The following is a 72,089-nucleotide window of genomic DNA, read 5'->3' as shown; positions in this document are numbered from 1 at the left end:
TATCTCTGCTTTTTTGGCTTTTAAAGCCAAAAAAGCAGAGATAAAGCCCTTGTTGATATGCCCCCAAGCTGGGAGTGAGTGGGATGGGACCAGACAGTAAACATTGAGTGGGACGTGGGACTGAGTGACTCACTCGGGACTCTATGCACTGCCTTAGGCTGCTGCGCACTTGCACGGCTTTATCTTAACTGATTAGGCCTACCAGGCCCTGTCTCACCTGGTGCAGCTGTTACCAGCACTGGCTGCTGCTCAAGGCTCAACGCCAATGTCCGCCGGGTCGCGCTCAATCTTGAAGACAGTGAAGTGTGTGGTATCCTGCTGCTCAGCCAGAGTGATAGCTGTAAGAATGTTGGGATGTGTAATGTAATGTGGAATGTTGGAGTGCCTGAGTCAGTTGGTGTATGGGCTGAGCAGCAGGGAAGCTGCTCCTGGTGGGGCTCTATTTAGGATATAATTTGGACATCTGATTAACTTCTATGTAACCTGCTAATCAAATAAACCTTCTTGGAAACTACATGGACTTTGTCATCATTCAGCATACTTCAATTTGGTACCAGGAGTGGGGTTCCACAGTCTGAAAAGAAGAGGCTGAAGAACAAGGACCCACAATCAAGATCAAGAGGATTTCATTTAAAACTTAAGAGGAGAACTTCAATTTAACTGGCACCAACGAGCCCCACCAGTGACCCTGCTATTGGTCGCCCACAACTCAATATTAAAGTGCCAGTTTCAATTTTATTCTACCAGTTCCACCTGCCTGCTTTTGAACTGCTGCCAGCCATTCCTGCGACATCGAAGGTACACAACCCAGTCTAAAAGTGCCAGTCCCTACTGCCTGCCATTTCCTGCCGCAAGCTGAGACAACTTTATTTCACCATCTCTTCCTGCCTGCTGTCTCCAGTACTTATAACATCCTTCGACCTCATTTTATTGTTTCCTGCTCAGATTACAGAGTAAATTACACAGCCCAGATCGGGGGAGAGGAAATGTGAACCGGTGCTTCCAATGCCAGCTGGTGAGATCAAAAAACCAGAGAGATTTTGTATAACAAGAGGCCGTTTGACAAACCAAACCCAGGAGCCAGTTGCATTGTCAATTTCACACTTAGACAATTTAAGCTGCATTAAAAACGGAACTGTATAAATATCTGCTGCCATCTACTGGAGGTTACCGGGAATTTTATTTGCCTGCAATTTCGTTTTGTTGAAAGAAAATGTTCCGTTCTCATTTCATTCCGGCAATTAGTTTCATGCGACAATTGAGCACGGCGCAGGTACTGTATTTGTGTGTTTTGTGAGACTGCCTAATTTCTTTTAGTCAAGGCGACATTGTAATTTTCGGGCTGATTTAATACTCTAAACTATCTGGCCATTTTACTTCGTTTCCTTACTATTGCCAGTTTAACCGCTCATTCGTTTTGAAAACATTTTTTAAAAAAAACCTGTCACGAGCACATACAGAGCGCGCAGCCTACCTCTCCTCAGCCTTACAATCTGCTGCCTCGTGAATCCATTTGTCACTCCACTGTGACGTCTTCAAGTGTTCAGAGATATTAAGCTGATTTGGTGCACGGTGATGCCGGAAGCCATCCGGGGTGGCGTCACCGTGCGTGCCGCCATTTTGGGATTGCAGCTCTATTTAGGATATCATTTGGACATCTGATTAACTTCTATGTAACCTGCTAATCAAATAAACCTTCTTGGAAACTACATGGACTTTGTCATCATTCAGCATACTACAAAGTGAGTGAACGGTTGTTTGAACCACGATGCCTCGGTGGTCGGATGCGGCCGTGCTGGGGCGTGGCAATGAGGGGAATGCGTGCCCAATCATCAATCTGACAAACTCTGCGCATGCTGCCTCCTGCCACGCAGAGCCCCAACCCCTGCAGAGAACCAAAATCAGCCCAACTCAGTGTCCCGCCCACTGGGCCGGAAACACTGAACTAACGGCTGCCAGTGCCACTGCATCAAACATAGGAGAGGATCTGGTCCGTCGGCTTAAACTGCCGACTTTGGTGCAGCAAACCAGGGTTCGAGCCTCGAGGTCGCGTCCACATCCTGTGATTCTGGGCAAATCACTTAATCTCCCCGTGACGGAATATGTAATGTAAATACGGCGCTCATCATGTACAGCGCTCCAATACCTTCGGGTCGAGTTCGCGCTATATAAATATGCAAATGGAAAAAAAAAACTTAGAGATCTCTGAGAAGAAGTCAGACAGACTGACTCATGACTCGGCACTCGGGTCGGACGACGTGGACGAGCAGGCAGAAGACAGTACTACGGAGCCTGTGGACGAGAAGTAGTTGAACACAAGTTCAACAGTAACACTCTGTGCCAACTTACCAAGTCCCGTAGCGAAGACCCGGCCCTGATAATTAGGTGCCGGTGCTAAGCACCGGAAAGCACCGGCACAAATTAAGCACTGGATAAAGGTGATTTCTTTCCCTAAAACAGTGTTTTGTTTTCTCTCTGGTGTATATGAAAATACTTATTTATCCTTTTCTCTCTAGTATAAGAATTAATTTGTTTTAATTGTGTAACAACAGACTCAATAAATATTGGGTCCACAGCATTTGTTATTTAACAAATTTGTTAGGCCACTATCCCTGTGAGTGGAGACCTGCTTCGTGAATATGATTCCATGCAACCCATTTGGGAATCGCAAACAGTGTCTCAAACACTGTTGTACATCAGGTTTTCTGATTCGCTAATTTTAAGTTGCTAAAAATCACAAATTGCCACTTGCAAATCCTGACAGTCGCACATGTGGCGCTTTTTTCCTATGATGCAAAGCTGACCAGTGACAACTGGACTTTGCTTTTGGCCTCTGCCTATTAGCCTGGGATTCTCTAAGGGCCCTCCCCTGAGGTCCTGGGTGCCTCAGAAGTGTACTCCTGTGGTTGCTTGGGACTGTAATTACTGGCTTACACCAGGACCAATCCCCTTGTTATATACATCAATATTCCTTTGGCCTCCAACTACACCTAGGTACTGGTCTACTGCTTTGCTAGACTATCAGACTTTCTGGTTTTTGGTGCTCTTCCCGCCTAAAACCTTTTAAAGATCAGATCTTTGGTTTCTCTTATTGGATTTTTGTTTACTTGTTCTGTTTGGAATTTGTATTGTTTGGCAATTTGAATGTATTACCGTGTTGGTACTGTATCAATACATTGCCTAAGTTAACCCCTTCTGTGCTATGGACATACCTGTTACATCCTCAACCATGGCGCTCCTATGCCGAGGATGTAACCGTTACGTTACTGCATAACAGCAGATGGATACCCCTTTCATGTTTTTAGCTTCAGGAGGCGGGGAAGAGCTTCCCCAAGCTCCCAAAGCATTATTTGTTAACGTAAAGATGATCGCACCTATGGTGCGCTGACATCATTGCTTTGAAAGTGAAACTGAAATCAGCCCATCGTATCGCTTCAGTTTCACTGCTTCAGTGCTTGTGGCGCTATCTCAGCCTCAGAGCGCCGAAAAACAGGGGAGGGATATTAATGGAAAGGGAAGAATATCCTCTTTCCCATGGTCCCCTTCCCTAGTGGCTCCTTGCTTGGGGATTGCCACAGGAAGGTGATCCCCAAGCAGGCTTCCATCACTAGACACCAGGGAGGTGTGGTAAATTTAAATTACCTAGACTTAATTTATGCGGTAAAATTCAATAAGAATAACTCAGTAAAAATAAGAGGCAGAATCCGTGGTATTTGAGGTTATAAGAGGGAATTTATTCCTTACAAAGGAATTATGGTTCGAACCAGGCAATCGAATTCCATCACCGCGAAGGTTCAGGAAGGGATAGACAATACATTATTGACAAGTAATTATATATATAGTAAATGCATTACAGTAAAGACAGATGCAGGAGGCGTAACAGCTGATAAGAAAGATAAGAATACACATACGTAATGAAAAAGGCGTTACAATAGGCGTGCATAAAGGCGTATACTAGAAACGTCATTTAAGATGATGTCACAGGTGGGTGGATTCATAAGAGAATCCTGCAATGTCAGCAGAAATACATGGCAGAGATGCGCGCGCAGCCGCATGACGTGTGATTGACGTGTAACTAGAGGGTGAAGGAAACTTGACATTTAGCCCTACATGAGGAGACAGAAGTCTGGGGGGTCAGATCAACCTAATCCCAAATCATATCTAATATCTTGTGTTAAAGGAACTGTATTATCTAAAAGGAAGGGTCTCTCGGACAGAATCTATTCTATACTGACTGCTAGTGCGTGTACAAGCGTCTATGTGTCTACATGAGATGCGAGGGGGCATGGGCCTACCATGGAAACGGAGACTATGAATTACTTGCAGGGAGACAGTAAGGCCGGGCCCTTTGCTCTGTAGCTGGAAGGATGTTTACCTAAAACTACTGGACAGGAATGTATTGGATGAGGAGCGGAGCAGATAACTTGAAGGTGAAATACAGTTTTTGGCAGGCAACAGGCCGAGTCAGGCACCGTAGCCGCGCAGGGAGTAGGACAAAGTTCATGGATACAGATGCAGGCTCAGGCTGGAGCTTTCAGAAGCAGAAGGCAGGAAAAGACTTGATGACAGAATTCAGGGCCTACTCGCCTGAACTGTAAAACGTGAAAGGTGTACCATATAAAGTCGGTGGCCAATCATACTTAGGAACGGAATATCCGACCCATTCAGGCGGATCTGAAAGAGGACATGTTAACGTTGGACGCACATGTATTTGCGTCTTCATAGCTGGAATTGGAGGGAACATACATGTACTTGTAGCATGTACATGGAGCCGTTGGGGTCTAAGATAGGGGACATAATTGATCATAAAAATTCATATTTCCTCATTCCCTCCTTGTCCCCTACGGACCCTTCATGAAATATCGATCTTCATTAATCCATCAATCTGTTCGTATAACATCATCTGTTCTTCTTTCTTCTTACGAGGTCTTGAATGAAAACTTGAATGTGGAATACACGACGTGGCACACAGACCACAAATCGCTGGCCCACATTGTAGACACAGGCAACAACTGAATATTATGAGAAGGCCAATACCTAGGAAGGATAGGATCCTCCATCCCCAGGCTGACAACACGCTCCAGAACCAACCGGACCAAGTCCAGGTGCCTGGACTCTGGTGTATCTGGCTTACAATCTTATGAAGGCGAGTTATGGCTTTATATACTGAAGGCGCGTTTTCTGGAATGAAAACACAGCAACTTGATCCGATGACCCTACAAGCTCCGCCCCTATCGGCCAGGATGACGTCAAGGACGAGACGATTTTGAAGAACAACAATCCGCATCGCAGACTGCTCCTCTGTTAAGTTGCCTAGGGCGGAAGTAGTTTCATTCACTACTGCTTCAAGGGTTCTAGTTAATCTACGTATCAGCTTACTATTAGTGACAGTGCCTATATAGGGAAAGAAACCTTTATTGAAATCTGTGTATTGCTCCCATGCCGTTTCAGTGTAGTCGACAATCGGGAGATCTCTCTGCTGTCTATTGTGTACTAAATGGGTATTCCTATAGTAATCAGGAGGGACTAGGAAAACAGGTGGCAGAAGGAATGCAATGTAACAGGTACCATCCCAATCTAGAGGTAAACGTATATATGCGGTCTGACCACATATGAAGTAGGAATGACGAGAAGCTCTAAATGTAGACTTGCCTTGATCACTGAATTCGATCACAGTTGTACATTTACTATGACCCATGTGTACTGAACCATTCTTTCTTACACATAATTCACCTTTAACTGGAAATACTGGCATAGCGGGCAAGACTGGTGTAGCTTCAGATTCAACATTCAGAATCATGAGGTTAAGTGTAAAGTTACCTAATCCATATACTTCATTTTCTAGATCAGTTCCTGTTCTTTTGGGAAGTCCCTCCTTGTTAGGGTAGCAGACTTTAAGTAAAACTAGGTAAACTACGGCATTGGAATCTAAAGTATTAACCAAACTAAACCATGCTCCACAGGAGCCATTGTGTGTGAACGGGTACGGAAAGAGGGGCAGAACTCCCTTGTATTTCTGATAGGGAGGGAGTCGGCCACATATCCAACAATTGGTAGCATTGCTGGTCTGATGGGAATGATGTAACATACTAATGAATGTGTTGTTGCGCAGCGCAAATCTGTAGGACAACTCATGCGGAGGTAATTCGCTAAAAGAGTGTTCGGAAGTAGCATTGAAAGCATGCTTAAAAACAGGGTAGTATATGTGCAACAGTATACTTGCAGCAATAATCAGAAGACTTAGAAAAAACATAATCAATAATGTTACTACACAGTGACTACGAAGTGATTTACAGTACGCATGTTTCTTGAGCTGTTTCTGTCTATTTCTCTCTCTATTTCGGTCTAGAGGATACATGTCAGAGACTAATTTAACCGATTCACCTTGGAGAGGACTTAAACAATCAAATTGTCTGACTTGCTAGACCTTAGTTTCAGTTTGTAATTTTGTTGTTCCGTTTTTTCAACCAGGGGGAGTTTTGAGTCAGTCTGTGAGGAAATGCAGGGCTGAGAGTTCAAGTTAGAAAGTTGTCCATGAAATTTCTTGATATGGCTCGAGTGTAGCCAACCCTTGCGACCCTCAATCTTCACTGCTGTCCTCGTCGTGAGAAGAACTAGTTTTGGCGTCTGCCAGCGAGGCTCCAGCGGGCTCCTCCTGTCGAAATTTCTTATGAAAACGTGGTCTCCAGGAACCACTTCATGGGGCTTCACCTCAGTGTTGTCGGGAAAGGCTGCAGCTACCTGTGAACGGCAAGATTGTAGTGCAGACATCAAGGAAGCAAGGTAATCTGTCAGCATATTACAATCAACATCAGTTATTTTTCGAGGTATAGGCGTCCCCCACATATTTGGTGGCCTACCGAAGACCACCTCGTACGGGGATAGCCCTGTTCGAGAATGTGCTACCATTCTCATGTAAAAGAGCGCAACTGGTAAGGCTACTATCCAGTCGACACCTTTCTCTCTGCAGATTTTGGAAAGTCTAATTTTCAGAGTCTGATTATGACGTTCCACGAGACCTGCTGCCTCGGGATGTCGGACACAGTGGAATTTCCATTGATAGCCTAACAGGAGTGAAATGTGTTTCATTAGCTCGGATGAGAACGGCTGGCCGTTATCTGAGTATACGATACGGGGCAAACCATACCGTGGGAAGAATTCGCGAACTAACTGTTTGGCAGTAGTCGGGGCAGTGTAATCTGAAACCGGATAAGCCTCTGTCCAACGGGAAAGAGCACATACAACTACGAGAACATATTTGAATCCTCGACATCGTTCCATCTGGATATAATCCATCTGGAGTGCTTCAAAAGGGTGATCGGGATGTTGAAATCCACCTTGCTCTACAGGAATGCTTTTACCGGGATTGAACTGACAACATATCATGCAGGTACGTACTTTCTGTTTGGCTGCTGCTCGCAAGTGTTTGTTGAACCAAATGTGTTGGATACTATCTAGCATAGCTTTCTCTCCTAGGTGTGCTGGGCTATGTATTGTGTTAATGATAACTGGAACCATGGAGTCAGGGAGAAACCATATAGATTTTCCCTTCGTCATCCATCCCTGATCTGTTTGGATCCCTCCTAATTCAGTCCATTTCTTAATTTCTTCTGGTGTAGCATGTGTCTGTATGTCAATTACATCAAGGGCGGGATCCTTAACTGTCATGCAGTGTGTGGATGTCTGTACTATTGCCTTTGTCATGTCAGTTGTGTGGGTCCTATTCTGAGCGGTCTGTTTAGCTGTTCGATCTGCTAGGTCGTTACCCTGGGAAATAATGTCGGTCACTTTCGTGTGGGCCTTGCACTTCATAATCGATATTGCAGTAGGTAGATGAATTGCGTCTAATAGGGCTTGAATGAGGGGACCGTGTTGAATGTTGGCACCATGAGAAGTTAAATAACCTCTCTCTCGCCAAAGCACTCCGAAGTCATGAACAACTCCGAATGCATAACGTGAATCTGTGTATATGTTAACTTTCTTACTTTTGGCTTGAATACAGGCTTGTGTCAGAGCGATGAGCTCTGCTACTTGAGCTGACAGAGTATCAATACAATTAGTTTCAATAACTTCAGTATCTGTTGTGACTGCATAAGCGGCCACTAACTCTCCTGTACTTGTTCTCATGCATGACCCATCTACATACAATGTCAGGTCTGGATCTGATAATGGAATATCTGTCAAGTCTTGTCTGGGTTTCGTCGTAATAGTAATGACTTTAATACAATCATGTGCCAATGGGTCTGTTCCACTTAATGGCAAAAGTGTGGCAGGATTTAGTGTACTACAACGTCTTATTTCTATGTGTGGCTGGAACAATGTTAGTTCGTAACCCGTCAGTCTTGCTATAGTCAAGTGTTGTGTTTGTGTCCGATTCAAGAGAACCTCTACTGCGTGTGGTACTTGTACTGTCAATTGATGTCCCAATACTATGGCATCGCTTTGTCTGATCGCTAAAGCTGTTGCTGCCACTGATTTCAGACACGCAGGAAGAGCCTGAGCTACGGGATCTAACGTGCTAGAAAAGTAAGCACATTGTTTGTGTGATCCTGCTTGTTCCTGAGTGAGTACTGACAAGGCAGTACCTTCACGTTCTGTAACAAAAAGTGTAAAAGGTTTACTGTAACATGGTGTTGCTAAAACAGGTGCTTGGCATAAGGCTTTCTTTAAGCTTTCAAAAGCTTGTGTATGTTCTTGAGTCCAAGGGAGGACAGTCGATGTCGCTGCCTCCTGGGTTGTCAACTGAATAAGTGGTTTTGCTAGAAATGCATATTGGGGAATCCACTGCCTGCAATACGAAGTGAGGCCTATGAAGGCCCGTACCTCCTTTTGTGTCTTGGGTGGTGGCATGTTTACAATTAACTGGATGCGATCAGGTGTGAGCTGTCTTCCCCCCTTGGACAGCAAGTGCCCAAGGTACACAACTTGCTGGACACAGAATTGCAGCTTTGAAGGGGACACCTTGTGCCCCTTGTCGGCTAGGAAATGCAAAACCGTCAGTGATGCTTTTTCACATTCAGGTTCGCTTCGGGCGGTGATCAGCAGATCATCGACATACTGGAGCAGGGCAGTGTTAACTGGCATGTGGATACTGTCAAGTTGTTTTTTCAGTGCTTGGCTATAGATGCTGGGGCTTTCTGTGAATCCTTGAGGTGCACGTGCGAATTTAAAACTTCGTCCATTTAAACAAAATCCGAACAAATATTGGCTTTCCGGATCTATTGGGACGCTAAAGAAGGCGTTCTTGAGGTCAATTACAGTGAAGAACGTTGCTTCGGAATCAATGGCTGTTAGTAATGAAGAGATATCTGGGACCACAGGGTATTGTGGTATAATGCATTTATTCAATTCGCGCAGATCAATAACTAATCGATATACCGGCGGTGCTTTTGGATCAGTTCGTTTAAGAATCGGAATTATCGGAGAATTACATACATTTGAGTCGGTTTCCACAACCACTCCTTGTGCAATGAGCTCGTCAATGATTTGCAGCAAAGCCACTACAGCATCTGGAGGTAACTTGTATTGTCGCATTCGTGGTAATACCACTCCTGCTTTGAGTGTGACTCGATATGGTGTAATGTGCATGCAACCAACATCGGTGGGGCCCTGTGCCCATAAATGTGCAGGTAGAGTCTGTAACCGGTGATCCATGTCTCTTGACATGTAGTGACCTTTAAAGTCACGCAAAAATAGTCGTACTCCTTCCGGAGAACAACATATTACAGCTCCTAGAGCTTTCAGCGTCTTTATACCTAACAAGTTTTCTGGACATGATTTGGTAAGCAATAAATCTGTAGTTCGTGTCAATGGACCAACTGTAAGTGGAAGAGGTTGCGATACTTCGTTAACAATGGGCTTTCCTGAAAAACCAAGGGAAATATTCTGTGAGCCTGAGAGGGGTGCCCCTGGGACTTCGTCATGACTTATAGTAGTTCTGCTTGCCCCTGTATCAAGTAAAAACTTTCTGTCTTTCCCTAATATTTGACTATGTACATAAGGACCTTCCTGATCTACAGGAACCTCAATAAGGGGTAAGCCAACTTCCTTCTCTAGGCTATTTCATGTGTATCGCTGATAATCGGGCTAATCATTTTGTGCATACTGGTACATCTGTTGCGTAGTGTTTTGTGTTGTGGAACTGGCATAGGCTGTACATGCTGAGGTACTCGTTGTTGGATCTGATCCTGTCTAGGTGCACGTGGTCTCTCCTTTGTTTTACCCGTAGAGATATTGTGTTTCAGAACCGTACAATCGTTTATATAATGACCTGGCTGTTTACAATAGTTGCATGTCCCTTTTACAGGAACCGCTGAGTTACTGGACTGTGTCGCACCCTTTTTATGACTGTCATCTGGAACGGTCTGAGCAACAAGCATTTTCATTTTCATGTCTTTCATACGTCTTTGTTCATGTTCTTGTTATTCTCTGATTCTATTCTGGTGATACTGTAACATTTGTAACATCTGTGAAGGGGTATTACCTTGCCAAGTGCTTTCGACTTTTAATACTCTGTTCTTAACTTGGGGCAGGGAATTTTCGACTAGTTTTGTCACAAAAAGATGTGGATACGACTCGCTATTTGCTTTTAGGCCACTATTAATACCAAAACATTTTTCAAATCGGGAATAAAAATCACTAGTATCTTCATCGGGTTTTTGTTTACAGGCTGAAATTGCACCCCAGTCTTCCTTTTTCGTAGTTAATAAACGTGGCAATACTTGCACTAATAAGCCTGGTAATGCTGTAGTTTTTCCCCCAAGCCCTTGACCTGCAGTTCGGGCCTTTTCTTCATTTTCTAATGCGGTCCAATCAATCTTTTGGTCTCCCACCTCCCATTCCTTTTCTTTAAGTTTCTCGTAAATACCGGCAGGCAATAATACTTTTAATATTTTCATAAGGTCAGGATAGGTATAGTCACCCATGAGTAACATGTCCTTTATTTCACGGTGGAAACCTGCTGGGTCTTTGTCATGGCTGGGTACTAATTTTTTCATTTCCAATAGTTCTATTTTAGTTATGGGCGTGTACACAAACACGCGTGAAAAAGAATCATCTGTATTTTTAACTGGGTGCACTTCACGTAAGGGATTCTGTCTGTCTATGTAATACGTTTTTCTTTCCATGGTGGGAGCTGAATCATGTTCTGGGCATACGAAGACACTGTACTGGTGCCGATATTCTAGAATTTCTTTAATTAGATCAGTACCCAAACCTCTCCATTTATTCATGAGTAATTCTAGCAGGATATCAGGTAGGGGACCAGGATCGGAGTGTTGGCTTTTATATAATATAAGGAGGTGTTGTATCATGTATATACCAGCTAGACGCTGTTCGTCTGGGGTAAGATTCAGAAACGTGTGTGCTAACGCATCATCACTGTATTTTTCAGAACTGTCAGCCCATTGTACTGCCGACCTGGCTAATTCTTGTTCATCCATAGAATTGAGCACATGGTACCCCCTTCGTTCTCGGAGTAATTTATCAGTAGCCTGGAATAAGTGTTCAGGGGACCTTGTATTTGACATAGTTGCTTGAAAATTTCTGTTACATTCTGGACGTATCGGACGTATTGGATCATTAAAGTATCTGGTATTATTAAAAGATCTTCCATTACCTACATAAGCTATCTTTTCTCTAGCTGGTGATTCTAATTGTCCTGCGGTCATTTCTGATTCTTCCTCCTCCTCTCCCTCTGATTCAGTTTTGTCTGCCTCTAATCTGCTTTCATGTATTCGTTCTACTTCTTTTCGGATCTTTCGGCACATAACTTCTATACTCTTCTGTTTATCATGTCTACTGTCTGCTATATTCTGACCCCATTTGGTAAGTACTTGCATTTCATCCTGATCTACCTCAGGCCTATCTCTATTTCTGATCAAACAGTTTATGAAGAAGCGTAACAATAGCTTCTGTATATCCACTTTCTGGTATTCCATGGCCTCGTCAATACTTTCAGGGCCTTGCCCTGTTTGGACAAAGCGATATATATTGTCTAGATGAGCAACCATTCCTGGTAGTGTCATCAAATAGATCGAAGCTCGTCGTATACGTAGTGATGATAGCAACATTCTGTCCTTTTTACCGGGCACTGGATCATATCTACAATCTGCAAGAGGTTCCTTAAATATATCAGAATTTGCTGTTTGGGGTGTACGTTGGTATGCTAAATCTCTAAAAGTCAATCTATTTCCTGGCGGTGGCGTGGAAAAACCTCCTGTCGCACCTCCTGTCGCACCTCCTGAGGTGCCAGGTCCAAAAGGATTTGTTGAATGTAAGGTAGAGAGTGTAGATGCCGGAAGGACTGTAGAAACCGGCGGAACGATTGGAATGTGAGGGGGTGTTTGTTGCTGTGGTAGTGGGGGCTGATGGTCTTGGTGTTGAGCGTTGTCAACCGGTGATGCGCGTTGATGCGCCACATTAACATATTCGGGGGCTGCATCGTCTAAATAGGAAGAAAGGAAAATATCTTTTGCGGTCTTGGGATGTATTTTAATCGGAAGTAATGGAGGTGGCAGATCTTTTGGTACCTCCAGGGTGGCCTTAGGTAAACCCTCGGCCAGAAGAGGGTACATACCATTCATAAGAGTGTTTCGTTGTCTGTCTACTTGTTCTGTTTTTACTCGGATACCTTCCTCAATTAATATGTCTTCTCGGGCTTTGTCTGAGTTCTCTCTACTTTTCTCTTCCTTTCTGAACGCTTTCTCTGCGCGTCTGTGCGATTCTTTACGCCATAATTCAATGGCATCTTTTTGTGACTTTCTGGCTTTCTTTTTCCATAGTACTTCTTCTACTCTCATGATGCAATCTGCATCCCATGTCCCAGCAGCGGGCCATCTCTGATTCTCTGCTAAATCCTTGGTGTAGTCCACCCATAAATCAAGATATAATACGGCATCTAGGCCATGTTTATGGTACATAAAGTACCCTGGAGTGTCCCTAGGTGGAATGGGAACAGATTCTTCGAGTATCCCTTTTCTAGTTTTTATCTGTCTTAATTTTGAAAAGAACGGCATCTTTAAACCTTGCTACTTAATTCTTACTCGAACTTAGACACTTGGACTTTGGACACACTTAATATGATAAACACAATAATGAAAATTTAACAATCATTCATACCACGACATTTTTTAAAACATATTATAACATTTAACATTTAACACGAACAACGATAATTAGAATAAAACTAGTTACGGATATAATACTAGATATACTAGATATACTGGATATACTGCTAAACAGTACAGATACACTGCTGAAACAGTGCAGACCGGATCTGTGTACCCAAACCCGTCTTGACCGGCACAAACTAATGTGCACGTCTAAATGCGTCCCCAGCAACGGTACTCACTGGGAAGCACGGAACGGAAGGCCTCGGAACTGAACTGGACTGGATCGGACTGGACTGGACTCGACACACGACACGGATACTTCGGAACTTCGGAACCTGGTGGGCCTCTGTATACCTCGGATCTTGCTCTCTCAGCTAGGCTCTGGTCGGGATTCTTCGCACTTCTCCCCGCCTCGTCTGGGTGTTGATCGCAGCCTCAGTCACCCCCGCTTGGTCGGAGGGAGATACAGGAAATCCTGCGGGTACGCGTAGTTGTCCGTCCGGCTGTGGCAGGAGACCGGGCCTGCAACGCACCTCCGGCGCGCGAGATGGGGAAGGTGTCCCTATTCGGGCGCCAATTATGTGGTAAATTTAAATTACCTAGACTTAATTTATGCGGTAAAATTCAATAAGAATAACTCAGTAAAAATAAGAGGCAGAATCCGTGGTATTTGAGGTTATAAGAGGGAATTTATTCCTTACAAAGGAATTATGGTTCGAACCAGGCAATCGAATTCCATCACCGCGAAGGTTCAGGAAGGGATAGGCAATACATTATTGACAAGTAATTATATATATAGTAAATGCATTACAGTAAAGACAGATGCAGGAGGCGTAACAGCTGATAAGAAAGATAAGAATACACATACGTAATGAAAAAGGCGTTACAATAGGCGTGCATAAAGGCGTATACTAGAAACGTCATTTAAGATGATGTCACAGGTGGGTGGATTCATAAGAGAATCCTGCAATGTCAGCAGAAATACATGGCAGAGATGCGCGCGCAGCCGCATGACGTGTGATTGACGTGTAACTAGAGGGTGAAGGAAACTTGACATTTAGCCCTACATGAGGAGACAGAAGTCTGGGGGGTCAGATCAACCTAATCCCAAATCATATCTAATATCTTGTGTTTAAGGAACTGTATTATCTAAAAGGAAGGGTCTCTCGGACAGAATCTATTCTATACTGACTGCTAGTGCGTGTACAAGCGTCTATGTGTCTACATGAGATGCGAGGGGGCATGGGCCTACCATGGAAACGGAGACTATGAATTACTTGCACGGAGACAGTAAGGCCGGGCCCTTTGCTCTGTAGCTGGAAGGATGTTTACCTAAAACTACTGGACAGGAATGTATTGGATGAGGAGCGGAGCAGATAACTTGAAGGTGAAATACAGTTTTTGGCAGGCAACAGGCCGAGTCAGGCACCGTAGCCGCGCAGGGAGTAGGACAAAGTTCATGGATACAGATGCAGGCTCAGGCTGGAGCTTTCAGAAGCAGAAGGCAGGAAAAGACTTGATGACAGAATTCAGGGCCTACTCGCCTGAACTGTAAAACGTGAAAGGTGTACCATATAAAGTCGGTGGCCAATCATACTTAGGAACGGAATATCGGACCCATTCATGGCGGATCTGAAAGAGGACATGTTAACGTTGGACGCACATGTATTTGCGTCTTCATAGCTGGAATTGGAGGGAACATACATGTACTTGTAGCATGTACATGGAGCCGTTGGGGTCTAAGATAGGGGACATAATTGATCATAAAAATTCATATTTCCTCAGAGGGGAAGCGGCCCCATGGGCAAGGGCTTTTTCACCCCCTACTATATTTTGGCATATTCAGTCTTTCTGTTCCCTGGGGGCAGATGGGGCAATAGCCCCCAATATGCACCTGGGGGGCAGAAAGCAACTAGGCTCTAGGGATTATATTTATTTGAATATGTAGGGGTGGGGGCAGCCCAAAATGGGCATGTCAATGCTCCCACCCTCCAAAAACAAAAGGGACAATATTTATGCCCCATGCAGGGGCAGAAATCTGACTTGGAACCTGTGATTAGATTTTTATGTAATTGTAGGTGTGGGGGCTACCAATAATTAGCCAATGCCCCCACCCCTCTCAAAAAAAGAGCTACATTCTTTCTGGGGGCAGAAAGCCCACTAGGAACCAAAGATGTTATTAAATGTAAATTTATGGATGGGGCTTCCCTGAATGGGCATTGTAATGCCTGCACCCATCCCACAATTAGGCACAGTCCTAATGCCCCCTTGGGGAGGCAGATGGAGGCAATAGCCCCTGATCTTGGGAAGGGATGAAAGTCCAATAGCAACAGAAAGTTTTTTTTTAGCCAGAATGGGGTGGGGACTGCCCAGAATGGTCATGCTAATGCCCCCACCCCACTCAAAAACAAATGGACAGTCTTTCTGCCCTGCGGGTGGATATGGAGGCAATAGCCCCCGATCTGCCACTCTATGGGAAGAATGTCCAATAGGACACCAGGGACTATTTTCTTTGTAGTTCAGGGGTGCAAGCTTCGCAGAATGGGGATGCCAGTGCCCCCACACCCCCCAGAAAAATTGCCACAGCCCTTCTGCGCCCCCTGGGGGCAGAAAGCCCACTAGGCACCAAAAATATGTTTATCGGCATGTCAGGGAGCAGTCCCTTAGGCGAGGGTTGCTCCTCTTTATGTAGTTCAAACAATTTTGCCCATTTCTGCCCTCCTATCAGCAATATTATTTAGGCTCAGCTGCATCCCAAGGGGGGCAGAAAACCATTAGACACTAGCAAAAGTTTCTGTGTGTGTGAACTGGAGTTTGGCTTATGGTCTGTATGTGCTGGTGTTTGGCTGGCTTTGTGTCACCTGCATTTTGCTGGTGGAATGTGTGGACTTGCACTTAGCTGGCAGTGTGCGTGGACTAGCGCTTGATTGGCAGTGTGCGTGGACTGTCGCTTGGCTAGTGGTCTGTGTGAATGGCAAATGTCTGACGGTGTGCATGGACTGTTGCTTGGCTGGCAATGTGCGTGGATGGTGCTTGGCTGGTGGTGTGCGTGGATGGTGGTTGGCTGTTGGTGTGCATGAATGGTGCTTGTGTGACAGTGTGGCTTGTGTTGATCCTCCAGCATTTATTATCCAGATTTTCCTGCAAACCTCAAATGTAGCAAAAAAGTCACTCTTTCCTCACATATCTGTGTGGAAAAGTTGTGGGATCACGTGCCAGCACAAAGTTCTCACCACCAAGCATTCCCCTTAGTCTCCTGATAAAAATGATATTACACTTGTGTGGGTGCCCAAAGCAGAGAACCTAACAACATATACAATTAAAAAGTGAGGGGGAACCAAAGTGGGTCCAAAGGGGCAATTTTCTTTTCAGAACTTTTTTCGGCTGACTCTGATTCGACCCACACAAGTAAGGTGTCTTTTTATTGGGAGACTGAGGGGAACGCTGGGTGGTGGGAAATTTGTGCCTGTGTGGTGATCCGAGACTGAAGAATGTGATTTATTTAGCTAATTTGAGGTTTTCAGTGGATTTTGGGTAAGAAAACATTGGGGATTCCATGCAAGACACACCTCCCTACACTCCCCTGGGTGTCTAGCTTTTAGAGATGTCTGGGTTTGGTAAATGCCCTAGATGGCCATTGAGCCCGCAACCAAAAACGCAGGTAACTCCCTTGCAAAACCAGGTTGTTTTGAGACAGATAATTTTGAGATCTCCACAATAAGTTTTGGGCCATTTCCTGTTGAAGGTCCTGGGCCTACCTGCACAAGTGAGGTACCAATTATATAGAGAGACTTGGGGTAATGCTGGGTGGGTGGAAGTTTGAGCTCCCCACAGATTCCAGAACTTTCCATCACAGACATTTGAGGAAAATGTATTTTTTTAGGCACATTCTGAGGTTTGTACGGGATTCTGGGCACCAGATCCTGGTGAAAGTCACACCAGTCACCCCATCCTGGATTCCTCTGGGCGTATAGTTTTAAAAAATGTACAGGTTTGCTAGTTTTCCCTAGGTGCAGGGTGAGGTAGGGCCCAAAATCCACACCTAGGCACATTGCAAAATAACTGTCAAGGGAACTAGAACTACCCACACAAGTAAGGTCTCATTTGTATTGAGAGACTTAGGGGATCACAGGATTGTAGAACAATTGTTAATACCATGTTTCTGTCTATGCATTTCTGCCTTCCAAATGTAAGAGAGTGTGTAAAAAAGAAGTAATTTTGAAAAATACACCTCTAATTCACATGCTAATATGGGTACCCACAAATTCAGAAATGCTACTGCTTCTAAACTCCATATCTTGTTCCTATTTCATAAATAGATAGGTTACCTTGATACCTGTGTTTTACTCTTTATATTTTACCAAATGAATTACTGTAGACCAGAACACAATGACAACCCATTGCAAGGTGCAACTCAGTTATTGGTTTTGGGTACCTCTGGTTCTTGGTGAACCTACAAGCCCAAATATCCCTGCAATCAGAAAGGCCCCGCAGACGTAGCAGTATATTTCTTTTAAACATCTACCATAGTTAAAAGAAGTTACAGGTGAAAATATAGGCACAAATGGCTGTTTTCTTTCAGCTCAATTTCAATATTTCTTTTTATTTCAACTCTTACTTTCTATAGGAAAACCTTGAAGGATCTATACAAATGACACCTTGCTGAATTCAAATAGTTGTCTAACTTTTATGTATAGCTTTCTGGGATCCATTATTGGTTTCACACCCATTTCTACCACTAACTGGATGGAGGATGAAAGCACAAAAATAGGAAAAATAGGCTATGACCCAGTAAACTTCTAATACAAACTGCAGAAAATGTTGATTTTCTGACAAAAATGTGCCTGTTCCTGAAAGTTAAGAAGATGGAGATTTTAGCACCACAAATACTATGTTGATACCATTTACAGGGAAACAATCTGACACTTTCTTCGGCTGCACTTTTTTCCAATTTCTCACCAAAAAACAAAATTTGCATATATTTTGGCTAATTTTTCGGTCCTGTCCAGAGGAATCCAAAAACCCTGGGTACCTTTAAAATCATCGGAATGTTGGAAAAAAAGGACGCACATTTGGTGTAGATACCTTATGTGGACAGAAAATAATGGGGCCCCAAGCAGGAACTACCCAAATAGCCAAAAATAAGGCATGGTACTAGGGGAAAGGCCTGGCAGTGAAAGGGTTAAACCTGTCTGTTCTTTGCCATAACTATCAGGGGGTTGAGCACATGTTAATTTGGTGATTTTGAACATCTGCCCTGCAGGAGTTGTGATTATTTTTTAAGGTGGGCAGTGCCCTGCCCCCAACACATTAATAGTCAATTTTCTGAGAGTGTTCAAAAGACGTTTTCAAGAGTATGCCTGGAAAAGTGTGACTGAGTCATTCCACTTAAATATCAACTTTAGAATAATGTCAGCTCATAATATCATTGGGGAAATGTTGTGACTACTAAATATCGTGGACAAAAATACCAAAGGTAAGCATATATTTTTTACTTTTTCACAATAATACCAATGATTAACGTTATATGTACTGAAATATACATTTTAATATGTTGTTTTTGTACTATTTTTTCATTTAATTTTTATGTTCTTGTGAAAGGTAGCGTATTTTTTGTTGTTTTTTTAACTAGTGTGACATTTTTGTTGGGGATGTTTGCTTTATTGGGAGATTTGATGGCTACTGTCTTTTTCAGATACTCTATATATAATTTAATTAACATTTTAAAAATACCTATTTATATGTTTACATAGTTATTTTTTAAAAAATATATAATATAGCTACATTTTCTACATGTGTGGTGATTTAGGGGATTTATTGGTCAATGCTTAAAATACAACATATAAACTAATATTGATTTATTAAATTAAGAAATATGAAATTTTATAAATGGGAAGTATCTGTTCGATGTTTCATTAAGTTTAAAATATAAAACTTTTAATATATAAGGTTTTTTTAGAAAGATGTTTATAGGTTGTGGGTTGTTTTAGAGATTGAATAGATAGTGGGTTTTTTAAATGTATATTCATTATTTTAATTGTTTGATATTTTCAAATGAATAATAGTTGGCTCCATTTCTTATTAGTTTGCTGATATTATAAATTTACATTTAGTTATGTTTATTATATATATGGGGAATTACACAGCCCTTGGTTGAGCAGTTTTTTTAAATAAAATATATAACACATTTTAACTGAAATATTTTAATGAACTTGATTAATTTATTTAACTTACTGAATTCTTTGTTGAATTTCGTTTTTTGTTTGATTTTCATTATGGGTTGTGGGTATTGGGAAATGAGTGAGTAATGTTTGTTTAAACAAATATTCAATTGTAGTATTATTTATTTTGAAAATAGTTTTTCATTATTAAGTAGATTCTTTCAAAGGTTTGTGTGATTTTTTTTACTGACCAAGTTTATTTTAAAATGGTTTATTTAATTTTTTAATCATTTCTTTTATAATTCTGATATATCTGTATTTTTTTTATTGGACATGTGTTTTTAAGGTTTAAGATATTTAATTGACATGTAGGCTCATTACATTGTTTTTATTTACATTTCAAAAGTGAATTTTAATGGATACTTACATTATTTGGATGTAGTGAACCTGACTCCCCATCAGTATGTGCAATTTCCCCAGTATTTTTTATAAAGCTATCCCTTTCCTCCACTACCAGACTCTCCTGCCCCTTTCACCCACTCTTGTTGGTCCCTGCTTGATCCCTTTGAGATGGTTTTTCCATCTTTCTCTTCCTCCTTCTTTCTTTTTTATTTATTTCTACCTATCTTGCTCGAAGTTAATAGCTGATGAGAAACAATAAGTGCCAGTACCCATAAATGAGTGCTGGGGGCCCCCACTTGCCACCACTGGCTCAAATTATGCACTTCTGGTATACGTTCTGAACTCGTTGTTCAGCTATATTATTTGGCTTTGTCACACTTTACCTATTAGACGTATCCCCAAATGAAAATCAAATCGGAAAATCCATTGTGTGCACCATCTCCTTCGTTCAGCCCTAAAACATAAACAAATGTACTCCAAGATTTTTCTTTGCTGAGCTTCTCCCTTCAGACCCACTGCTGACCCAGCTCCTCCTGCTAAATACCATCCAGTGTAAAAGTTTACATTCTTCGCTAGATATTGGAACTCCTATTTTTAAGCTCACTACTCAGCTTCCTTATTGTAGTCTTCTCAATCTCCCCCAGTCAGATGCCCTTGCCCATTGTTCAACTTCAACTTCTTGTCGGATGAATGAATGACATATGACATAAGTTTTATCGTGCGCAAACTTAGCCCAATGGGCGTCAAGGCGCCTAGATCAAAGTAATGCAGCTTGCACATCAAATCAGCAGTCTCTCATTGGTAGGCCATGGTGAAATACCACGTCTCCAGGGACTTTTTAAACAAATCAATTGAGGGAAGGGTTTTGACCTTGATTGGAAGGGAGTTCCAGAGCTTGGGGGCAACTACAGAGAAAGCTCTCGCTCCCCATCTGGCTAATCTTGTGCGAGGCACTACCAATTGAAATAGCCCAGCAGATCGAAGAGATCTAGAAGGGATATAGCGAGTTAGCAGAGATACAAGTACATCATCGGAGCCAGCCGAGAGAGCTCTGTAAGTAAGACAGAGAATCTTAAAAGAGATTCTATAATGAACAGGGAGCCAGTGAAAATTTTTCCTGGCAGTCGTGGCTGAAGACGCCAAGGGAAGGGCCAAAACAAAACGTGCTGCGGCATTCTGAACGATTTGTAGTCGATGTATAAGGCCTTTGTTGGACTCCCCATACAGGGAGTTACAATAGTCAAGCCTGGAGCCGACAAGAGCAACTGCAACCTGCATGCGAGCCTGGGGAGAAAGATAATCTCGGATCCTATTTAGAATCCTAATGACCCCCCAACATGTGGCTACTGTCCTATTCACTTGAGGAATCATAGAGAGTGAGGTGTCAAAGATCACGCCTAGATTCCTGGCTGTTTGGGAGGGGGTGGGGCAAACACCAAGAGACGAAGGCCACCACTCATTCGACCAAACGTCGCGATCTTTCCCAAAGACCAAGACCTCTGTTTTGTCGCCATTTAGCTTTAGAGAATTGATGATCATCCAATCTGCAACAAGTTGCATACAAGACCTAAAGCCAGTGGCGGATGTATGAACAGAGGAATGAGCCAGAGACACCATAATCTGGGTGTCGTTCGCGTAGGACACCACCTCCATCCCCTGCGATTTTTCGGGCAAGGGGGGCCACATAGATATTAAACAAGGTCGGACTAAGAGCCGACCCCTGTGGCACCCCACATTGCAATGACTTAACGGGGGAGAGAAAATTACCAAGCTTCACTCTCTGTTCTCTTTCGAGAAGAAAGGAGTTGAGAAGATCCAAGGCCTGCCCCGTAATCCCTGCCTCCCTTAGCCGAGATGTTAAGATGGCGGGAGACAGGGTATCAAACGCGGCTGTGAGGTCCAACAGGACCAATATCGTAGTTTGGCCGCCATTCACTTTACGTCGAATGTTATCAACTACCACAGTAAGTGCGGATTCAGTGCTATGGTGTTTCCTGAATCCGTGCTTTGTGTGGTCGAGATATTCACTGGACTGAAGAAAGGTAGAGAGATGGGAGTTAAGGTGAGCTTCCAATATTTTTGCAGGAGCGGGAAGCAAAGAGATAGGCCTAAAGTTTTTGAGGAGGCCGGGATCTAAAGAGGGTTTCTTAAGAAGAGGCTTTACAATAGCCTTCTTCCAGATTGAAGGAAAGGAACCCTGAACAATAGCCCTGTTCATAACTCCTAACAAAAGCGGAGCAATGCTGTTTCTGCATTCCTTCAGTGATTTTAGCGGTAGCGGATCCATTGGAGAGGAAGATTTCGTATTGTCAAGAAGAAGATTCAGTCCTTCTAACGACAGTAGAGGAAATTGCCCGAAAAATTTAGAAGGTCCTTCACACAGAGTGTCCAGACTAGCTATATCAGCGAGAATGTCCTTATCTAGAGAGCGACATTGGGCTTCTAAAGCAATATGTATATCCGAGATTTTACTAAAAAAGAAATCAGAGATATTATTGCAAAGATCTTGAGAGCTAACTACAGGGTCGGGGTGTTGAAGAGAGCATAGTGAATCAGCTATTTTGAAAAGTTCCCTAGATGAAGTAAGGGAACTTGTAAGATTGGAAAAATATTCCTTCTTTTCCACTAAAACTCTCTGTTTATATTCACGTAAGGCGGTTTTATAAACCTCACGATCATTCAAATCCCTAGACTTCCTCCAACATCTCTCATTACGCCTACACTTCTGTCTTAGAAGTCTCAGATGTTCTGAAAACCAAGGTGCAGTTGGTTTCTGTCGAGCGACATATCGAAGGGAGGCGGGGGCAAGCTTTTCTACCACTTTAGTAATAGAGTCTGTAAGTTCTTGAGCTGCCTCGTCCGCATCCTTCAAAGAAAAGGATTCTGATATCCGAATATGAGAGCCCATAGCATCCTCCGTGATGTTTCTAAAGTTTCTCCTCAGAATAAATGGAGAATCAATACGATTCGCTGAAGACGAGGTAGAGAACTCGAATTGAAGTGGAACAGCAAAGTGATCTGTCCAAGTCAAAGGCAAAGGCAAGCCAGCAGATAGCCTAGGATCACTAGAGAATACCCCATCTAGAATGTGGCCAGCCATGTGTGTAGGGCTACTCACCAGCTGAACCAGGTCACAGGCCCCAAGTGACTCCATTAAAGTCAGAGTATCCTTTGAGTTGATTTCCTCAAGATGGAAGTTGAAATCACCCAAAATGGAAAAATCAGATCTCCCGAAGTAAGGCTCAAGGATTCTAAGAAGATCAGAAGAAAAGCTGGCCCTAGGGCCGGGAGGTCGATATAAAAGTATCCCAGTAAAGGAGACAGATGGAGTACAACGAATGCAGAAATAAAGTGCCTCAACACAGTCTCCTGGCAAAGATATGGGTTTAACAGAGCATGAGAAAGAGGATTTAAAAAGGACAGCAATTCCTCCACCTCTACGCAGTGGTCTATCCTGCCTCAAAAGAGAGTAACCATCCGGAATGGCCAAAAGTAAGTCATGGCCGGAGGAATCTGAAGCCCAAGTCTCCGTGATGAAAACCCAATCAGGCTGTCTGTTCACCACAAATTCATGAAAGACAACATTATGCTTAATCAATGATCGCGTGTTGATCAGAAAACCAGTGTGAGACTGCAAAACGGGAGGACGTCCAGAGCACAAATAAGATCTGATAATAGGAGGAGCGGGACGGCGAAATGACGCCTTACATGTCACACATCGCTGAAGATGTAAAATACCTTCAGGAGAGAAGCGATGGGAGCATCGTAGCACTGGTGGTCTGTATGTCAGGAGTTCCGAGATGGAATAATGCCTATGCGCCTCATATGATGGAGGATTCATAACAGCCGAGTCCAGCCCGCCCTGCAGCACGTCCTCAGCGCGGACGGGCGCAGACGGGCTGAACTCAGGCGTAACTCCGGCGGAAGTCCGGCGATGACGCCGCACGATGACGCTGCGCGTAGGCATGGCTACTATTTATACAGGTCGAGCCTCCTAAACGAGGACTAGACCAGAATCTATCTCCCCCTCACCTAAGATGGCCGCCAACGAGACAGTGGCGAGGGACCCGCGAAATGCGGTGAAATCAAAGTTACCATGCAAGTAAGAGTGACTGCGTGCAGGTAAGCGAGGGCAGCAAAGTTAAAAACAAGGATAAAATACTAACGAAAGTACTAACCTAGATGACAAAACGGGATATTTTTAAAAAGACCGCAAGAGCTACACACTGACAGAGCGCTGCAGTGAAATGCGCCAAAGCTGAGTAAGAGCTCGCCTCAAGGATTGCCTACTATTTATACAGGTCAAGCCTCCTAAACGAGGACTAGACCAGAATCTATCTCCCCCCTCACCTAAGATGGCCGCCAACGAGACAGTGGCGAGGGACCCGCGAAATGCGGTGAAATCAAAATTACCATGCAAGTAAGAGTGACTGCGTGCAGGTAAGCGAGGGCAGCAAAGTTAAAAACAAGGATAAAATACTAACGAAAGTACTAACCTAGATGACAAAACGGGATATTTTTAAAAACACAGCAAGAGCTACACACTGACAGAGCGCTGCAGTGAAATGCGCCAAAGCTGAGTAAGAGCTCGCCTCAAGGATTGCCTACTATTTATACAGGTCGAGCCTCCTAAACGAGGACTAGACCAGAATCTATCTCCCCCTCACCTAAGATGGCCGCCAACGAGACAGTGGCGAGGGACCCGCGAAATGCGGTGAAATCAAAATTACCATGCAAGTAAGAGTGACTGCGTGCAGGTAAGCGAGGGCAGCAAAGTTAAAAACAAGGATAAAATACTAACGAAAGTACTAACCTAGATGACAAAACGGGATATTTTTAAAAACACAGCAAGAGCTACACACTGACAGATCACAATCATCTACCCTCCATTCACATACAGCTTTATATATCTGCCACATTTGTCACACTTGATCATCTTCTCTGCATCCTTGTCATCATAGGCTGACACACAAAGGTTTTCCCTGTGCCTGTGAGAAAGATAATTCTGCATGGCATGGGCCTCTAAGGTGCCCCCTTTTACCTATCTTCCAGGTAGGATCCTGTAAGACTCAGTCCTGGGAGCATTTCAAATCTGCCCATATATAACTTTCTTTGGTGTCATTATTTTCAAATCTAGTTCACTATTTTATATAGTTTATGTGTGTCAAACCTATATAGTGTTTTAAATATAAGCAGTGAACAAGGAACAGAACAAATGAGAGAAGGAGGGGGATAGGAATAGAAGGCAGTGAGAATCCTGGCTGGAAGAGGAGGAGAGGACAGCAAAAACGTGTTTTTGAAATTGAAGAAAGAGTAGAAGTGAGGTAATGATATACACGAGGGGAGGGAGAGGAACAGTACAGTAGATAGATGGAGATCATAAAGGAGGAAGAAAGAGATTAGAGATGAGGGGAGAAGGTGAGTATTTGGAAGGAGCAGGTAGGGTAAGAGCAAAAGAGACAAGGAGGAGAGGAGAGCAATAGAGAATTGTAATAATACTGAATAAGAGTAGGGATCAAGTTTGGGATTTTACAAACTGAAGGAAGAGGGAAGCACATCAAAATGAAGGAATTAGAGAGAAGTGAAGAGATGGGGATTGGCAGGAAGGAATGGGACAGATGTCAGGAAGTGAGTCTGAGAAATGGGAAGAGATAGGGTAAAATAGTAGAAAAAGGGGAGATGAGGTGGAAACGGTAATGGAAAGGTGGCTTAAAAGAAAAGTAAGAGTGAAATGGGAAGGGTGAAGGGGTTGGAGAGCAATAGTGGGGGCAATTAGATGGGGAGGGTAAAGGGTGGAACATGGCGGTGAGGGCAAGGAGGACAATGGAAAGGAAGGTGAATGATTAGGGAGAGTGATGGGTAGGAAACAGGGAAAGAGAGAGAAGAGGGGGAGGGAATGGGAGGAAGAGAGAAGGGAGGTAATAGGAGAGGAATAGAAGGGAGAGAATGGAGAAGAGGGGAGTACAGTGCTAAAGAAGGGAGTAAAAGGGAGGGAGGGAAAGAGGGAGAAACAAGAGAGAGAAAGAGAGGGAAAGATATGAGATGACATTGGGTCAAATATAGATGGGGGTTGAAATGGGTTGCAATTTAGTGGTAGGTAGAGTGAATGGGGAAGGTGTGTACACAAGTAGCTAAACTGTAAGGTAGAATTAAGAGGAAAGGGATATGAGGACATCAATACTATGTTACACTGTAGAGTAGCTGAAATAGTGGAAATCTCTATTCAGTGGCTGAAGACTCAAAAAAGATCAATGGGTTTGTAATGAGAAGCTTAATCTAGACTGTCAAAGGCTGGTTGATTTACAGTGCCCTACAGAAGCTCTCTGTGTTTTAAACATATTTGGCCGACATGTTCACCCAGAGATGAAGGAACTTCATTATTTACAAATCAACCAGAACTGGACGATAACCTCTCTTGAACTGTGTGCCTAGTCCTACAAAACATCATGTCAATTTCAAACCAAAGATTGCACTAAAACAGTTTGCAATGTTTAAAGCAAGGATTCCTAAATGTGACTCTGTTCAAGCCATTGGGCACTATGTGGCTCAGCAACCAGATTCTATCTGCTTTCATACAAACAGTATTCAGTAAATTCCCTTTATATTGAGGGAAAGAATTACATTTTGCATTGGTTCACATGTTCTGTTATGTGCATTTGTAAAGTGCACTATCAAACACAAGGGTATCCTGGTGATGCAAACTAGTGGAAAATATTTATTTGGAATTTAATTTGGAAAGTTGCCTAAATGTAACTCAAGTCAGTGCATTACTTTGCATCAAAAAGTTATTCTATTCGTTTTACATGGGGTTCTCAGGCAATAACATGTGTTTTTTAGAGCAAAGTATCATCTACCAACAGTGGTAGAAAGGGTTTGCTCCAAAAAAACATACCCTATTAAAGCAGGTGTTAAAACAGAGAAAGGTAATTATTTTTGCAAGCCCTTCCAAAGTTAAACATAGTGGAAATGTTTTAAAGTTGTCAAGGCATAGTATTTTGTATTGGAAGGAACCCTGACAGTACAAATCTTCTGTTAGACATGACTCAGACAACTTTGCACTGTAGAGCAAAGGTGTGTGTATGACGCTGGCTGGAGAAAGGCTCTAATATGTTATGCTGCCGTTCTGCTTTCTCCCTCTGATGCAACACATCACAGCTTGTTGCTTTGTAGTATTGCATGTGTTTTTCATAAAACTACCCCTAGCTATTAATGCAAGGCTTGAATTAGTACTTCACTAGAGTTTAACTAAAAAGAGGCTGGACCACCATAGGGACCTGTAAAGGAGTTGAGAACGTTTAGGGAAATCTCAGGCCACAACAAACCACATCTGCTCTTTGATGGCCTCATTTATGAGAACTTTTGTGCAGCCAGAGCATCACTTTTTTGACGTTTATGTGGCACAACGTTCCCTGGCATATTTACAAGGCCACGTAACTCCAATTTACATTGCTTTTCACCTCCTAGTAAATGTGTGTCCCATTCACGCAGAACACTGTGTGAAAGAGGCATTCCATGGGTGTTGCTGTGGGTGTTGCCAGGCAACATCCACAGACTCTGAAGCATTCCCAGATTTATGAGAATTCGCAAACCTGGAAATGTGTCAGTTGTTTTTCCTTTTTTCTATGTGTGCTGCAAACTGCAGCACAAATAGAAGGAGGAAATCACCTGAATTGATTGATTTTGTGCAGGAAGGTGTCCATGGTGTAAGGAGGCCCGCGTTGGTGCATGGCAGCCCATTTCTGCACAAACACAGGCTAAAAGGACTGGAATGCACCTTAACTCATAGATATGGCTCGTTCCTGCCTTTATGTGTTGACGTAGGGCAGCACAGCAAGATTCCTTGAGGCGCTGCTCTACGTCATAACCTCATAAAAGAGGTCCCAATTTGTGTGCAATTTCTACTTGCACTGTCGGATTTTGTGATGCAGCAACTGTAGCATCTGTATCAGCTGTTCAAGGCACACACAATGCATGTTGGAGAAAGTATGCAGGAGCGACACATGATAATGAGTCACTAAAAGGGAACAACTGAAAAACAATGGATGCCATCACAGAGGCTTGTGTCTCTTCAGATACATTTGCTTTTACTGCTGCTATACAGCAAGGTCATATGGATAGGAATGTAGCCTGTAGCTTCCTGTGTCCTAGCACCCTCACTGTTCTAGATCATGAGTTTTATTTAAAGTGTGGCCTTAGCCTTTGAACAAAAATTATATTTATGATATACTTCTTATGGGGGCTTCCAGCCAGCCATCTTCATCTACTTTCGCGTTATTATGTCATTCATGTTCTATTCCACCACAACAGCATAGGGCAACACGTCAGCACACACTTCAGTGATTTACTAACATCACTATGATTGACAGCAATATCCCCTTGCACAAGGAACACATCAACATGCAACATTGTTCCCTAGTGCCAGGGATTACTTTGACAATTGTTTTTTTTTAGCAAGTTCGAATTTTTAGATGAACATTAGAATTGGGGTCTGTCCCCTCCTCAACATTACTCATTAATCATTTATATTCTCACTTTCACTGTAAATCCAACAATAAATGATAAAAAGATGAGGGGTTGTGGCTCGGCTGATAAATATGGCTGAAGCATGAGGCTCTCTCTCCACTCCAGCCTACCTTCATTATCTGGCCCTGAGATCCTGTCTGGCTGCCAACAGCGGAATGCTGGCCCTGTGGGAGCTGTGGGAGTTGCTGAGGCCCATGGTGCAGCAGAGCCTGCTGGCGACACACAGGGGGACCCCTAGACCTGGAAACACAGTGCTGGAACCCCAGGACCCGCTGAGGTTAGTACTGAATTCCTGGAACAGGGCCTACAACAATTGTTTTTAAAAAAACATAAAAAAACAGCTTTGGGGCTTGGGCAACAATTGTTGCCTTCTTGTGCTAGGACACACATGGGGATGTGCCACAGCCTGCATTTGTTACCGTTTTCTGAATGAGGTCACCCTGCCTTCAGCAAGGCTTTCCCGAGGGTCCAGTGGTGAAATGGGTGCCCTGAAGCAGACTCTGAGCCAAATGAGGGAGCACTGCCCCTTGGAGCAGAATTGAGGTGGTGATAGTCGCAGCTGGGGATCGCAGAACAGCAGGGAGGTTTTCCACTCATCCTGTGGGACAATGTGAAGAGGATTGGTGGGTGAGGGCAACACCTGGCAGGAGAACATATCCTGAGCCTGCATGGAGGAGTCCTTCCTGTGTTGACTCATTGGTACCCCATTTGGGTGCAGTGACAGGGCGAATGGCCTATGATTTGAGAATAGGATCAAGGGATTACCATAATTTTGTACTAGGACAGCCTTGTGGATAGAGGGTGTCCACTTGATGCAAAGATGGCTCCATCCTCAATCGGTGGTAGCCCACACTTCTTCCTGACTCCTTCCGATGCCTGGAAGTGGCTTAAGCAGTACCAGGTTACAGGCCCTTTTGAGAGGGCAGTAAAGAGCAGGCCCCACCCATGACGTCGAATGCAAAGGGGATGCAGCTACCCCACTCATTCTGATCATGGCAGATGAGGCCAGGGCTGTGGCATTGGAGCGGCAACTGAGATCGCTGGTTGGGGTCCTGCAGACTTCAATGGTGGCACACACTTCTGATGACGCAACCGCCATTCAATCAATCAATCATTGGCATTTGTATAGCGCACTACTCACCCGGCGGGTGTCAAGGCGCTGGGGGGGGGGAGCGTTACTGCGCGAACAGCCAGGTCTTGAGTTACTTCCTGAAGGCGAGGTGGTCCTGGGTTGTCCGGAGGTGGATGGGGAGGGAGTTCCATGTCTTGGCTGCCAGGTAGGAGAAGGATCTTCTTCCGGCGGTGGCTCTGCGGATGCGTGGAATGGCGGCGAGGGCGAGGCTGGCGGAGCGGAGCTGGCGAGTGGGCTTGTAGAAGGTCAGGCGGTGGTTGAGGAGCTTGGGGCCCAGGTCGTGGAGGGCCTTGTGTGCGTGGGTGAGGAGTCTGAATGTGATCCTTTTGTTGACAGGGAGCCAGTGCAGGTCTCTCAGGTGACCGGAGGTGTGCCTGTGTCGGGGGATGTCCAGGACGAGTCGTGCTGAGGCGTTCTGGATTCGTTGGAGTTTCCGCTGGAGTTTGGCGGTGGTACCGGCGTAGAGGGCGTTCCCGTAGTCCAGCCGGCTGGTGACGAGTGCCTGGGTGACCGTCTTTCTGGTCTCGGTGGGGATCCACCGGAAGATCTTTCGAAGCATGCGCAGGGTGTTGAAGCATGAGGACGAGACGGCGTTGACTTGTCTGGTCATCGAAAGGGAGGAGTCCAGGATGAAGCCCAGGTTGCGTGCGTGATCCGTTGGCTTGGGGGTGGTGCCCAGGGCAGGGGGCCACCAGGAGTTGTCCCAGGCGGAGGGTGATGGTCCCAGGATGAGGACCGCCGTCTTGTCTGAGTTCAGTTTCAGGCGGCTGTTCTTCATCCATTCGGCGACGTCTTTCATCCCTTTGTGTAGCCTGGCTCTGACGGTGTCCGGGTCATTGGTGAGGGAGAGGATCAGCTGGGTGTCGTTGGCGTAGGTTATGATCTTGAGGTTGTGTTGGCGTGCGATGGCTGCGAGGGGGCTCATGTAGATGTTGAAGAGGGTGGGGCTGAGCGATGACCCCTGTGGAACGCGGCAGATGACTTTGTTGGCCGCTGACCGGAATGGGGGGAGGCGGACTCTCTGGGTTCTTTCGGCGAGGAACGAGATGATCCTCTCCAGGGCCTTCTCCTGGATTCCGGTGTTGTTCAGGAGTTGCACAAGGGTGCGGTGGCAGACAGTGTCGAACGCTGCGGAGAGGTCCAAGAGGATGAGGGCCGCTGTTTCCCCGTTGTCCAGTAGGGATCTGATGTCGTCTGTGGCTGCGATGAGGGCGGTCTCTGTGCTGTGGTTGGCTCGGAAGCCGGACTGTGAATGGTCAAGGGATCCGTTTGTCTCGAGGAAGGCGGCTAGCTGTCTGTTGACGGTCTTCTCAATGACTTTGGCGGGAAACGGGAGGAGCGAGATGGGGCGGAAGTTGTTGAGGTCGGTGGGGTCTGCTGTTGGTTTCTTCAGAAGGGCGCTGATCTCGGCGTGTTTCCAGCTCTCTGGGAATGTGGCGGTGTCGAAGGAGGCGTTGATGATGTCGCGGAGGTGGGGTGCGATGATGCAGTCGGCCTTGTTGAAGATGTGGTGTGGGCAGGGATCCATAGGGGATCCGGAGTGGATAGTGCTCATCATGCGAGTAGTGTCTTCGGTGCTGACCGGGGTCAGGTGCGTTAAACAAAGCGTGGCCCAAGTGACTCAAGAAATGGCAGAAGACTTGATTTGTTGTTGTGTAGGTGAGATAATTCCATAGTAGGACGGTGCTGCAGTTGGTGATGTACCTTGCTGTGCTCGCCCAGTGGGTGCCCGCTAGCAGTATGTGGTGAATGGACTGCATGGACTGACTAGAGGGACAGAGGCCTTCCAATCATGTGTTGGCCAGCCTTGTGTGTACGGCCACACTGTAGACACTCACCTGATGCCGATTGAGAAAATACTTTTTTTCTGACTCATGTAACTGTGGGATGCATGTCCCTGACAGACTATTTTTGCTACCAGGCTTTTCTTTGTCATCACTGACGCTACAGGTGACTTAAATTACAGAGCTAAGGCTGGAGTGAGGTGCTTGTATGTGCTGCTTGCATGATTGTTCTACTCCTTACCATTGCCCACGTACTCATGGACAGCAGTATTACGTTGCACTTATAGTTCATCATGCCGTTGTTTGGGTGGTTAGCCATTGCTAGGCTGCTCCAGGGCTGGGGAGTTGGGAACTGTTTGTTTGTTTATTGCGCTCTATGACTTGTATATCCTTACATGCAGGGTTTTTCCAAGAAAAATGTGGGGGGCCGGGATGGGACAGCCGAGACATGGGGGTAGATTTTTGCTATGTGAGGTCACATGAAGGGTTTAACTTGATGAAATGGCACCATAGGTGCATGGGATCAGGGATCAAATCCCAAAAGGTTCATATGTTAATGCGCAGGGTTGTTACTAAAACTGAGGCATACTGGCTCCAAAGGTGCCGGAGGGGGCAGGTATATTTTACGAAGTACTCCTCTTTTGCTAGCGGGGCTCTGGTCTAGGTTCCCATTTGAAGCACTGCATGTCAGAAATGACAGGTAAGGAAGCTATGTCTAGGTGGAGGGGAGGCTATATGGTAAGCATTTAAAAATAGGTTCTAGTTATGCCTCAAAACAGGACCTACCTTTGTGGCCTGTCATCGCAATCATGAAAATGCTCCATGGGGGAGATTTTAACTGTGTGGGGGACATGGAACTGGATGGCTCAACCCTGTCTTTGCTGAGACTTCTACTCATAGGCTAGTGAGGGAGCTAAGAGACTGGATTGGGAGCTGGGGGATTGAAGATGTCTGGACATTGCAACATGGCCTAGCTACGGAGTACTACTTCTATTCCAGCCTATATGCACTACATATCTGGCTAGGCAAATTCCTTTGCTCCAGCCAGCTATGCCCATTCATCAGGCGTACGGAGTATCTCAGCAACACTATATATCTAAGCGTGGGCGGTAAACTCCGCTCCACCGGTGGAGTTTGTGCCACTCCGTGCTCCACCTAGAACACAATGTTCTCCACAAACTCTGCCTATTCTGCGTAGCAGAGCAGAGTTTGTGTGTGCATTGTGTGCTGGACGATATAATAATAAATGCTTCTTTCCAGGGCTTGGAACAGAGCGGAACTCCACGGAATTCCATGGAGTTTTTAATAAACCCCGCGGAATTCCGCGTAGTGCAACTCGACGAGCTACACTACATCTACTATATTAATCATAGTTCAGGACTGATGCATGTTTACTTGGGTGAAGAACATCCAGCAATCCCCTTTTGTGCCAGATCCCCAGAGTACTAGAAGACACTACATACTGAGCGGGCCTACGAGAGGTCATATCAGACTACTTTGATCATAATTAGGGTACGGCATCGGACTGTCTTGTGGAGTGGGAGGCCTATAAAGTGGTAGTGGGAAGATACTGCCTGGGTGTATCTGTGATGATCAGGAAAGACCTCGAGCTGGATGTGAATAAAATGAGTGATACTATTCTGCATCTGGACAATCAACTTGGACTTGACAGAAATATGGGGCCACGGTTGGCAGAGGTCAGGGAGCAATACAGATTGTTCTTGGAAGAGCTCCAATGTCACAGTATATATAGCCGGTGCTGACGAGAGAGAGGGTAGGGCGGGACAGCTAGTAGCATTACTAGTACTGCCTGAGAGTAGGGGGTCCCCCAATACTCAGTTGTGTTTGTCAGATAAAGGGCTGGTGTACTCCCAAAGGGATGTTAATAATAATATGTTTCGAGACTGTCATATGACCCTCTATAAACGGCAGGATGAAGAGTCCGAGAACGTCACTGGGACCTTTCTGAGCCCCTTGCAATTACACATATTCCCTGCATGGGCTGAGGAGGGACTGGAAGGCCCCATCACTCCACAAGAACTTTAATGCACCATATGAGATACGGCAAGGGGAAAGACTCCAGGTCCACCAGCAGAGTTCTATTTTTGCTGGGATGTTGGCACCAAAACTGGCCGCTGTATACGAAGAAGCTCTAGAAAAGTGGGAACTACCTGCCTCCACCAGAGATGCAACAGTAATCTCTCTCCCCAAGACACAGTGTTGAGGCACAACTGTGAATGGTCTTTAAGATATTAAGCAAGATTTTAGCAATGCGACTGCTCCCGCATTTGCAAACGCTAGTATATCATGACTAATAGAGGTTTATACCGCAACTTAATACATCCCTTAACCTGCACCATTTGTATCTGCTTATGCACGCTCCATCTTTTCAGGAAGAGAGATGCACAGGGATAGTGTTGATTGACCTGGAAAAGGGTTTTGGCACTGGTCATATTTGGAATAGGTCATGCGTTAAATGGAGTTGAGAGTTGCCTGGGTGCAATGGGTATGGCTGATCTACACTAATCCAACCATCAAGGTGAGGACAGGTAGTTGGGTTCCCAGTTCCAATGTGAGTCATCGGGGTACAAACAGGGCTGTCCGCTATCTCCCCTCCTGTTTGCACTCGCAGTTAAGCCCGTGACAGGATTGGGTAGGGAGTGAGGCCATGGTAGAGGTATTGTGTTAGACAGATCTGAGCAAATTATTTCCCTGTACTCTGATGACTTACTTTTATACGTGACCAATGTGGAAACTGATGTTCTCCTCATGCTGCCATTACCACAGGAGGTTGGCAAGGGGCTTGCAAGAGCCTCTACCTCACTATCAGACATTCGGTGAGCCCCACATACCTTCTGCAGCCTGGGCTACAAGTCCTGAGCTGAGCTCCTTGCGTCGATATGTAGCCTTCTGGAGGACATTGAAGCTTCCCTTTATGCTATGGGTAGCACTCTCCAAGTTCAAAGTATTGCTCCGGTTGCTGAATTACTTCAACAATCTTGCGCTGTGGATCTTGGCTGGGAAGGTCAGGCAATTAGACTTGCTACTTCGTGAGCTTATATGGGACAATGGATGCCATTTAGTGTCCTTGACCACTCTCTCGTGACCCATTTAAAGTGGGATCCTGAAGGTAAGGTACTTTAAGGCCTATTAATTAGTGGCCCAGTTGCAGTGTCTCACCAAGTGGCTAGAAGGAATGAATTTGGCAGAACTGGGGAGGGTTGAGACTGAGCCTAAACAGTGGGCACTGCTATCGAGACTCATTCGGAGAATACTGGGGTGAGGAAGGGATGGCTTGCTGCTGTCCACTGTTGGTGGCAATGTGTTTGATGCATAAAGTATTGCTTATTATGTGCCCCAGCCCTCACTCTGGTGGAGCTACCACATGGTGGCCCACCAACCTTTATCTTGGATGCACAAATGACGAGCTGTACAGAGTTGGGGCTGGTTTTGGTGGCTGACCATTATGACACCTCCATTCTGATCCCACTGGCAACTCTGCTTGACTGCTATGGTCTGCCCGTGGGCCAGTTCCTCCATGATGAAGCACTTGCTAGGACTTTCATGCCTTTTGGAGACAGGAGGATGGATGAACCACAGATGCATGTGGCCCTCTAGCTGTTGTTGTCTATGGGGGCCGGGAGGCACATGGTGAAGTTGTTTTATGGTGCCCTTAATCGAATAGTCAGGGAGCCGATGCATGCACTACAGGCGAAGTGGGAAGGGCTTCTGGGAAGGAACATACTGAACTGGGAGTGGGCGAGAATGTTAATACACCTCTCTAATATATTCATTTTGACTCCCTTCACTAGACATACCTCACTCCTAAGAAACTTACTGCTATTTATGGGGAGAGGCCAGGCGCTGTCCTAAATGCCCCTTAGAGGAAGCAGATTTCTGTCATATGAACTGATCCTTTTCTTATGATCGGGATTTTTTTGGGTAATGGTGGTGCAGTAGCTGGGTAGGACAATCAACCGCAGTATGACTTGCACTTTGGAACTGTGCTTGCTAGGGTCCTTCCCTAGGCCAAAAACTAAGAAGGCGGGGGACCGTTTAATTGATTTGGCAATAGTATTAGCCAATAGGCAAATAGCCATGACCTGGAAGTCAGGGGTGGCCTGTGGTGTCCAGCTGGGAGACTGATGCTAGGGAGTGCGCTAGGCCACAAGAGTAAGTGAACGGGGTGGGGCTTGTAACGGGTCAGGGACGGGCAATCATTTTTGGTGATCGGCTGTTTTTAAGTTTGATTTAACGCTGTGTTATCGCATAAAGCATGGAACATGGACTGGTGAGAAGTGTATGACCCAGTGGTTATTGCACAGAACCATAACTTTATGCAGTCATTGTTTTAGTGTGTGTGTCTGTTTCCACAGATGAAGGTGTGAGCAACAGAGGTGCTAGCAGAAGGGGAGAAAAGTGTAAATAATATACACCCCTGCAACTCAATGAGAGCTGGTATGTGGGCCCATGGTTCTCACTAAGTAAATATTTTCCGAACCCACAGTACATGTGGTTACTATTTTAATACAGTTCGTGTTGATATGACTACCTGTCTTGAATTACCGTATATGAATGGGTGGTGTCTCTTATGATTTACCAGTCGTGTCTCTCTTGTCTGTTAGTCAGTCACTCTTTTTTGGATGTATAAAGGTCCAGGGAGGTGAACGCTGACCTCAGTTGCCCTGATGAATTTGCCGCTATCTTTGAAAAGGCAATGAAACATGTTGGCCTTCCTTAATGTGGTTAACAACATGCTGTGTTTTTAACATTGGGCTAACTCACGCAGTGAAATAAATGAGCTGGAAGTACGTATGTGAGTTGAACCCAATTTTACTTGAGACTTCTTTTGTCTCTTTCTCTTTGGGGTCTTGCTTATTTCTTTCTATTTTTTCACACCTCTCTTGCATTGGACACATATTTTACTTTATGAGAAAGTTATCGATGATGATAAATACAAGGGCAAGCTGGTGAGAACCTGCCAGTATCTCCTCCGGTGGTGCGCACGTGAGATACTTTCTCATTTCTCTACACTTTTTCCTGCACCTCACTATTTTTGTGATACGTACACTTTCTAATGTTGATTGGTACTGGTAGGGTGATCTGACTGTTGACTGTTTTTTTTCCCCCCTACTGTGGGAATTATAAAATACTAATTTTTAAGGCACAGGGGATTAGGTCAAAGTTCATGAAAAGAACTACTGATTTAGGGGGAACAGATAAACATATCACCCTATAAGTAATCCTACGTATCTACATACACAAATTGACGAAAGTGCCGATTATTGCCAGGTCCTTGTTGTTGGATTATAGATTGAGTGGAGGGTGGCCTGGCATTTATCTTCCCTCTGCAGCTCCTTGTTGGATTATATTGTTTAAAGCCCTCTGGACCCCACATTTGTGATGAACCCAACTACACCCAGAGCCTAATACCCTTGCTTTTATAGACTGATTTAATTCACGTCTTTTCCTCTTCGCAACCGCATTTACCCCAGAATAAAATGGAGACAAGAGACACAGGGCACACCCTAACTTCCCATGGCCTCTTGGTAAGCCAGAGAGCTAGATTCTTGATAATGCTCAAAATCTTATGTGCAAACTACGTTTGTCCTGATAAAGATTTGCAGATCTTTTAGAACAGTTCGGGCAATAGCCGATTACTGTGGCCAAACCCAAAGGAATCGAAAGCAGGAATCCACTTCCGCCAAGATATACTTCTAAGCCCCATCTAATGATAGGGGGCTGCAATGGTCCAAATATATACAAGCCAAGGGATTGTTTGAAATCAAAAGAGGTGTCTGGGGTGAACACACCATGGTGGAACCCTTTATCTGCTGACAGATGTTGCATCTTGGGAAAAAGTCCTTGGTCTGCTTGTTAAGACCCTGCTACCAACAGTGTTGCTGCAATAGTGAAATTGTAGCTGCCACCCCTGCATGTGCAGGAGCCAGAACCATTGTGAAGCCATACTTAATCCCAGTCTATGATCACTGTTTGAAATCCCTTTGCCTCCCGCGCCTGGAATCTGAGCATACAGTATGTTTTGTGTATATAGCTTGTAAGAGAACTTGAGTGGAACGCCTTTCGGCAGGTGTGTGTCATTGCGTGACACAATGACATCTCTGTGTATCCTCATGCAAGAATGAGTGATTGCAGAAACTGCAGCCGTGTGAACTTTCGTCTTCATAGCTTCATCAGCCAGTGAATTCCCTGCAACATGAATACAAACATGTTGATGACTCAATGTATGAATGGCATGAGCTTGTGGCAAGCCTTCTTTCAGCTTTACCACCTGTCCCCAAAGCAACTTGTGCTGCACTGGCGGTCTTTTGAATCCCTGAATCCATTCTGGCTCCAATAGTGAAAGTACTCATTATATGACTGCAAACAATATTATGAATCACACACTATAAGCGTTCGGAATCCAGCATCTGTATTCTGTAGTGCCAGTACTAAAGCCTTTCATTCTGCCTGTTGTGCAATCACTTAGTGACTGCAGAAGTTTTTCTTAGGATGGAAAGCTCCATCATGCATATGCCATTTTAAACCTGTGCATGCTGTTGAATTTTGGTGGTTTGTCCCTATGGAAGGCTGAGCAGAACCATCAGTGTAAATGATTTAGTCCTAGCTGCTAGAGCTTTTATTTCATTAGGCAGAGGATACTCTTGTTCGTTATGCACAAATGTTTGTGTTTCTAGTGTAGGATCAAATCTGTAATATACTTCTGTTGCAGCGAGGGAGTTTCCCCATTGTATCCATCTTGGATGTAGAGCTTTAGCATTCGGAAAGCATGCTCTGGTAACATCCTCTAAGGTCAATACTGGGGTCTTGACAATAATGTGATTCCCTTGAACCAGGGCACGCTTTCTCACTACAGAAATATGAACTGCTGTCAGTATTTTTCAGGTGGGTGTAAAACGCATTTCAACATCAGTATATAAATGCAATTTATATGCAATCAGCACTGTGCCATCTTTATTGAACGTGACATATTTATACTCTGATGCACCATGATTACACGGATCATCAGGTTTGTAGTGTTTACACAAGAGTGGAGGTGTTTGGAAGCTGCCATGTCAGCTTGAAAAGAACATAAACTGTATTAGTACAAATTGAGAAGCAACAAAAGAGAGAACCCTTACTAGAATTAGTACATATAACACCAAGATGAAATAACAAAAAAATCCTTTGGTGTATTCGGTGACTCTTTAATCAATATCTTCTTCACTGAATGCAGATACGTGCAGCTAACACATTTTGTCTGGTTCTAGGCTTCCCCAGTGCTGCAAACATACATAAACAACATATCAGGCTAAAAACTGTAATCTACAAACATACAATACATACAACTCTATATACAACGTGGAACAACATATAAATCTAAAATCTGTAATCTGTAAACACCTGTTGCTCATGACTCTAAAAAAACATAAAACACAGATTATTATTTGGCTCATAAGAGGCACGGAGCATGATAAAACACAGTATTACACATCATTTAATGGGGGTAAAGACTCTCTTTAATATTCTTCATACAGTCAGATGAATAATACTTCAACAAATAGCACATATGTCTTTGTACAAACATATTATACAAAAACAAACTTCAAACACTTCAAGGAGCAAACAAGCTCCCACTACTGTGGATGAATACCCAGAAAAATGGAAGCCAATGACAAGTGCAAAAAACAAAAAATGTTAACACGCTATAGGCCAGATGTACGACCCTACCAATTTGCGAAGCGAAAATTGCGTAGTTTTGAACTTGCAATTTGCGACTCGAAAATAGGAAAGTACAACAGTGTCGCGGACACTGTTTGTGATTCCTAATGGGGTCACAAATTGCCTGCCTCAGTAATATTCAGGTGCGATTTGCAGCCCCATTAGGAATGGTTAGCACTCCCTGGGATGGTGGCCTGCTGGGGTCAGCAGACCACCATGTCTGTGACTGCTTATTAAATAAAGCAGTTTTTTTTCAAATGCAGCCCGTTTTCCTTGAAGGATAATGGGATGCATTTAAAAAAAGAAAATGAAATGTTACTGTTTAATTTTTTTAGAGTAGGCAGTGGTCTGTGAAAAATATTTTCAATGCCAGTCACAACGGGGAAGGGGTCCCCTGGGGGCCCCTTCCCATTTGCTAGTTGGTTTTCACCCATTTGAAATGGGTGGTAAACTGTGAGTGTTATGCGGCAGCAATTGCAGTCGCAAAACAACGTTACATTGAACTGCAAGTCGCTATTAGGAAGGGATGCCTTTGGCATGCCCCTTCATAATAGCAAGTTGCAAACCCTATTTTAATAATAGGTTACAGACTCTCAAAATAGGGTTTGTAAGTAGGACAGAATTATTTTGCAATTGCAAACAGGCCGATTTCCCGTTTGTGACCTCAAAAATCAGTCGTACATCTGGCTTTGAACCAAATGCATACATAAGAAACATGCACATGCCACGAAAAATATATCAAGGAATTTCCATATTCACCAAAGGGAACAGACATTGGGGTATTCATAAATTTCAATGTCTGATGTGCACAAGCGTCAAGATCCACAGGAGCAAATGAAAAACAAAAAAATTAAAAACCTATTATCAGAGAAATTCATAGTCAATGAGCAAATGTATGTACAGTGACAGTCCACCCTTAATCCCTTCACCTTTCGACAATGAGTTGCAATGTTATGTCGCATGCAAAGTGATTTGGAAGTGGCACCAAAATTGCCCGAGGGTTACCAAGATCCTGCGTGAGGTCAAACACATACTTTTGAGCAGACACAGCATTGGATTGACACACAAATATGTCACGAAGGCAAATATGTAGTTGAGAAGAGTCAGGGCTGCTAGTCAGACAAAGTTATGGTCTGTCCTGTTGTTGACTTCCTGTGTCCAGATATCCAAGAAATCAGTCATGACGTACCAACAAACAAACACATAGGGGTATATTTACCAGCAAAGTGGCGGAACGTGGCGTTAAGCTAAGATGGCTAATGCCGCACTCCATCACTTTTGAAATGCAGGAAAGCACCATATTTGCAAAAATGAGGTGCACTCCTGTGTTTCCCCTAGTGGTGGCACTAAAGAAGCAGCCTAGCGCCAGTGCAGGCACTCTTGCGCCATGTTGCATGGGTGTCTGCGCTGCAGGGGCTATTGCTTGTGTCATAATATCTGCCGCTGGGAATGTAACCTAGAAATAGAACACATCTGATCTGCATGCTTCGTGTGCGTCTCTCACAAAGGTAATGTCCCCACTATCGTTTGCCATTTTGTTGTTTCTGTGTGTCTGCATATCTGCAGTTCTCAGAGTGGTTTTGTGGCACGTTATTTAAGAAATTAATTACAGGGTTAGGCTACCACAGTGGGAATTAGATCCTTTCAAGTTTTAATTACAAACAGCAAATTCATAGGATAAACATACTCAGCTGAGGAGGATATTCCCTACCACTATGGATACCTCCGGTTCACTAGGTATGTAGAGATCTCTGAGAAGGCACGCTTTAATTACTTAGTTGATCCATACATAATAAAAAAAAACAACCAATGTTGGCGGTGCCATGTCATGTAATTTCCACTAATCAGTAGGAACTGCTCCTTTATTGGATGACATAAACTTAGGATGATGCCAGACTTATTCCATGTACCCTGTAGTATTTGTTGTCCTTTAGACCAGCTAGCTCATGGTGTCACCATAAGCCCTCTTAACTTCGACAGGGAATTAACAGCTCTGGTAACTACTGAACATAACAACCCTGTTCCCTTAGAAACCATGGTGGCAGGCCTAGAACCTTTTGCTCAAACACTCTTTTTCTCAGAGAAAGATACAAAGAATACAAAAAAGGACGTTTTCAATGTTTTTGAACCGGAGTGATTCTTATATAGAAAATATGTGCTGCAATTATCAATAGACAGAAGCTGATGAAAGTTATAACAAGCGTCAGGAAAGTAAACAGAACAAAACATTCTGAGACAGCTAATATATGCAAGCATATAAAATATAAAACAATTCTGAGTACTACTACTATGCAAAACCCTAACCAATGTGTCTAGGGTGGATGTGTATGTTCTGCCAAGAAACCCCCTACTGGATGGTCCAACACTGTTACCTGGTGGGTACGATTGGAGAAACCTGCCTTGGTCATAAAATGGAAATCCCTCACAGAGATGTCAATCATCTGCTGGGCCAAAGCTTCAGCATGCAGGCACCCCTCGTAGTTAGATGTAGTGTCTCCTCTGATTATACTTGGTAACAAAAGGTTATATATAGAAAAAGGCCTCCTTGCCTTGGGCCGAGATTGTGATCAAGCTGAAATTGTTTGTTTTCCACAGATAGCTGTGTCGCCATATGGTCCTAATAACAAACACATTGGCACAACAGAAATGAGGGCCTTGTACACAATGCCAAGTCAAAGTGATAGTGCTCTTGTGAAGTGTATTCATGTTAGCAAGGTCGCAGTTTCCAAGAATCTAAAGCAAGTGCAATGAATGCAAAAGTGTGCCAAACGACGATGAGGTAAAGTAAAGATAATTTTAGGAAAAAACAGTGTACAAGTAAAAATGGCAGCAGTTCCTACTGGAACACATGGCAACCTGTCCTAAATCATCTCACCCCTGATCCCAAGATCTGGCATACATTTTTACCCTCAGTCCTCACGGCTCTTCCATTCTGTTTGTGCAATGAAGTAGACTATAATGGTATCAGAAGTTTATAAGCAAACTATTACCTTGTGTGGGACACTCAGTATAGTACATTGATACAGTAGGGCCCACACTGAGAATAGAAAACAGACGTAGTGGCACCAACAAGGACAAATCAGCAATGACTAATGGAATTTAGTTACCAACACGATCACTGGCACGGTGCCACAGGAGCACCATCACTGACATAGGGACAATGGCAAGGGTACAGTGTCAAAGGTGCACTGACACTAGGACACTGACAATGAGACACTGACACAGCAGAACAGGCAAATGAGCACTGTAACTAGGATACTGACACAGAAACATCAACACACACATAGGATACTGGGACAAGTTACACTGAAATGGGAGTGTTACAACTAACATGAAAACAGAAAAACTAAGACACGTTCAAAGAATACAAATACTTATGATGGGACAATGACACAGGGGCGCTAAGACACAATAATACTGGCAATAAGATAGCGGCATTAGGACAAGTGCCAGAGCAGTGACACAACATGTGCGCACTAACACAGGGACACTGATTAGTAGGACACATCACTAATGCACTGACATATGGAGACTGACTAGGGGCAATGTAATAAGAGCATTGACCTGGAGAAGTTGCTGGTGGGACAAGAGAATATTAGCAATGGAATGTGGACATTAGTCTCAAATAATGAAACTAGAACACTGTAACAGGGACATCAACACTGACACTACACTGCAGCACCTGCAATCACAGAGGGGCATCAACACAAGGTCACTAGCACTGGTAAACATTCACTGTGCCACAGGTACGGTAAAACTAACATTGGAGTGTTAACAGTGACAGGGAGATATTGACTTGGGGTCAGTGCCACTGAAATGCTGTATGACTGAACAAATATTGATGTTCGTATAATGTTATGAGACAGTAACAGGTAGAACTGACACAAGATACTTATACGAAGATAGACATGCTTGGACGGTAAATGACCAAAAAATAGAATCCAAAATATAGACAGGACAGAATATCGACTCTAAAATACAGATAGCACAGAAAATCGAATTACCAAAATATAGATAGGACAGAATATCGAAATTGGGGTATGAAATATCGATTTCCATAATAGCGAATTTAAAAATATAGATTTCCATAATATCAAAAAATAAATTTAGTGTTATGTATGGTAGTATATGTGTTAAAATGATGTACTATTTTTGTAATGTATGTATAATTTTTTTAAAGTCATGAATGTTATGTAATTTAATTTTTGCGTAATTTAATTCCGTAGCGAGTTGTGGGTTTATGGGGGAATAGGGTGGGAAGTAATTTAATTATAGTAAAATAAATATACATTGTTATTTATATGGATTGATAATTAATTGATAATTAATTATTAATTGGTATTTAATTTTTATTAATTTGTAATAGATTTTTTTTTCAACGGTAATTAATTTTTATTAATTGATAATTATTTTTAATTAATTGTTTATTGGTATTGATACTTAATTTAATCTTATTTTAATATTAAATCATTACTTTCCCTACCGTTCCACTCTCAGGAGTGGGAATAGTAATTTTTACTCTCCCGCTATCCAACGCTTTCCCTACTGTTGCACTCACTGGAGTGGGAATAGTAATTTTTACCCTCCCGATATCCAATGCTTTCCTCACTTTTGCACACACTGGAGTGGGAATAGTAATTTTTACCCTCCCGCTATCCAACGCTTTCCCTACTGTTGAACTCTTTGGAGTGGGAATAGTAATTTTTACCCCTTCGCTATCGAACATTTTCCCTACTGTTGCACTCACTGGAATGGAAATAGTAATTTTTACCCCTACGCTATCCAACGCTTTCCCTCCTGTTGTACTCACATGGAGCGGGAATAGTAATTTTACCTTCCCGCTATCCAACGCTTTCCCTACTGTTGCACTCTCTGGAGTGGGAATAGTAATTTTTACCCTCCCGCTATCAAACGCTTTCCCTACTGTTGCACTCTTTGGAGTGGGAACTGTAATTTTTACCCTCCCGCTATCCAACGCTTTCTCTACTGTTGCACTCACTGGAGTGGGAATAGTAATTTTTACCCCTACACTATTCAACGTTTTCCCTACTGTTGCACTCACTGGAGTGGGAATAGTACTTTTTACCCCTACGCTATCCAACGCTTTCCCTACTGTTGCACTCACTGGAGTGGGAATAGTAATGTTTACCTTCCCGCTATCCAATGCTTACCCTACTGTTGCACTCTCTAGAGTAGGAATAGTAATTTTTACCCTCCAGCTATCCAACGCTTTCCCTATTGTTGCACTCTTTGGAGTGGGAATAGTAATTTTTATCCCTACGCTATCCAACGTTTTCCCTACCGTTGCACTCACTGGAGTGGGAATAGTAATGTTTACCCCTACGCTATCCAATGCTTTCCCTACTGTTGCACTCACTGGAGTGGGAATAGTAATTTTTACGTTCCCGCTATCCAACGCTTTCCCTACTGTTGCACTCTCTGGAGTGGGAATAGTAATTTTTACCCTCCCGCTATCCAACGGTTTCCCCACTGTTGCACTCTTTGGAGTGGGAATAGTAATGTTTACCCCTACACTATCCAACGTTTTCCATACTGTTCCACTCACTGGAGTGGGAATAGTAATTTTTACGTTCTCACTATCCAACAAAATCTGTACATTTTTTACATTACATTTATTATTTTTACATTTTAATATTATTTTAAGTATGATTTATTTAATTGTTTTTAATATTTAATTACTTTTATATTATTTTTAATACATTTAAAAAATTCGATATTTTAGCTAACTATATTTTAACATTCTATATTTTGGAATCGATATTTTAGTACTTACCTGTTTGTAGATAGGGATTCTATATTCTGTACTTCTATATTTTGGAGTCGATATTTTGGGCATTCTATATTATGTCCCTCGATATTTAGTCACTGAACCGCTTGGACACATCACTTAAATAGTGAAACAGTAGAGTGACACTAACATAACTGACTTTGGAGACACAGCACTGGGTTACTGACCTTTGGTTACTGGAATGGGGACACTGACACAAGGGTACTGATATGGAGAAACTGATGTAGGGACACAAGCATTGATAATAACACTAGGGGGCAGATTTATGTTAACTGGCGCATCCCTGCATATCAGCAGGGATGCGCCAATTATTATGCGCCACAGCTGCGCCACCATGGATGCGCCGCATTTATAATGCGGCGCACCATGGGGCAAAAACGGCACAGATGCGTGACACATCTGTGCCGTAAAAGTGGCGCATTGCTGGAGTTGCGTCGCAAGCGCGACGCAGCTCCAGCAATGTACTGGGGGGCCCTATCTGTACAATGCTGCGTCAATCCTTACGCCTGCTTCAAGCAGGCGCAGGGTTTTGACGCAGCATGGGCCTAAAAGTGACTGAGTGAAATCTTGTAGATTTCACTCAGCCACTTTTAGGAGGCGTTCCTGCGCCGGAACGCCCCCACCTGCCCTGGAACGCCTACATGTGGCGCAGGGCTTTACAACGTGACGCATCTCCCAGATGCGTCACGTTGTAAATACCCCGCACCATGGCGCAGGATTTGCGCCGCTGCTGCGTCACAAAAGTGACGCAACGGCGGCGCAAAAGTGGCGCAAGTGCAACATAAATCTGCCCCTAGGAGACTAACATGGACATTGGTCGTGCAACCTGCCAAGGTTTATTCCTACAGTGACCAGCTTTGGTACATAGACACTGACACCGGGACAAGAGGTCACTAACTGAGAGACACTGAGACTAGCATGGAAATGTTTAGAACGCTAATGTTTACACTTGGGTAAGGCATGGTAGATCTACCTGAGGATATTCAAACTGGTGTTGTGATAATGGAGCACTGACACCTGGCTTTGGTTAGATGGGGAAATCGAGACAGTGGCAATGATACTAGAAGACTCACAAGTGGATACAAACAGTGGGAAACTGTGAGATATGCGCTGAACCAGATATGGGGGATCAAGGAACCAAGGACACCGACAAGTCCAAGAACTCTAATGCTGAAACAGCGATACAGGGGCACCTGCATTGAGCTCCTGAGACATAAATGCTTCAGCACATGGTTAATTACGCTATCTCTAGAAAGTGACACAGCACATGGGCACTAGCATGGAGGCTCTGACACTGACAATGACACTAGATCACTGAAGCACCAGTATTACCACAGGGAACTGCCTGGAAGACACGGGCACTTGAGCATTAATATGTCACATGCATTCTAAAGGGAGACACTTACACAGAGATGTGGACTTGTGGCTAGAGCTGCTGATCTTGGAATCCAAGTTTGAGTTTTGGCCTGGGTGCATGGCTAAATCTCATATGATTCTTGGCAAATCACTCAATCTCTCGGTGACTAAAACTAAGAATTATTTTTCTGAAATCACCACGTGATGTACAGAATCTTGCAGATCGTCTCCCAACCCTATAAATACTTATGAACAGATACATGTATACATACATACTAATCGTGCAATACTGACAGAAGAGCATTGACATGGATACCTTGACACAGGAAGACAGGGATTTTGATTGTTACACTTGAACACTAGCACTGACATTAGCAATTTGTTGTCAACGACTGGACACAGTCAGAGATACAATGAAAGACAGACATTAGGTTTGTTACACCTACATAGGGACACTGACTGTGGAATGGTGGCACTGGAAGAATGAAAAAGACACTGATGGGGATATTGACACTCGAAGACCTACAAAGGACGGGCAAAACTGAAAAAGTGACATGTGGCTATGAGCACGTTGACGCTGATAAGGGGAACGTTCACATTTGGACATAATTATAACATTACATTACAGATAACTTTTTACAGTGGAAATGCTGACAAACCACATTTGCTTTGCCTTGGTCATGCACACGAAATTAGGATGATTGGTACTTTGCAGAAGAGGAGCTTCAACTCTGGCACCTGCTTTGTTATACTAAATGGGGGGCGGCCTCTCAGACCCCCTCTGGGAACCTCCTACCAGTCCAGCCATTGACAAATTGGGCAGGGGAGCTGCACGGCCCCCCTTCCCAGGTTGATTTGGGCCACAGAGGCTGTATCCCCCTGGAGCCCAGGCCTTATTCCAATGAAGGTGAAGGGCAGCGCTGCCCCATAAAAATTCATGACAAATTTGCATATATCAGTGAAAAAAAAAATAATCAGGGATTTATTTAGACACTAATGGATTCACTCACAAATGTACTGAGAGATTTACGTACCCACTAACAGACCCATTCAGACCCTGACACACCCACTCACATACCCACTCTGAGATTCAGACACCCACTCACAGACCCAATCTGAGACTCATGCACCCACTCAAAGACCCCCTCATAGTCATGCAGCCGGTCACAGATCCAATCTGACACTGACACACTTGCTCATAGACCCAGTTAGACACTGACGCACCCACGCAGCCACTCACCGAGGCACTCAGAGACCCAGACATCGACTAACATACCCAGTCTGCACACACTTATGCATGGAGACACTCATTTTACAGTTATTTAGATAGTAATGTATGTAGTGTGATGTTAGAATCATATTCTTTAGTTATACATTTTGAATGTGCTGTTGTCTAATAAATGCTATATTTTGGTGATTTTGCGAGCATCATCAAGAATTGAAAAAATATATATTTATAAAGAAAATGAACAATATTTTGGGCAATAGGGTGGCTCTGACATGAGCCTTTGTGTTGATTGTGTATATATCACTGCTACAGATAAGATCGGATGCAGAGTTTCAGGTTGCTTTGCCTGTAAAGTTCACTCCATCACTTCTATAGATCCATGCATGTCATGGAATCTAGCAGTCGTTGTACTAGATCCCATGTTAAGGTCTATGAAGAATGCAGAAACTGTTTTATTAAATGTGTCCCGGTTTTGTAAATCTGTGGACAGAATTGATTAGACCACTTCTATTTCTGCTTTTAGCCTACTTTTAGATATTTATTTTTAGTATTTGGGGATACGTTTCCTTTTCCTTTAGTGGGGGTTGATGTCTTTGTTGTTATATAAAAAATATAATCCCTAAAAATATATATTTGTGTAGGTAAACTGTGTAGTTAGTTTATGTATAGCTTAGATGTCTTTGTCCAGTCTCATGATGTGCTTTAAGGGTGGGAGGGGGGTTGATGTCTTAGATATGTTGTTGCATGTTTAGGAATATTTATGGTAGATAGTTTGGGTTGTCATTCACTTTGTTCAAGTTAGTATTGATTAGGTTAGTTGTAGTAGTGATTAGTGTTAGTTTAGGGTAGTTTAGTTTGTACTTTCATAATAAATGGTAACTACTTTACAATTCTAGTTGCACTTACGTCAGGAGTGATTTGGTGAAGTGTTGCTTTTTACCTTGTATGCAGCTTATTCTATCACACGTCAATTATTTGAATGTGTACGTGTGGTCATGACATGTTACTTAGCTGGACGGATAGTGTCAGGAAATTTAGTTATGAGCACAGTGAATGTGCATGGGTAACATGGTGGCAAGTAGAAGCTACGGCCTAGTCTAGGGACACTCTTTTGTGAAGTTTGACATCTTAAGTGTGACTCACGGAGTTGGTCAGCACATTGTTGCCCATTTACAGCACCACGTAGGGACATGGGCTTGAGCAGATATTGACAATGCAACTCTTCTCAATCATGAAGATGAATGTATGCGCTGGGTACCACAGATTCCGTCAACCCCCTGCAAATCACATGAGCCTGGAGTCCATCTGCCATGCACAGATATCGGCACACTTGCTGCGTAGTGCAAGTGTGGCAGCATCATTTGAATTTGATGATCCTGTGCATGGAGGCTCAACCTCCTGCCCTTGCAGAATGTTGTCATTTTGCAGATCTAATGTGCACAGCATATGGCAGAACAATGGGCCTGATTCACAAAAGTAATCTGAGACAAAATCCTAACTTGACGACTTTGGACTTTGGGTATTCACGAAAGGTATTTAGGAGTAGTAACGTTAGGAATACTAACTTTACTACTCCTAAATGTCCACCCCGTAGAGTGTGAGTAGATCTGCAAAGTGAGACTTTGCAGCAATTTTAAAGATAGACACTACTTGCGGCATGTGACTGACTTGGATTTATTTGCACACATTCCTATTTTCATCATGTACGTAGGGCTAAGTTGGAATCTTGCTAGAATGTTGTATTTGAGTAATGACGGCATGGCTAGTTCACACATACCAGGTCATCTCACTGTCTATCTGGGACACAGTTAAACATGGAAATTTCACATATGTCCCTTGGTGTACGTTTTGATGAATTCACTGGCCCAAGATTTGTACAGACTTCTACACTTGAATGGTCATGGACCACACACAACTGTGTAACTTAAATATTTATTTTATTTAATGCGCATTGTCTCAGTTGAAAACTGGGCAGTACTTGGCTCTAACAAGCCCCACATTCCAGAGATGCCCAGTAGAGGGACTGACAGAGTAATTCAGGTGTGACATGTCCAGAAGAAGAGGTTGAGTTCAGTCAGCAGGCTGATTGCAGTGTCATTGGGAACAACACAAATCATGGCAGTCCATACTGAGGTCCAAGGTGAGTGTCAAAGAGTGGATCTGGGGACAGTGAAAGCTGATGTTCCGGGGCATGATGCTAAGCACTGATCCAAGGCAAAACAGTCCATATGGCACAGATGGATGCTACCTCTTTCTTCTTCGCAATAATGCAGATTCATCCATATCTTCGTCCTCTGATGTGTAATGTGCCTCACATGTGCGTGGTGGTAGATTGGCTGCAGCACTGTGAGGCACTGACACATCAGGGGGCGGAGATGTGGATGCAGCAGCAGCATTCATCTGTGCCAAACATTGATGCAGCAATGCAGTGATAATCAGCTGTAGGGCATGATAGATTCCAGCTACGTATCATTGGTGTGCAGCCGTGGCAGCCATTTGTTCCACTTGCATACGCTCCATGTTCCCTATTATCATTCACATGCGCGCCAACTCCTGGCTGACATCGCTGGAGCCACTCTGACTGGACAGTTGTTCTTGTCTCTGAGTCATGACTCCAGCGATGTCAGCCATGGAATGTTGCAGAGCATGGAGCGGTGTCGAGCTTGGCCACCAGGCTGTCAAACCCCACCCACACCTGATCAGCCATCTCCTGCTGGACCTCTACCGCAAGGCATTGAAATGCCAGAAGTGGGTCCTCAAGATCCTGGGAGACAGCTTTGGTGGTAGGTGTTTGCTGGTGAGTGGTTTGTGCAGGGGGTGGAGTTTCCATGATGCAGCTGCATGGCCCTGCTTCTGGGGACGGAGTGCTAAATGAGTCTAGCTGCTGTTGGAGGTTTTCCTGGTTGATGGTGGTGAATTCCTCGTCTTCATCAGTGAAGAGTGGAACAGGCTGCTGTACAGGAGGTGATGTTTCTCCCTCTGCAATGTAAAGGGGAGATGCAGGTAAACGTGTTTCAAGTATGATCATGCATTGGATGAGTTTACAAGCAGACTGCATGACAATGTCCATTCTTACTGTTTAGGAGGAGATGCCTATTAGATGCTGGATAGTGATTATTTGTACAACATCACAGACTGCCAGTGGTTGGGGAGTGTGCCGGGGCACATTGCCAGTGCCCACCCCCCTGTGCCAGGGCTTATTTGTTTTTGTTTCCAGCTGCCCCACCTGACAGTGGGCAACTGCACCTATTAGGCCAGTAGTTAATTCCAGAGTCACCGAGCGGGACTCCAACAAGCACCATAAATCACCATAAATCTGCACACACCATTGCGCAGCATTTATCCTCACGAGTTCATACATACTAAACTCGACCCTGCACTCCTCTCATACCAGGAATTAGCATGGACACACTTATTCCCCATGCATTCCTATGGGAGGGCAGGCCAACCTTTCAAATGTAACATAGAGAGCGCACGCACTTTGCACTGGACCACAGTTCTAAAGTGCCTAGAGGCCTAAAACCACCAACACTACACAGGGAAAAGGCTAGGAGACAGGAATTTTTTTTTAGGGGTGAACCTGCCAAAAGGGCCAAGTCCAACATACACCCTGCCGCATCTCCAGGCAATGTGCCCCTTTGCTATTTCATGTTGCCCTTATTTTGTGATCTGATGTGAATCTCAGACTATATTTGGGGTACTTTTCTGTGCACATTTGCAGGTCTGTGATCCCACCAATACGTGTCTTGCAATGAATTGGTTGAGTGGGGTGATATGTGTCTATGCCACCAGGGTCAAGGGTATCTGGGACATGATCCACAGTCTTTGTGGGTGTGCACCGAGAGATAGTTAATTGTGCATGAGTGCCATTGGGCCCATCCACCCCGTCCCCCCAATCCCTGGTTGTTACTCAACCTGTTGCTGATGTGTCTGGTCCTGTTCAGCAGTATTCTGTCCCGGAACTCCAACCTGTCTCCTCACTGATGAAAGCAGACACCTGTTCCTCCAACGCATGCAACTCCTTCTGTGGGGCTGGACTCCCACCTCCCTCCAGTCTGCATTGCTGCTTTGAAATTAACTGCAAGTTTCGCCTTGGTCTTGCGCTTAGCATCATGCCAGCTCTTCTTTCAGTCATCCACTGTCCTCTTCACCTCTCCGACAGCATTCACCTTGGCTGCGATGGACTGCCATATTGCATTTTTTGTTCCCAATGACACTGTGGAGCTGACAAAAAGGCTGTTTGTTTTTCAGTCACCTCTGCAATCAGGACCTGGTTTGACTGCTGACTGGACTGGGTCTTCCTCTTCTCCTTGCTCTTCCCCTGGCTCTCTGCCTGGTCCTCCTGGGTGTTTGTGGGGTTGTTGTTTGCTTCGCTACTGGGTCCAGCTTCCTTCATGGTTCTTCAAATCTTTTTTTTTATGTTTGGGCTACAATGCAGGCGTTTTATAGTGGTTTTGCGGCCCAAACATGAAAAAAGTGGCATGATGCTAATTAGCGTGCAGTTTCTGGTCGCTAATTGGCCTATCGCCACTTTTTTTACGTTAGCATCAGGATTTTGTATCATTCTGCCGCTGTTCTTTATGCGGGAAAGTTCACACGATAAGTAAACTATCGCCATTTAGCGGCATGTTGTGAATACGCCACTTACACGGCGAAAGTTAACCACGGTTCACGGTGATAAAAAACCTAGTGTTAACTTGCGTTAGAGATAGTTAGCACCAAATCTTGTACATATGCTACTAAGAATTTGAGGGCCAGACTTTGTCATTGCTTTATACATATAGCAACAGGCCTTAAACTTGATTTGCTTAATGACCAGGAGCCAGTGAAGTTCCCGGAGGTGTAGTGAGGCCGATTTGAATTTTGGCATGTGAAATAGTAGGTCAGCATCCACGTTCTATGAAGTTCAAAGTCTTTTCACAGCGGACTTAGCAGCTCCTAAATATAAGACATTACCATAGTCAAGGCATGAAACAATTAAGGCACACACAATGGTCCTCTGGGAAGAAACTGGCAAAAGCCAGAGCAACTTCCTTCAATATCTTAATAGGCCAAAGCAGACAGCAGCTACTTATTGATTTGAAATTCCATTGTGAGTTTGTCATCAAGCCAGAAGCCTAACTTAATAACTTCTTGAGTTTAAGAAGGGAGAGCAACAAAACCTGTTGTACACCATTGATTGGGCACAATTAGAACTTCTTATTTCAATTAAGCTTCCTATCAAGTGTGCGACCTCCGTCAACCACTCACTCAGGATGGATGGCATGGTAGAGTCCAAAGAGATCAAAGATGGATGGCGTGGTAGAGTCCAAGGAGATCAGAGAGACAATGATTTGAATGTCTTCAGCATAAGAAAAGAGATTAAGGCTGTAGCCTTTTACTATGTCATCCAAAGGGCATTTAAGTCAGGTTTCTTCAGTAAAGGAACCACCAAGGCATGTTTCCAAGCCAAGGGGGCCCTACCTTCACACATAGAAGCATTGAGAAATGAGAAAATCAAAGCATCTAAAATGGGACTGGTCCTCGTCAGGATTTCAGGAGGAAGAGGATCTAGGGTACAGCCAGGCTTAATCAACTTTGAGAGTGCATAAAAATGAGTTTCCTCAAGAAGATTCAAAGAAGAGAGAGATGGGTCAGAATCATACTGTTGTCTATTAATGAAGATATCCTCTGTGTAAGTAGAAAAAGAAGCATGAATATCAGAAACTTTATTAAAAAAAGAAGTCAGACAATTCTTGACAGTTAGCTTGAGAAAGAGAAGGAGGCGGATGAATATTACTAGCATCATTGAGAGAGTTGACTGTTTGAAAGAGATCTCTCGAAGAATTTTGGGACTCATCAATCTATTCAGAGTTAAACACAGAGCAAGCAGCTCGACAGGCAGGCAGTACTTATGATCGTCTCACAAAGCAATTTAAGCATCAAACAGTTTTTGCTATTTACGTTCAAGGCACTTACAGTTTTTCTTCAAAACTAGAAGGGAATTATCCAATCAAAGGGCGAGGTAGCTACCTGTCTGCCTTGAGAAAGAAAACAGAACAACCAGATGATCAGACTATATGAAAGGAATGTGAGAGTCTACCACAAGAAGGGGTAGATCAGTAAATATGGGATTGAGTACATGTCCTGCTGCATGCGTCGTAAAAATTAATAATAAAATCTCAACCCCTGCAGACCAGATATGGGGCCATATTAGCAAGAAACTGCGAAAAATATCGAAGAGGGCGCTAAGCGCGAACATTTTCATCGCCAGCTATCGCTGGAATATATTGCCACACTAACGCTGTATTAGCAACAATTAGCGCTATGGTGATATATATTCCAGCGATAGCGGGAGGGAAGGGCCAACATCGCGACAAAACCAGCGATGCTGCATGGGGAAGGGGGAAAACCTTGCTGATATGACCCTGTGGTCGTATCAGCATAATCCACCCCCCCATGTTAGGTATTGCTAAGTCATGAAATTAGCAGGTGTTAAAAAACCGGCGAAGACCCCGGTTAGCGCGACTTTTTACGTCGTTAATCGGGGCCAGGGCCTCTTTGCTAATAGGTGATAGGCCTGTTAGCGGCTGTTTATTAGGTCTGTTGGTCGGGAACGCCTACTTTGCATGTCATTAGCGATAAATATCGCTTATATGCAAAGCGGCACCCAAACCGGTCGCTTTCGTCAGAAAGCTGTCGCTAACTGCTGTCAGCGACAGCTTGCTGATAGGGCGATAAGAAAATTATCGCTTTAGCGGCAAAAAGTGCTGCTAAAGTGGCTATAGGGTCCTCGGTAATATGCCCCATGGATCCCCTTTTTTTGCAGAACTGGGAAATAAACAGGATAAGGGCATTGATATGAATAGCATTTCTACTATCAATGCTCCCATGCCTTACTATGTCAAGATTGGTGAGCGAAATGTATTGTTGGAATAGCATGAAGGTAAAAAAGACAATACAAGGAGGATAATCCACTGTGTTGTGATTGTTTTAAAAGGCCATGTAGCTAACTATGTTGTGCTTCAAAAAAAGAGAAGGTCCTGTTTTTCAATTCTTTCAGGACACTTAGGGGCAGTTATGAGATGTTTCTGTAGGAGTGCATTAATTTAACAATATATTTTAGAAAACTTTAGCCTGGTGTTCATTGGAACCATCGAGCCCAAGTATTTTCTCACGCTACACTGTTCCGATGCCTTCTTTCCTGCCTCACAAGAGAGACGAAGCTGTCAACAGCTGTTCAACCCTTGGTCTCTTGGCGGATGCTGCCATCTACTGTCGGCGACTATGAACTATATACTGCTTCTGCTCACACCTCCTGTATGCAGAGCACTAAAGGGGAAGATTTACAAGCCCTATGCGCCACCAGTACATCACTTTTTGTGACGTACTGGTGGCGCATGTTACCGCTCCATATTTACAAGCGTGGCTTTTCCTGTCCTTGTAAATATGGCCCCATTACAAGCAGCTCTTTGCGTGAAAGGGGCGTTCCATGGGTATTGCTGTGGGTGTTCCCATGCAACACCCATGGAACAAGACACATTTCCAGATTTACAAGGAATCGTAAATCTGGAAATGCGTCTGAATGCTACGAGGTGCAATGAGGAGAAATGTTTTCATTTCTCCTCATTTTTTCTCTTTCAATGCGTGCTGCATTCTACAGCATGCATAGAAGAGGAAAATGCCTGTAGTGATTGTTCTTGTACAGGAAGGTACCTCTTCCTGCACAAAAACAATGTCCCCATGACACAGGCATCCTTGCACCATGGTGCAAGGGTGCCCACGCCGGCGCATGGCAGCAGTTTGTGCACCAGCGCAGGGGAGAGCACAGCAATGCAACATATTATTGTAAATATGTCGCATTCCTGTGCTTTGGAAGTGCCGCTGCGTGGCGCAGCCAAAGGACTTACTTGTAAATCTGCCCCTAAATAATTCTGTTACATCCTTGCTGTTTCCTGTGGAAAGCATCCTCAACGCAAAGCAGCACAAGGCATCGCATAGAGCCGCCTTGTGTTACCTTTTGTGAAAACTCCCACATAATGGCCACGTATGTCTGATTTTTGTGGCGTTATAAATGAGAAATAACATTTTGCTTGGGGTCTGCGACAAAAAAGTAGTAGTTCTTTAAAAACATCCTGAACTTTGCAGGTCATTTTTGGTCTCCTTATGTCATCATCACTCTAATCAATGTCTGATCTAATGCCAATGTTTTAGTTGGAAGTAGTAAAGGGCTAAATTTATCAAGGTTTTGCAACACCCTTTCGTCATGCAAGAGGTTGCAATGGCGGCGCAAAACTTGAGTGCAAATCGCTGCCTTACGCTACTCTGCCCCAAGGAGGCATTCCGTGGGTGGAGCGTTGGTGTTCCCACACATCCACCCATGGATTTTGGAGCATTCCCAGATTTACCATTAGGGGCAGACCTGGGAATTCAGCAAAATACTATGCCTCCCTAGGTGAGGCGTAAAAAAACAGAAATATCTATTTCTCCTCATTCTTTCCTCTTTCTACGTGTGCTGCATTTCAGCACACATAAAAAGAGGAAAATGCATCTGAGGATTGTTTTTGTGCAGGAAGGTGTCCCTTTCTGCATAAAAACATTCCTGTCTATGACGCAGACACCCTTGCACCATAACAGAAGCATGCCTGCTTTGGCTCTAGTCAGCCAAAAGAGTGTCACAGCTAGGAAAGGAGAGGAACGAGCTGTATAATATTAAATACTATGCATTTCTGCCCTTTCCCTTTCATGCAGCACAGCACGGTGGCGTGATGCATTGCACTGCATGAAATAAATCATAAATATGGGCCATTATAGTGCTGTCATTTAAGAATGGATAATGTAGGACTCCTACTTGATATAGACAAATAGCTTCAAAGTCAAACACTTTCTCTATTGTTGCTATGTTTGGAGTGGAAATTGTAAATTGAACCCCTTTGAACTCAAACACATTCCCTACTGTTGTTTGGACTAGTGTGGAAATAGTACAATTCAATCTCCAAAGTCTAACTCTTTCCCTACTGTTGAATAGACTGGAGTGGGAATAGTAGATTTTACTCCTCCAAATTACAGCGCTTTACCTACTGATGCACTGACTGCAGTAGGAATAGTAAATCTAATCCCTCATAAATCTAGCACTTTCCCTTAAATTGTGGTGACTGGAGTAGTAATAATAAATCTAACCCCTCTAAAGTCTAGCACTATTCCTGCTGTTCCATAAACTAGGGTGGGTATAGTATATTTAATCTTCTTTGACTCCAAATATTTTTCACTGTATTGGCCAAATAGATTTTATAGTATTAATTGTATTTTATATATTTTATACTATTTCTTAATATTTTAAAATGTATTTTAATGTTAAGAAGAAAAGACAAAGGTTATTAGGTGTGCTTCAGCAGGAATATATATGATGTATCTGAAAGCAAGCAGAAAAGGATATGCAGTTCCTAGCAGGTAAAGGAATGAGGGGGCATATCAACAACAACCGGCGATAATTATCGCTAAGCGCACTTAGCGCTAGGATAATTATCGCCGGCTAGCATGAATTTTTATCGCTGAGATAGCGTGCTATTAGCAACGCTTATCTCAATAGCGATAAAAATCTACACGCTAACAGGCTAACGTGAGATTATCGCTGGAAACCCAGCGATAATCACACGTTACCTTGTTGATAGGGACAGGCAAACTTAGCCATGATATCCTCCTTCCATAGGATATCATGGCTAAGTCTGAAAATTAGCAGACGTAAAAAAGCAGCGTTAACCGCGGTTAGCGCTGCTTTTTTTGTCTCTAACAGGGTTAGCGACATTCTTGATAACAGGAGAAATGTCGCTTAGCGACATTTCTTCTATTATTTTACTCTGATACGCCCCCTTTGCATCTCATTAGAGATGCAAGGGGAAGCGTAGAGTAAAAGGGTGCTAACATGCAAATTTGCGTGTTAGCACCCTGTTGTTAATAGGGTGCTAGTTTTATCTCTGCTTTTTTGGCTTTTAAAGCCAAAAAAGCAGAGATAAAGCCGTTGTTGATATGCCCCGAGGTTTGCTAAGTGCAAGGCAGTGCTCACTAAAAGGTGGGAACCCTCCCTCTTTTCCTCCCACCTTTTAGTGTGCACTGCCTTGCACTTAGCCAACCTCATTCCTTTATCTGCTAGGAACTGCATACCCTTTTCTGCTTGTTTCCTATATAAAAGCCCCGAGTCCCCCCTTCTTGGTTATTGGTTACATGTATGTGAAAGAACATCAGAACTGAAAAAAAGGTTAGGAGGAGGTTATAGTTAGATGGAAGAGACAGTTAAAATATTCCTTACTAAATTAACAAAACCACTGAAATTCACCAGTTATAGTTATCTCAAATAACTATAAGTTGTGCCCTTAACTAATTATAACTCACGTCCTTTCCTGCTGTACTAGAACACTTAGAAACTATGGTGCTGATGCCCCTGCTGAGATTGGGGCACCACTGTGCATCGAAATATCTTCAAATTAGCCCATAAAGCGCAATATGGGGTGCTCTTTCTCTTATCAGTGAAAAATAAATGAGCAGTTAATTTATTATTCTTTCTCGTTTTTTAATTAGTATTTTTCTGGGTGTCTGGTGCTGCACAGGATACTCACAAGCTTCATCCTATTGAGGTCCATGGGGGAAGTCCCAGGACCACTGCATACCCGACCAGCTCCCCAGCCAGAATCTGTTGTGTTTGCTGACGGAAGGTCTGGTGTGTGCCTGTGCAAAACCGAGGCTCCCACAGCTTTAGTTTTCAAAAGCAGTGCAGGGAGCCCTCTCTTGTGCTGCTGTAATCTCTTTTTTTTGGGGGGGAGGGGGAATGACAAGCTTAGATATATTTTTTTTTTTAAATGGCAGCGTTGGGAGCCCACTCCAGCATAGCCACAATCTTTTTTTTGTGCCCCTTTCTCACCCAGGCTACCTACCAGCTTTTATATTTATTTTTTTTGTTTAAAGATGTGGCAGCACTGGAATGCCACTGCCAAGTTTCTGAGCTGTCAGCCCACCTGCCAGCACTTACTTGCTGGCAAGTAAGGAGCCAGCAGCTTTCTGCTTCTGGAAACATCGTTTTCCCTGAAGGTCTTTCCAACAACCTGCCTTTACAACTCAGTCACTACCCCAACTATGATGTTATCACGCGTTACTTTACCCGACAAGTCATCACAACGACTTAGGGGCATATTTACAAGCGCTTTATCTCCACTTTTTTGGCTTTTAAAGCCAAAAAAGCGGAGATAAAACTATTGCCCTATTAACAAGAGGGTGCTAACATGCATTAGCGCATGTTAGCACCCTTTTACCCAACGCCTCCCTTTGCATCTCTAATGAGATGCAAAGTGGGATTACTGGTCAGGACAACCTTGTAAATATCGCTGATGTGCACATCGCGATATTAACAAGGCTGCCCCAGCATTTTAGCACACGTTAGTTTTTGGAAAAAAACGCTGTTTTCTCCAAATACTAACGTCTGCTGAAAAGCATACTTACCTATCCCTAACATTGGGGTGGATTATGCTGATACGACCCTGTGGGTCGTATCAGCAAGGTTTTTGCCGTTTCGCAGAGAACATCGCTGGAAAACCAGCGATGTTCCCCGCAAAACGGCGATTTCCCCGCTATCTCTGGAATTTTTATCGCCCTGGAGTAACGCGTTGTTAATAAAGCGTTACCAGGGCGAGACATTCCAGAGATAGACGGCGATAAATAACAAAGCGCTAAGTGCGCTTTGCGTTTATTTATCGTTTATTTATCGCGGTCATTGTAGATATGCCCCTTGATGTGGGATATTGCTGTTGGACTGGTATTGCATTTTAAGTCCAACACCTTCCCTACTGTTGCGTAGACTAGAGTTGGAGGTAATTTACATGGGAAACAGCCTTTACAATGAATGCTGAACAATGAGATGCCTTTGAACGAAGGCTGAACAACAATAATGTGTTTACATCAAATGATTTTACAACTATTTTTTAACAACGAGGATGCCTTTACCAGAGATGCCTTTACAACGAATTTCATTGTAAATGCATTAAAGGTGGATGCATACTGGCAGTAAAAAAAAAGTGGCCAAAGTATTTTTAGAGTTTAGGGTAGGTACAGATTTTTGGTTGGCGAGGGTATTTTTAGGGTTTAGGGTGGTCGTGGGTTTTTGGGTGGCAAGTTTATTTTTAGAGTTTAGGGTAGATATTGAGTTTTGGGTGGCAAGGGTATTTTTGGGTTAAAGGTGGTGTGGTTTTTTTGGGTGGCAAGGGTAAATTTAGGGTTTAGGGTGGGTATGGATTTTTGTGTGGGAAGGGTGATTTTAGGGTTTTGAGTGGGAATGATTTTTTGGGTAGCATGGGTAATTTTAGGGTTTGGTTTGGTTTGGGTAGGGTTTCTTGGGTGGCAAGGGTAGTTTTAGGTTTTAGGGTGGGTATGGGTTTTTTGGGTGTCAAGGGACATTTTAGGATTTAGGGAGTAAGGGTTTTTGGGTGGCAAGGGTATTTTCAGAGTGGGAATGGCTATTTGTGTGCTACTGGTATTTTTCATGGTTTAGTGTGGGTTTAGAATTTTGGGAGGCAGGGGTATTTTTAGGGTTTAGGATGGGTACGGGTCTTTGGGTGGCAGGGGAATTTTTAGGGATTAGGGTGGGTATGGGTATTTGGGTAGCAAGGGTATTGTTCGGGTGGGAATGGGATTTTGGGAGGCAAGAGTAATAATAGGATTAAGGGTAGGTATGGGTTTTTGGGATTGTAAGGACATTTGTAGGATTTAGGGTGGCTATGGGTTTTTGGGTGGAAAGGGAATTTTAAAGGCTTGGGGTGGGTGTAGATTTATGGGTGGAAAGGAAATTCATAACATTTAGAGTGAGTATAGGGGTGTGTGTGTATGTGTGTATGTATAAATATATACATATATATATATTTATACATGACAGAAGGGAGACTCTTATGCTTTTTGAAATAAAGAGTGTTCACCGACGAAGAGGAGTTCGTGTATTCTTGTTTGCGCAAAACTGAGGAATACTGCGTGCCTATATATTTATATCTATATATGTACAAATATTTATATTACCTACTGGCGGTCGCCAGTAGGTAGTTATAGTTAGGACCCTCTTACCATAGGAAAACCGCAACATTCTATTTTGAATAACTTTGGCGCCAGTCGACGAATCCTCGCGAAATTTTCAAAATAGGTGGGGCGCTGTGCTCCGCTCCTACCCTGAAAGTCTCGGGGGGATTCGTCAAGCGGGGGCTGAGATAAAAGGGGGGTCCCAAAACGTGTTTTTCCCATGCATTTTTCCATAGGACCTTTAGACACAGCTACAGCCCGAACGGCTGAACAGAGTTAAATGAAATTTGGCAGAGAGGTAGTCCTCAGGTCAAGGAAGTGCCTTTTATTGGTTTGGAGTAAATCTGTTCAGTAGATTCTGAGAAAATAGCCTTTAAATATATATATCTGAGCCAGCTTACGGTGCGCTTACGGTGCGCTTACCGTACGCGTACGGTGACGTGCGCGAGCGCGATTCTGATTGGCTGTTAGATCTTAGTAAACATTCGAATCGTTCGAAACCAGGAAGCGGCGGCCGCCATTTTCTCTCTCGCACTCCTAAGGGGTGAGGAAAAACAAAGGCCAAAAACATGTAATGGGACTGTTTAGACAGCTCATTACCACCTAGCCTTGATTAATGTGTCCCCACAGTTCCCCCATGGGCAAAAATCCATTTAAATTTTTTTACGAAAAATCGCCGATTACGCTTACCGTACGCGTACGGTAAAAAATCCCCAAAAAAAAAAAAAAAAAAAAGAAATTATCCACACTCTCTCCACCCCGTGTGCAAATGGTGCCCGAAGAGCACCATTTGTGCATGGCTTATATGACATATAAAAAATATAAAAATATAAAAGCTTACCTTTCACAGCGAAGCGCATAATAAGTCATCCATGTGCGCACGGTGCGCGAAGCGCATCGTGCGTACATGGCCCATCCAGCGTAACGTGGGCACGCGGTGCGCGTAGCGCACCGCGTGCCCACCCTGCGTGCACGGCACTAACTGCGTAAAGTGGGCGCGCGGTGCGCGAAGCGCACCGCGTGCTCACTGTGCGTTCGCGCACCGTGCGCGCACGGAACGAACTGCGTTAAGTGGGCGCGCACGCCATGAATGGCGTAAAGTAACTTAGCATTTAAAAAACCGTACAAATTCACTGAAAAAACCATAGGTTTCACACATGTTATAGTTAGCTGGACATTTTACTGATAATAAACCAATGAAATTCCCCCGTTATAGTTAATGCAGGCAACTATAACTCACGCAACCGCAATCCTCTGCTGATGACATATGTGTCTTTATGAAAAAAAAATATTTGCAATATATGTATAGCTAAAATTTAATGGAAGAAGACATGGGCAAATAAGTGTCTAAATACAGTATTAGCATCAGCAGAGGATTGCGGTTGCGTGAGTTATAGTTGCCTGCATTAACTATAACGGGGGAATTTCATTGGTTTTTTATCAGTAAAATGTCCAGCTAACTATAACATGTGTGAAACCTATGGTTTTTTCAGTGAATTTGCAAGGTTTTTTAAATGCTAATTCCTAACTATAACGTGTGTGAAACCTATGTTTTTTTCAGTGAATATATATAAATATATATATATATATCAAGTATCACCGTCCCATCTGTTCTCGGATATCCGGAAAAAAACAGGTACAGACCACAGCGTGTTGAGAGTTTCAGTGCAGTTTATTGCTCAAGTTGTCAGCAATTTTGGCTTAGTAGCAGCATTTCGCGTTTCGACAGTAAACAACTGTCTTGATCACATGACATGCTCGCGGCCAATTAGAGCTTTTATATCGGTGACCAAACAGTGAAAACAGACCTCGGTTGCCGCCAATATTTGAAATCTCAATTGTAACCATAGTACAACATATTTTTTTAGACATATTATTAGAGATTTTACAAATAAATATTTGTATACGGACAAATGTGCAAGATTCGCAGTTTACATTAAAAGAATAAATATGTAAACAGAGTGCAAGTGCAAGTGCTAAACAATTAGATTATAAAGGATTAAATTCAAACACCGATAAAAATAGTTAGAATACAAATTGATAAAATATCCATATTACAATCATATGAAAATCAATCAATGTCGAGAAGCCGAGTGCCTATACTGTGCAAGTGTGTATTGTGTAACAAACTCATACTATGGCAGAACTAAAAGTGAAGTAATAAGATGAATGAAGACTGGACGTTATTCATATTGTATCAACCTGCTGTGTGGTTGTAACATGTACTTCACATCAACCTATATATCTCATGTAAAGTGCTAGTGCTAGAAAGATATCTTTGGAGTTGATAATATAGTCTGCCCAACACGAGTTTACAAGTAATCAATATGCACAGATAGGGGCGGATGCTGAGTATGTATTAGACCAGTTACTTGTACCTGTATCGGCGATCATGTCATAAATAGACTGTTTAAAATCTTGAGTAAAACCAGAGCCCCAGTGAAACTCTTGATAAAAAACATATCTAAAAATTCGATAAAAGCCTGGTAAAATAACATAGTATTATGGTATAAAACATGGATGGCAGATATACCAAAAGATGGTAAAATTGAATGTAAGTCCCAGATAAGAAAAAACAGGAATAACCTATAGAAAATGGTGCAATTCTTCACTGTTATTCAGACCATTTGGCATTTTAGAATCTAGAGTCAAGATGTAATACGACTCTAGTTGGCACAGTTTTTTCTCCCTATTGCCCCCTCTGATGGATTTGGGTACCATGTCAATGATAAAGTAGCTAAAATCATTGAGATTGTTATTGTGCACATGTTTAAAATGACGTGCTACCGGATAACTGGGGTCCGAATTGACTATTGCTCGCAGATGCTGTAAGATCCGATTGAAAACCTGAAGTTTTGTACTTCCTACATATCTGAGTTTGCAAGTACATTGTAAAACATAAACTGCAAACTCAGTACGGCATGTGAGCATTTTCGAAATTCTGATAGGGTTAGATTCCACCATTCCTATGACTACCTGAGTGTTGATGCCAAATTTGCAAGCTCTACATGAGCTGCATTTAAAGAAACCTTTTTTGGTAGTAGTCAACCAATTACCGGTGGCTTTGGTAACTTCTGGACTCGATCTTACTAAAGCATCTCTCATGGAAGGTGCTCGTCTGAAAGTAATTTTGGGCAATTTGGGCACTAATTGGGACATAGTGAGGTCTGTTTTAACAATAGGCCAATTTTTATAAATAATCCTTTTGATTTGTTTATTTTGTTGGCTGTAAGGTGTAATGAGTCTAATGGCATTTTCAGATTCCGTCTTATTGTTGGTGGGACCTACTGCTTCATTTAGATCTACATTAGCACTACAAGTATTGGCTTTATCCATAGCTGTGAGGAGTTCCTTGGTGTTATATCCTCGATGGATGAATCTATCAAAGGCCCCTCTTTGGCATATCTTGAGGTCCTCATCTGTATTGCATATGCGTTTGATCCTCAAGAATTCCCCATAAGGGATGCTTTTAATTAGATGATAGGGGTGAAAGCTCGTAGCATGCAATATGGCATTGCCCGCAGTGCTTTTTCTATGCAATTTAGTATGAATAGAATTGCCTTTGATGTAGATTTCTGTGTCTAAAAACTGTGTAGACTTGTCATTTATATCTGCCGTGAAATTCAGGTTTAGATTGTTGACGTTTATGGTTTCAACAAATTTAAGAGCTGATTCTTTATTTCCCCTCCATATGACAAACACATCATCTATATAGCGCCACCATCTAATGCCATGAGTATCAAACAGCTCCTTGTGGGTGTCTCTGAGGACATGCTCCTCCCACCAGCCTACGTGGAGACACGCGTAGCTGGGGGAAAACATGCCCCCATCGCCACACCGCGTAGTTGCTGGAATACTTCCTTGTTGAAAATAAAGAAGTTGTTTGTTAAACATATGTTAATCATGTCCAGTAACATAACATTGTGTTGATAAAACATACTGGGGCGCTTAGACAGATAGTATTCATTGGCAGCTATGCCATCAGAGTGTCCAATGCTTGTGTACAAAGAACTAATGTCCATAACCAAAAAGATATATTCTTGTTGCCATTCAATAGTTTGAAGTTTGGATAAGAAGTGGTTAGTGTCTTGAATATATGAATCCAATTTTTCCACATGTTCATGTAGGAAGAAATCCACATATTTGGACATATTTTCTAGGAGTCCCTTTTGAGCAGATATTATAGGTCTTCCTGGGACTGGATTGATCATTTTATGTACCTTAGGGATAAAGTAAATAACCGGGGTAATAGGATGATCATTCTTTAGAAATTCAAACTCATGTTTGGTTAACAGTCCCATTCTTTTCCAATTTGATAGGTCTTTGAATACTCTTTCTTTGGTTTTTTTCAAGTCATTGAAACTTGCTTTGATATAGCATTCACTATCTCCCAAATGTCTGCGTGCTTCCGCCATATACATTTGTCATGGCCATAAGACAATGTTACCACCTTTATCAGATTTATTGATAATCAAGTCTTCATGTGTTTGAAGTTTTCGCATCAGTTTGGAGTATTGTACTTCCTTATATTTTCTTTGTTTGTTTGTGCGTAAAGTTTTTAAGTTCAAATTCTTCAGGTCTTCTGTAACACAATCATTGAAAATGTCAATCGCATCTCGGGGCATCATCGGGATGAATGATGAAGGTGGTCGGAATGGTGTAGGAATAATTACATTGTCTTGTATGCCCATTGCCAACATATCTTCTTGTGTTGTTTGGGAGGTGTTAAGTTCTCCTTGTGCTAGGGCGTGCATGGAGCGGAGTAATGGTATGTCGCACACTTGAAAAAGTTCATCAATGGAGTCGGTAGTTTCAGTAGTAGTGGTTTTTTCCAATACCTTATTTTGTTTGAAATGTTTTTTCAATTTTAATTTTCTTATAAATTTAAAGACATCGACTCTTGTCTGTGGGTATTTGAAGCGTTCGCCTGGACAAAAAGATAGACTCGCTCGCCCCAGAACAAAACTGAAGGAATTACCGGATACAGTTGATTGTACTTGGGGCTGAGTAAGGGACGCTAGAGGAGCATTGAACCCCTCGGGCGGAGTGCACTGGAGAGCTGCCTTTTGACTTGGACACTATTTTTTCCTGGCACCACAGAACGAGCATAATGCCACAATGGAAATGATTTGGGACTTTGCAAGTACTATTCTTAATATTAATGGATTTCCAAGCAGAGAGAAAAAAACGTAGAAACAATCGAACTTACCTCCACAATAATATTGCATTATGGGGAATGTATGACAAAGGTATGAATCTCCAGTTCGATGTAGTCCACTTTTTTGAGTTTGCTCATCCAATGATTAAGGCGGATTTTACCGCTGAAACGCGTCTGGTTTAAAGAGAGGAGCCAGGTGTCACTAATAAAAGCAGCTCTTTTAATTTGCACTCAGGACTCGACTGTTTTGTGTTTTAAGTTGAGATTGCAGGAGTGACTCTGCGCCTGTGTTTGTTGAGACCACCCTGCCAGGGTCAGAGCCCCCTACCTTTGCAGAGACTCTTGTGGAATATAATACTGGTGGGGGATGACTCGCTCGCCCCAGAACAAAACTGAAGGAATTACCGGATACAGTTGATTGTACTTGGGGCTGAGTAAGGGACGCTAGAGGAGCATTGAACCCCTCGGGCGGAGTGCACTGGAGAGCTGCCTTTTGACTTGGACACTATTTTTTCCTGGCACCACAGAACGAGCATAATGCCACAATGGAAATGATTTGGGACTTTGCAAGTACTATTCTTAATATTAATGGATTTCCAAGCAGAGAGAAAAAAACGTAAAAACAATCGAACTTACCTCCACAATAATATTGCATTATGGGCAATGTATGACAAAGGTATGAATCACCAGTTCGATGTAGTACACTTTTTTGAATTTGCTCATCCAATGATTAAGGCGGATTTTACCGCTGAAACGCGTCTGGTTGAAAGAGAGGAGCCAGGTGTCACTAATAAAAGCAGCTCTTTTCATTTGCACTCAGGACTCGACTGTTTTGTGTTTTAAGTTGAGATTGCAGGAGTGACTCTGCGCCTGTGTTTGTTGAGACCACCCTGCCAGGGTCGGAGCCCCCCACCTTTGCAGAGACTCTTGTGGAATATAATACTGGTGGGGGATGACTCGCTCGCCCCAGAACAAAACTGAAGGAATTACCGGATACAGTTGATTGTACTTGGGGCTGAGTAAGGGACGCTAGAGGAGCATTGAACCCCTCGGGCGGAGTGCACTGGAGAGCTGCCTTTTGACTTGGACACTATTTTTTCCTGGCACCACAGAACGAGCATAATGCCACAATGGAAATGATTTGGGACTTTGCAAGTACTATACTTAATATTAATGGATTTCCAAGCAGAGAGAAAAAAACGTAAAAACAATCGAACTTACCTCCACAATAATATTGCATTATGGGGAATGTATGACAAAGGTATGAATCACCAGTTCGATATAGTCCACTTTTTTGAATTTGCTCATCCAATGATTAAGGCGGATTTTACCGCTGAAACGCGTCTGGTTGAAAGAGAGGAGCCAGGTGTCACTAATAAAAGCAGCTCTTTTCATTTGCACTCAGGACTCGACTGTTTTGTGTTTTAAGTTGAGATTGCAGGAGTGACTCTGCGCCTGTGTTTGTTGAGACCACCCTGCCAGGGTCGGAGCCCCCCACCTTTGCAGAGACTCTTGTGGAATATAATACTGGTGGGGGATGACTCGCTCGCCCCAGAACAAAACTGAAGGAATTACCGGATACAGTTGATTGTACTTGGGGCTGAGTAAGGGACGCTAGAGGAGCATTGAACCCCTCGGGCTGAGTGCACTGGAGAGCTGCCTTTTGACTTGGACACTATTTTTTCCTGGCACCACAGAACGAGCATAATGCCACAATGGAAATGATTTGGGACTTTGCAAGTACTATACTTAATATTAATGGATTTCCAAGCAGAGAGAAAAAAACGTAAAAACAATCGAACTTACCTCCACAATAATATTGCATTATGGGGAATGTATGACAAAGGTATGAATCACCAGTTCGATGTAGTCCACTTTTTTGAATTTGCTCATCCAATGATTAAGGCGGATTTTACCGCTGAAACGCGTCTGGTTGAAAGAGAGGAGCCAGGTGTCACTAATAAAAGCAGCTCTTTTCATTTGCACTCAGGACTCAACTGTTTTGTGTTTTAAGTTGAGATTGCAGGAGTGACTCTGCGCCTGTGTTTGTTGAGACCACCCTGCCAGGGTCGGAGCCCCCCACCTTTGCAGAGACTCTTGTGGAATATAATACTGGTGGGGGATGACTCGCTCGCCCCAGAACAAAACTGAAGGAATTACCGGATACAGTTGATTGTACTTGGGGCTGAGTAAGGGACGCTAGAGGAGCATTGAACCCCTCGGGCGGAGTGCACTGGAGAGCTGCCTTTTGACTTGGACACTATTTTTTCCTGGCACCACAGAACGAGCATAATGCCACAATGGAAATGATTTGGGACTTTGCAAGTACTATACTTAATATTAATGGATTTCCAAGCAGAGAGAAAAAAACGTAAAAACAATCGAACTTACCTCCACAATAATATTGACTTATGGGGAATGTATGACAAAGGTATGAATCACCAGTTCGATGTAGTCCACTTTTTTGAATTTGCTCATCCAATGATTAAGTCGGATTTTACCGCTGAAACGCGTCTGGTTGAAAGAGAGGAGCCAGGTGTCACTAATAAAAGCAGCTCTTTTCATTTGCACTCAGGACTCGACTGTTTTGTGTTTTAATATATATATATATATATATATATATATATATATATATATATATACATATATGTATATATAAAATAATAATATAATATATGTATTACCTACTGGCGGTCGCCAGTAGGTAGTTATAGTCAGGACCTAGTTACCATGGGAAAATCGTAACATTCTTGTCCCAATAACTTTGGCGTCGGATGATGAATCTTCGCGAAATTTTCAAAACTGGTGGGGCACTCCGGTCAGCTCCGATCCTGAAAGTTTCGGGGTGATTCGTCAAGCGGGGGCCGAGAAAAAAGGGGGGCCCAAAACGCGTTTTATCTATGTTATTTCCCATAGGAAATTTTGGAACAGGCTACAGCCCGAACTGCTAAACAGAACTACACCAAATGTTGTAAAAAGGTAGCCCTTGGCTCAGAAAGAGACCTTTTTTTAAATGGTGTAAATCCGTTCAGTAGTTCCTGAGAAAATCAAAAAATAGAGTTCAAAAAATCAATTTCCCATAGGAAAGTTTAGACAAGGTTATAGCAAAAACTGCTGAACGTAATTACACAAAATTTGTCAAAAAGGTACTGCTTGGCTCAAAAAGCGACCTTTAAAAAAATGGTGTAAATCCGTTCAGTAGTTTTGGAGAAATTAAGAAATAAAGATAGTGATATCTATGGCCACGGAGGATCCGCGCACCCTCCCGATCACAAGCTTCATGCTAATTGGCTGTCAACACTCCAAAGCAGGAAGTGTTGGCAGCCATCTTGTGCCTCGGTAGAACCGAGGCACAAGAAAACAGAAAATCAAATGATCAAAAAAGGAAAAGAGGGCAGGGTAGAAACACCCTGACCCCCTAGCCCCTCATTATGTATGGGCTCTTAATACCAGTTTGGGCAGAAACATGTGTTTCCTCCAAAAACATTATTATGAGTCCTACGTTATTACTGCATCCATTAATACTGCATTGAGTTCTTGTGCCACATCCCCAGGTCAAAGATTTTAGTCCCTGGACCGTGGTCTAAAAATAGTTTCACATTTGTATTCTCCTTAGGGGAGAATACAAAAATAATGCATAACCTCTCTGCAGTACTAAATATGACATTTACAATAACGCCCTACTGAGTGCAAGGATAGCTAGTAGAAAATATTATCTAGTACTGTATTACAGTCTCATTTAAAGACTCTTTGGTCATACTTACAAGAACTTAACATGGCTGTAGCTTCAATTGTTTGACGTTACGGCGTCTTTGTTTTGTCGCTTTATTTACAAGTTGCTGCTAACTGCAGTCAGCTGCAATTTTCCAGCGTAAATTTGAATTTTCAAGATCGCCACTTCTGTTAGCTGGAATTAATGAAAATGATATGGAAGGTAGGCATTCCTGTGAAAAAACTGCCTCTAACCACACTTCGTGATATTTACATTGAAATTCCCACACGACGATTACCCAGCAAAACTGCCACTAAGTCTACCTAAAGGCAGTTTTTTAAGACCAAAAAAGAGCTGGTCTTAAAATTTGTGGAAACACTTGGGTCCACATATAAGATGTTTGGGTGCTGGACAGTGCTGCAAGAAATATTGCTGTGCTGCTCTGCACCCAAAATAAAATCAGTGATGCACCCTATCAATAAGATAGGGCGCATTCCTGGACCTCATTCCTGAAAAGTGTTGCATCGCTGTGACAAAACAGTGTAGCAACACTTTTCACTGCGCCCTCCTTGCGACACCATGGATGCACCGTATTTACTGTATGGTGCTCCATGTTGCTATCAATGACAGATACGTCTTGAATCCTGACGTATCTGTCAGCACTAAAGTCACGCATTGCTGCAGTTGTTTAGCAAGCATGACGCAACTCCGGCAATGCAAGGGGCCAGCCTATCCCTATGGCACTGAGACACCATAACGCAGCCACGAGGCAGGCTTAAGGTTTAGACACAGTGGCATCCTAGAATTGTTGCAGTGAAACTCTAGAGATTTCACTGTGCCACTCCTACAAGTCTTTGTTGCGTGGGAATGCCCACCCTGCATACATCATACCTGACACAGGTATAATGTGGCACAGGGCTTCATAAGGTCACGCATATGCCTAGATGTGGCACTTTGTGGTGCAAAATTCCTGCTGCAAGTATGTCACCGGCAGCTTTAAACTGACGGAAGGGGCTCATGAATAAGCCCCACTGTACTGTTCCCCTACGTTGATGCTCAATGGCTGCCATGTGCCAACACAGGCACCTGTGCACCATGGTGCAAGGGTGACTGTGTTGCGGAGTTGATTGATGTTGTGGCGCCATCTCTTCTTGAGATGTCTGCAGGTGCGTCTGGACTAGTGGAGGTTTGGAGTAAACCAGTGGGCTTTCTTGAAGTGTTGTTTGCCTATTTTTTTCTTGAGGGGTGCCAGGGTGTTGGCACAGTTGGAGATCCATGGGAGAAGGTTGCGTGCTGCGGTGTTGTCAGAGTGGTGGTGCTGAGGGAGTTTATGAGAAGTTCCTCTGTGGCCTTGATCCAGCTGTGGCGTTGGGGCGATTATGGTGGTGGTGTACAGTGGGATTGGTGAAGGCGTGATGTCCATAATGATGGTCGGTCGAGGAGAGTGCGTTGGTGAGGCTGTAGTTGAAGTTCCCACTGGGGTAGAAGACGGAGTCGAGCATGTTTCTGGCTATGTGGGTTGGTGTGGTGATTAGCTTCTTGAGTCCGATGTTGGCAAGGTTGTCAAGGAGGGTGGTGGTGTTCTGGTCACTTCTGTTGTCCAGGTGGAAGTTGAGGTCTCGGGCAGGATGTAGTCAGTAGATTGGAGAGCCTGGGGTTCGATGAGGTCTACAATGGCATCAATGAATGGGGGTCATGGGCTGTGGGGCCTGTAGATAGGCCTGGGCTAAAATTTCGTTCCGGTCGCGGAAATTGCGATAATTTGACCTTTTCGCGTTCCGCGGACAGCGCGAAAATGTCAAAATTTCCGCATTCCGCAGCTTAGCGATAATTTGTTTCTTGCTCGCGCTGTAAAATAATACATTCTTGCGTGCACGCGATTGCCTCACCTAAATCCCCGCGTTCGCCGACAAGTTTTCCCGATCCGGTCGCGTTCTCAATGAGATGCTGGATTGTTGCTAGCCATTTGCGCTGTCTCGCGACAGTTCGCGCCCGCAGTGACGTCATGCGTCGCGCGACCACGTCTTTCTTCTCGAGATCATGCACCGCGAGACAACTGAAAACAAGATGGCCGCGCCCGTGAGCAACCACATGGATAAGTTGTCGAGCCGCGACCATGCAGAAAATACCACGAACGGGCGGGAAAAAAACGTCCGCATCTTCGCGATATTTCCGCGTGTTTGCAGAGATTTTTTACATTTTCGCGATAATTTGCAAAAGTGAATTTCACAAAGTCCGCCCACCCCTACCTGTAGACAAGGGTGCCTGCTGAGGGTGGTGTTCCATGGTGGCTGTTGGGTCATTAGAGTGCGAGATCAGTCGGAGTGTGCTTTTGTAGATGACGGTAAATGCCTCCTCCCGTGTGGGGTGGTACTTGTGGGTGTTATAGCGTTCGAGGATGGCGATGGCGATATCCGGTCCGAAGGAGAGGTTGTTCCAGGTTTACTTGAAGAAGGAGATTCCTGAAGAGTTGGGGTACAGGAGGTCCCAGATTTCTGTGGCATGTTTGTGGAGGGACCACACATTGAGGAGGATGCAGTTTAATGGGTCAGTTGCTTGGTCGTTCGGCTGGGCAGTGAGAGGTGCTGGTGTGTTGATGTGGCAGAAGGTGCATTTGCAGTTTCGGCAGGTGAAGGGTGCAAGGGTATTCTTCAGTGATGCTAGATGTTAGGTGGCATGGCATCTAGGGTTAAGGGCGAGGACGGTGCTGGTATCATAGTGGAGTGTCTACGAGGTAGGGTCCCTGGCACTGGGTGCGGTCCATGTGCTGATGGCGCAGACAGGCTTGCCTTTTGCGCACAATCCATGCACCAGTGGCACGCCCACTGTGCATGGCCGCACAGCAGCTACCATTAAGAAGTGCTGCGGGGGGCTGGACAGCTGGGAGGCAGGAAACACAGGAAAGGACACTGGAGGGGGTGGGGCTTTGTGAGATCACAGCATCAATGAGGGAGAGGACGG

Source organism: Triturus cristatus, chromosome 10 (assembly GCF_964204655.1).
Source record: "Triturus cristatus chromosome 10, aTriCri1.1, whole genome shotgun sequence".
Lineage (NCBI taxonomy): Eukaryota > Metazoa > Chordata > Amphibia > Caudata > Salamandridae > Triturus > Triturus cristatus.
Note: the sequence above shows the minus strand (reverse complement) of the source record.